Source organism: Harpegnathos saltator, unplaced genomic scaffold (genome assembly GCF_003227715.2).
Source record: "Harpegnathos saltator strain DR-91 unplaced genomic scaffold, Hsal_v8.6 scaffold182, whole genome shotgun sequence".
Classification (NCBI taxonomy): Eukaryota; Metazoa; Arthropoda; class Insecta; order Hymenoptera; family Formicidae; genus Harpegnathos; species Harpegnathos saltator.
The window spans coordinates 1,644,656-1,705,603 of NW_020229964.1; the positions used below are offsets into that span (position 1 = coordinate 1,644,656).

At 44.1% G+C, this 60,948-nt stretch overlaps 2 protein-coding genes across 2 annotated transcripts; one reads left to right on the forward strand and one right to left on the reverse strand.

Moving 5' to 3' along the window:
* The first annotated feature begins 19,289 nt into the window (after window positions 1–19,289).
* Window positions 19,290–23,590, forward strand: LOC105182482 (homeobox protein Nkx-2.5). Its single transcript, XM_011139925.2, has 3 exons — window positions 19,290–20,233; window positions 20,667–20,755; window positions 21,972–23,590. Exons 1-3 carry the CDS (start codon window positions 19,948–19,950, stop codon window positions 22,749–22,751), a joined length of 1,155 nt encoding a protein of 384 aa, XP_011138227.1. The 5' UTR covers window positions 19,290–19,947; the 3' UTR covers window positions 22,752–23,590.
* Window positions 23,591–31,851: 8,261 nt separating this feature from the next.
* LOC105182474 (homeobox protein Nkx-2.5) lies at window positions 31,852–42,142 on the reverse strand. The gene is made up of 3 exons (XM_011139911.2): window positions 40,977–42,142; window positions 34,476–34,692; window positions 31,852–33,136 (listed from the first exon to the last, which is right to left on the reverse strand). The coding sequence occupies exons 1-3, from the start codon at window positions 41,440–41,442 to the stop codon at window positions 32,812–32,814; spliced, it is 1,008 nt and encodes a 335-aa protein (XP_011138213.1). The 5' UTR covers window positions 41,443–42,142; the 3' UTR covers window positions 31,852–32,811.
* Window positions 42,143–60,948: the final 18,806 nt, after the last annotated feature.

Sequence of the window (60,948 nt, forward strand, 5' to 3'; positions counted from 1 at the left end):
TGGTGGTGTAGTCTAGCGAACAAGCAACTTTTTTTTAGTGTGCCCGTGTTATTTATTTTAATTAAAGCGAGACTTACTCGCTTCTGGCGCACGGCCATATACGGAATGTATTCCTGCCATTTCTTGAGGATATGTGGCCAACAATTGTTTGGTGAAGAAAATAAGTAATTGTTTATATTTTGAGCAAGAGCAAAGAGGCTTTTTTTAAAGATTCCTCTAAAGCATGCTACTCTCTTCACAAATAAATGACATAGACAAATTAAATGAGAAAATGCAAAAGCATCACAGAACCCAGTGAGTCACTTACTTTAATTAAAATAAATAATTGTTCATAACTTTGAGAATATTAATTTTTCGATCCATGTTTATTAGGACATTTTTCCTTCATTTTGTGAGTATTAACTGCCCTTAAAGTCTTGAATCCTTTTTCTAAATACCCCGCGGTTATTCACATTTCCGCGATATGCTCCAAAAGATTCGAGTCCACGTATCGAGACTAAACGAGCAGAATTTTGTGGCCACAACTGACTCGGCCTCCTCTGATCTCTCGTGTAATAACGTCGGAAATATAAATCGGGAGGACCCCGCCGACATTTTTCCCGAGCGTGGCTAGCGGTGTCATCGGGCACCGTTAAATCTTTAATGCTCTTGAGAGATCCCGACGTGAATCCTTTCTAAAGGAGTAAACTCTGGCGGAAACATATACCTGAAAGGTGCCATAAACCATCGTAGGACGTCGCGTAACCGCCAAGCGCGCTCCTCGAGAACCTCTCCACGAGTCATACCTGTATCTCTCTCAGCGACATTGATTCCAAACAAAGGGAATTATTTTAACGATGACAAACGAGCCCTCGCCGCTCACTGATCCTTCGGAGGGAGCCTTAGAAAAAGTTTAATTTTCCCGCCACGCCCCCCTAGCGTGTGAGCCAGAAAACACAAATTACTCGGGTCCGGAATAAACGTCATCGCTTCTTCGGCGCTGGAAGATAGGTCGGAGCCAAGTTAAAAAATGATTTTTCCTTCGACGGGTGAACCATTGTGCTCCTTGCCTCTTCCGTCTACCTGTTCGATGAGTACGCACGTACGAGCGCGTCGGCCCGTCGCAAGCGGTCAGCCGGAAAATTTCTCGGCCGACTCCCACGTGGAGAAATGTCGTGGATATGATTTCATTAAGCTCTCGTCTGCACCGCACCCGCACACTGCCGTTTCCCAGGACTGCACCGCTTGGTGCGCCGCTCCGGCCTCGCCGTTTGGCGAGATACAAAGCGAACGGACTCACCTGCGCGTTACATTCATCGACTCCGGCGACCTCTTAATCGACCGTAAAAAAAGCTACTCCAGCCACTCAAAGAGAGCCACTTGAGTGCCACAAAGGCGTTTGTGTACGCGCCATTATGACGTCCATCCCCAATTTTCCTCACCTGAGGTCGCATCTTCAAAAGCGACCTCAGTTCAACAAAAGCCGGCGTGGCACCTGGTCGCTTCGGCTAGAAGTGCCAAAAAATATGACGCGATTCCAGAAACAGTAAACACGCAAGAGAATTTCGAATCCTTGAAATATATGCTACGGGTCAGTAAAAAAGTCACACTCGTGACTCAATATTTTGACATTTTTTATATATTCTTAACTCAGTACTTTCGTACGTCGGGTCAAATTCCAATATTTCTCTAACAAGAATTTTAATCTTTCCCATTACTGTCGGAGAAAAACAACGATGCCCCATGAGAAAGAAATTTGTAAAGCCTCGACAGCAGAGGTGCGCGGTGATAAAGTATGTGATGTTAACAAAGAAACTGTCCCAGCGATAACTTCCTTCGAACTTTCCAGCAAGAAAGGCAGAATAAAGCAACGGGGAAAGAGGGGACGATCGTTGGGCGAAAGAGTCGGATCCAAGTTGCGGAGGAGTAGGTCGTGGTTTCGCATCGCTTTCTCGCGCTAGGCAATCAATAACAGGTCTCTATGACAGGCGACGCACACGGTCGCGCAGGTGTTAGTACCGGTAACAGAGCAGCGCTCGACGAGCCGACAAAGCCGGGCCGGCAATGGGCGAGTTGCATTCGGCATTTGTTTCTGGGGATACTTCGATCGTAATCTCTCTCCGACTTCGGTAGTAGTTATATGCACCGCCTCTGCCGATCTTAAATCCCACGTGTCGTCGTCCCCGTCGGCAATCCCGTGCCCCTCTTGTTCCTTCGGTTCATCCCACTGTTTTCTCAGAAAAAACGCCACTAGAAGTGCATTCCAAAATCAGCTTTAGAAACTATGATTTTAGTTATAAGGTTGGTAGGCCTTAAACCAACTTAGATACATCCCATAATTGATGCTGACTTATGCGACCGACTTTACGATCAGGAGATTTGGTAATCAAGATAATAAATAATAAAAGGTCTATCCACTTTCCTATCTAATATTGCAAAATTAGTAGCTGAAACCAAGTTTGTAAATAGAAATGACACATGGCTGTAAAACGTCCAAGCGTGATCAGCTGATCGATTACGGAACGTATCTCTAAGTTGGGTTATGGTCTACCAATTTTACAACTAAGACTAAAATCACAACCACAGACTTCTATGTTATATACTAGACCGATAACTGTGTGCGTGGTCTCTTTAACACATCCCCTAAAAGTATGTATTAAAATTTCTCGCATGCACAGTGCAAGGTCCCGAAAGGAATCTAACTGCACCATACTGCACTGTACAGGTATTTTTACTCCAAAAAATGTTAATATTTATCCAATATTTAATATTTCCTCTTGCAATGTCACATTCAACGTTCACATAAATATTAAATATTGGATAAATATTAAAATCTTCTGGAATAAAAATGGTGCAGTTGTGTTCCTTTCGGGACCTTGCAATGCGCATATGCGCACGATTCTATGTTTTACACAAGGAACGCTTTTATACATGAAAACCAATGGAAGTTCTCAGTCTTATATACAGAAATCTGTGGTCACAATGCATATTCGACAGGATGGAAATACACAGCTTCGATAGTTATAATTTCCCCCACTTGTACATCCAAGACTTTCGCCTGCGCGACGTCTCTCCCCGATTTCCGCGCGAAAACGCGCGTAACCCGCGGACTCGCGCATTCGGAGAAGAATTAATTAGGCGCGGTGGGACTGAAATCACGGCTTCCGACGGAACGACAACAGCAATGGGACGAGCATCGGGTAATTAGTAGGTACCTAGCGATCAGCATCTGCAGAGTGAACGAGCATTATTACCTTGCTTAACGAGTTGCCGGTCAGCGAGAGTAAGAGGTGCGCCGTAAGTCTCGGCTGCGACGTGCACCCCGAGCGCGCTCTATCTCGGCTCGATCGTGCTGGACAGGTCGCGCAGAAATCCGACGGGCCGCTGGAACGGCCCGGACGAGGACGGTGTCGGCGCAATTTTTCGCTTGGCGGGCGACGAGCAAATTTCAGAATTGATTCGAGTTATCGATGTCGCGCGCGCGCGCGCGCGCGAGCACGCGAGCCGCGCCGCCTTGCGGCGTCCTCTCGCGCCGAGAGGATGCGCGCTGATAATTGACGTGGCGGATCGGTCAGCGGGATCTTGGGCCCCGAGGACTCCTCTCGGCGACTAAATAGCCGTGCGATGTTCGAGCACGGGCCGAAAAGACATTCGTATCAATTATAGGAGGTAAAGTTTCAGTGCCCCGCTAAGGAGTCTACGGTGGAGACAGACCAGCGCCTTTCGAAGGAACTGGCCCGCTATATTTTACCCAGCGGGGGACCATCTCCCTCTCCCTCCCCCCTCCTCCCCCGCCCCGCCCCGTTCTCCAGCCGGCTAAAGAGTATTCTAACCTGCGTCTTGTGTGCCAGACCGTCCTACGTTCCCTTTGTCCTTGTCCATCTTTATCCCCCGTCTCTCACCTTCTCTCTCTCTCTCTCTCTCTCTCTCTCTCTGTCCCGCCGGCACTCTCCTCTCCCTTCGTCTCTCGCGCTCTCTTCCCGCTTCTTCCGTACAAATTAAATTAATTTTCGAGCGGCGGACATTACTCTCTTATGAATTCTGCCGCGGTCCCCCGTGACCCACGGAATGGAGATGTTTCCACGTCTCCCACTACTCGCGCGCGTGGACCTCAGAAGTAAGATTCAGTCTAGGGGTCATTAGTAAAGGGCCATAGTTTCCCCGCCTGCCTTTCTTTCCTCGCCTTTCGTCGCGGCGCTTATCCGTAGATATCGCGTCTTTTATCCGTGACGTTCCTTTATTTTTACGGCGTTCCTTCTCTCCGTCATGCTGATGGCGACTTTTAATTCGCGCTCGCGCGCGGTCCCCGCACTCCGCGGAGATGTCATTTCTCAAAAGAGCGAGAGAGAGAGAGGGAGGATCGCGCTGAAAGGCACTTGGCAAGTTTCGATAAAATGGCCTGGAAAATGAGCATTGCTTGCACGCGTCTTTTGATATTTATCCTCCATTGGGAGGGAATAAGCATATCTCTTCTCATTCTGGAATGTACAACCAAGTTGTCGTTTAAATCTCCTCAACGAGGAGATCCTGATCGAAGACGTTCCGAGGACATCAAATTGTCAAATTCGTGGTCAAATCTATGCGAAAGTTGAAGACTGCAATTGCTCGCACAACAGGAGTCCCCCGATATTACCCTGGGACCTTTGAACCGTCGTCCATTAGCGAGAGGCATCAGCGGCGATTCGAAAATTATTCTCGTACGGAGCGAACAGCACGATAAGGCGGCCGGACGAGCTGCCAGCTTAGGAACGATAAGCAATTTGTAATGTCCGGCCGGAAAAGAAAGAGAGAAAAAGAAGAAAGTACTGCGAGACAAGCGGAATGGAACGATCGGCCGACGGACGGGGCGGGTGGAGGGGGGAGGAAGATCAGGGATGAAGGCGAGGGAAAAAATGAGGCACGGTTAACGGAGCGTCCGCTAACAGATACGGTCTCTTAGGCCGGGTCCGCCCGGCTCGTGATGAAACATAAATGTTATTCCCGCTTGTGTAATTCATGTCTAAGCTACTTAGATAAGGCCGCTATCGCTTACAAGCGAGGCATAAACGCCTCCCCCTCAGCCCCCGCACCTCCCTCTACCGCCTCTCCCACTATCCTTTTCTCGGCCGATATCCGTATTTGCGTAATCGCGCGCGCTCCACGCCTTTCAATCTGCTCTCGAGCTCTGCCTTCCAGCTCCTGCAGCTTCCTCCGCCGTAGGCCACTGAGGTTAGGTCGCTCGCGAGCCGTTACGATCGACCGCGCTGAAAGAGCGAGTCAAATCTTACGCCTCGGCGAGTGTTAATTGTACGTTCTGCCTTCGGGGAATCGAGCCGATAAGTGCAACGCCGCGATTAACGCGCCGCGGACACTGCGCGGCTTTTCCTCCGGCATACAGTGGCCTGTCTGTGTCGCCACATTGCTGTGTGATTGCTAGGCGAGAAACAGGTCGTTGTTACTTAGACGATGCGCAGTGCGAAAAATCGCACTGAGCAATGAGACGGAAAGCCGATCCGAGGTGATGTCTCGCGGTAAAATGCGGTTGCAGATGAAATTAGGTGTTTCGTTGCGAGGCAACCCGTTCACCAACCCTCCAAATCAACACCTAATATTAGGTAACCGAGGAAGTTCGCGCGGTCTTGTATATTATAAATTAAACAAGGGCAGAGGTTTCCGAAAGAAATGTTATAATTGATACAGAAATATCGTCAACCCTCGAAATCAACACCTAATATTAGGTAACCGAGGAAGTTTGTGCGGTCTCGTATATTACAAATTAAACAAGGGCAGAGGTTTCCAAAAGAAACGTTATAATTGGTACAGGAATAAATAATCGATAACTTTTTGTGGTCAATAACGGGTCTTTCTGTACGAGATGCATCTTCATCACCAGGAGAGAATTTTTTAAACTACTTTTGCGCAATCCGTCCTTTCAGCACATCTTCTCCAAGCGCTACTCATCTTACGACATACTTCCGTAGCTTTTGACCCGAGTCTTAATTCGCAAAGCAGACATGCTCGAATTACGCTCGATTCAACAGACATTTTAATAGGGCGAGTAATCGCGAACCAAGAAGCCATGCTACGACAAAATTCCCCAATTGACTGACGCAAATCTGTGCTTCATAATACGCAGGGTTGTGAAGTAACTCGTTACTTGTAACGAAGTTACAGTTACAATTATTTTTTTTTGGTAACTCTAACTTAAACTCTAACTAAAACGGAACTTCGTTCCGTTCTTTCCTATAATCTATAACTGTAACTTAACTTGGTTACATTTCTTTGATAACTAATAACTAATTTAATAGTTACTCTAATAGTTATTTTATATATTTCGAACTTAAGTTTCTAACAGACTAGCACGATAACGCGATGTGTGATGCTTGATATCCAATAAGCATACAATTATTCTGGTTGCATTTGGAAAACGCGCTATTGCGTCATCTATCTTTATCGTTCATTAGATGTAAAACAAGGATAAAATGACGCAAGCGGATAAATAACACTGATAGTCTTCTCTCCGAACACAACTTGTATTTCTTTCAAAAAAGTTGTACTCCTATTAGACAATTCCGTCCCGCATCGCCAGTCCTTATTTATTAACATAAACTGCGTTCAGCGCGAAGTGCGCAGCGTAGTTTCAATTATATAAAAAATTCAAGCAATAGATAAAACATCTCAATCTTCGGAGAAGGATTTTAAAATGTCACGGCCAGCGTATGCAAAAATATTCGAGTTACAGCAAAAACTTGGAAACGAGAATAACTGGACATTTTTCTGCTTAGTCTTAAAGAATAAATATGAATTGCTTATTTAAATTAATGAATCTAATTTTTAAAAATTATATACAATATGAGGAATATAATAATCGACAATCTGCTTTTATATAAAATTGAAGAAATTTACACAATTACGAAATTTAGAATAATAGCATAATTATTGTAAAAAAGTAACTAAAAAGTAACGACTCGTTACTTTCTAAATAACTGTAACTGTAACAAGTTATTTTTGAAAGTTAGTAACTTGTGACTGTAACTAGTTACTTTGTCAGTGAAGAAAATTGTAACTGGATACCTTTACAAAATAACTTTCCCAACCTTGATGATACGCATAAACACGTGCGGTCGGTAAGCCTCAACAAGATTCAACAACTCATCGCGTTGGACTCGAGCAAAAATCGCACGAACTTTTTTTGGTCATTTAATAGTTACTTAATGAGATTATTGTTTCACTTCCTAGATTTTTTTGATCTTTCTTTTACGATGTATGATAACGTGTCGTCAAGGAACGACTCTTAATACAAAATAACAATGTTGACACGCTGCTAGCCTGAACACTTTTGTCGTTTTAGTCTTGAAATTAGAATAATCAAACTCTCTTGGTATAGAAAATACAATTCTTCTCAAGCACCTTAAAGTCTTAATTATAATAATCAGATATTTATTTGTACCAGTGAATTGGGCGGTCTCGATTCGATTTTCAGAAAATTGATTGATTGCTTTTCTTCCAAAAAACGATTCTCTCAAACGTTGGTCCCGGTCGAATTCTTCATTAAACGAAACAACATTGATGCGTAAATATATCAACGGATCGAAACTTGATTCTCTGCTGAAAGAATCCAAAAATCGAATGGAAAAGATCGCCCATCATTAATTCATACACGTGAGTTTATATTTCCCCAGAAATAAATTATTATTTCATTTGTCGGTCAAAAGTTTGCTAATCCTATCGATGCTCATATTGCGAAACAATTAATTATTCATAAAGCTAATTAAGCTGTTTTGAATTGTGAGAGTCAACGGTAAGAGACAGACTCGTTTAATTAAGACGAAGCATGAAATATAAGTTTGATTAATTGACTTGTTTGCTTTTCAATTTATATAAAACAAACATCGACAGGTCTGCTTCGTAAAATTTGTATCTTGTTAAATACTCATTGCAGAAAAAAACTTATATTTAATTATTTGACTCGCGCGCGTGTGTGTGTGTGTGTGTGTGTGTGTGTGTGTGTGTGTGTGTGTGTGTGTGTGTGTGTGTGTGCGTGTACTCTCTTAAAAACAGCCTGGTCTTTAATTTATAGACTAATATTTATGACTGAGTTTTACATTCACTGCCGGTTAACCGTTCAGAGATTGCTGCTTTATACCTCGGCTGTACCGAGCGTGAAGTTTCAGAAAACGCTTATCGAGCACGCGCAAAGTGACCGATCGGGACGACCGCTCGGCTCGAAGGCTTAAACGACGATAGCGCGCTCGAGGCTATATTATTAAAGATGAGCTCGTAACAATATCGAACCGGCAGACAAATTGGACCACCCTGGGCATACCCCCTGGTGCACTCCACGCGCTGTTCGAAAGAAAAAAGAAAAGCCCGCGGATGCTACCAGCTGAGATATCGAGATAATGACGATGCCGAGAGGGGCGCTCGTCTTCCTCGTGAGGAATTCGGCTACAACAAGATACGTTCGATGATCTGTCTTCTCGTCGAGGGCGGGATCTCTTTAAGATATTTCGTCGGTCCCCGTCTCTTAATCAATGTTACGAGAGCCGTATCGCGCGCGAACGACGTGTCGACGTGTGGTCGTGCGATCGAGATACAGTTTTGGTCGGAATTAAATTATTCCGCCGGGTCGGGAACGCCAAATGCATTTGCCAAGGTTCATGAAGGATGCCTTTTTAGAAAGCGGCTCGGTGAAGTAACTTGGCGTATTCAGGTGTAAGCATTGAAATGGTGACTCGAGGATGGATCAAGCGGGAGTTCTGTTTCTTCGATCAATTTGCGCCTGGCGAGTCGCGAGAGCTAGCTCGCAGATAGAGCCATCTCAGAGTGCGGCAATTAATCAACTTTGTATAATTCCCCTCTCTCCTCGCTCCGCTTTTAATGCGGAGACCGGTCGGCCGACATCGCTGGTCAGAAAAGTGCCAGACCGAAGAAATGTGTTACCGGGCGTAGCTAATCTAAAACAACGAGCGCGCGATATGAGCAGAAAATCAGGTCCCCTGTCCTGCAGGGCACGTCCCATAAATAAGGAACTCGGATTTCGAGAAATTCAATAAACGGACATTATCGAAAGGGAGAAACGGCCGACCTATGCTCCAGCTGACAGAAAGCGGCCTCCAGCGGAAAAGTCGATATCTCAATCGTGCGGGCCCGCGCGTTATCGGACGTTAATGAATTTCCAGCGCGGCCGCCTAATATTACGGAATTAGTTCGGAGCTCGTTCCATCCATTCGGCTCCTGACGTAGCAAGAAGAAGTCGGAACCGTATATTTCCGAGGATCATAAATCACGAAAAATAGGCGCAGGGAGGATCGCCCCGGCGAAAGGAAAGGAGAGGAAAAAAAAATCGAACGGCGCGACAGGAAGAGGAAAGGTGGATATCAGATTAAAATTCTCCTCGCCCTTTCTCATACCTCCCTTCTTCCCTCCCCCTCTCCCCCCCGGCGTCCTGCAAGCCGACGGATGAATGTGGCCCTAAAGAATAATTAAAGCCCGAGCTAAGAAATTCGCGGCGCCGAGAGAACTCGCGCCATTACGACGCGCGTGCTAGGAACTCGGCAAGTCTTAATTAAAGTTTATGGCGCGCAATTTGGTTTGTCCTTTGCGTGAACGTTAGGTCGGATCGTATAACCGTACGAGTTCTAATTGCGTCTGCTCCTTCGCGGGATGACGCCGCTCCACTTCGCTCCACTAATTCTGAGTTTCCCGTGGCTTTTATCTCGGCATTTTCAAAGATATATATCGTATATGAAATATAATAAAAAAATTATCCGTTGTCTGCAGAATTAGGATATCTTTTTTTCCTTGAACACATTTGAAGTCAGGAGCAAACGGCTGTTTGCTAAACATCGAGCGAAAATTAATTATTTTTGGGAGACGTAACTTCGAGAGATACAAAAAAAATGTAAAAAATGTAAAAGTGTAAACATCTGCAAGATAATTGTAATATTATAATCAGAAAATTTCGCGATAAAAGAAATATTTGTAGTAACATGTGCCATCTAACCACAAAAGTACACACTAATAAGATCGAATACTAGTTATCATATTCTTTCCTAATTAAACATAATTTATAAACATTCATAAGATGTCTTTAAAATATGTCCAAATTTTATATTTTTCTGAAGAAAAAATATTAAAAATTGTTATATCTTTGACAAATTCTTTAGGTAATACTAAGCGTTGGTAATACAGAAACTGTAATGGACATATCAACTGCTGAGAATTTACTGAACTATGGTATAAAATCCTTTCTACATATTTTACAATTATTAAAATAATGTTTCATGAAAAAGTTCTGAGAAAGAGAGAGAAACGTTAAATCCGTATCTAAAATATTAATCTTTCAAATATATACAAAAAAATCTACTAGTACAACTGTAAGATTTTTTTATCATTTATTATTAAAGATCTTATTTTCAATATTTTACAAAACACCTCTTTACAAAATTCCTCTCCAAAAAATTCTTTCGCTTTTATTTTTAAAATTATTAAAAATTATTAACTGCATTATTGCAATCAATATTTATAGTGTGAGTACTTTACCGACAGAGAGAGCATAAATATGTATCTGCTTTTCGTCGCATTAATTAAATATAACCAAATGTTACAAAATTATTCTACATAAAACAACAATTTATCTTTTACAGTCTTACATATAAGCTTGCGACAGGTAACAACTCATAGATTAATAGACATCTTTCCAAATTGCTTCCATGTAGACTAAACATAAAAAAATAAAAATCTCGTAGTTGTTGATTTTGGGAAGATACACCATTTGAGAAAAATATTACAAAAATGCAACGAAAAAGAAAGCGTTATTTTTAGAAGATTATGTTTGTTGATACGACATCTAAAAGGTAAGAGAAGGATTGGCTTATCCTCAAGTGCCACCATCTTCTCACAGTTTTGGTGTTCTCTTTAGTCACAGGGCGCTTTGAAACGCGATAAAATATTGCCGAATCCCTCATTACACGCTAATATATGAGACCGACGAAACAGCTTGTCAATGGGCAAGCGCAATAAAAGAAAACAATCTCACGCCATATCGTAACCGCAATTCGACCTAAGAGTATACAACATCAAAATCTAAAAATTCGAATCATGTATGATTTAATTTTTACAAAAATGATAGTTGGTAATGACCTAACGCCAATGTTGTAAATATATTTTTATACTAATTTCTGTTATGCAATTTAAACTTTTGCACCGTGATGAGGCCGTAATGAAGCTCGACAGGGGGGATGTTGCAAAAAAACATATTACTATTATTATGTTGCTGCGAGAAATATGTCGCTTCTTGCTAAGGAAGAATCCAGAAGAAGCCAATTGCCCGGTTACCGTGACACTTGACACGGAGCAGAGGAGCAGTGCGTCATAATTCCGACAGGGTGGTTTCGCTGTCAGTATCGGGGCTCTCGGGTAACGGAGTTAAAACGCAAACAAAACAATGCATTTTTCCCGGGCATCAGGGAGAGGCGGAGGGGGGAGGGGATCCTCACGGCCCTTTTCGAGTCCGCGACTTCGACGAGTCGAAACTAACATAATCCAGATGCGCTTCTAGAGGCGCCCGGAACCCTTGACGCCCGCGGCTGGAATTCGAAAAATCGCCCCCTCGAAACTCGAACTCGGCGCACAGCGTAGTCGTCTCCTCCCGTGTCCCGTTGCCGCAGCTTTTACAACTTTCACACAAACGTTACACGATTTTTTTATTTTCCCACAAATCTCGCAAAGACTGTTGCCCAACTCCAAATCGACAACACTTGAGCTTTTAATGATGTTATATATAGCACTATAGTATTATATAGCACAACGATTGAAAGCCGGACTTTTTCCGACTACATTTTATATATAAATTTATATTATTACAAATGTGTTATTTTATGTCACGGATGTTACAAATGTTGCACTGAAGTTCCTCCGATAACTTTAAGCTGTGCTACAAAAAAAATCCTCGGCAAAGCAAAAATCTGCAATTAACAATAATAACTTAAAATAGCAATTTAATAATTTTACAATAGATAATTACAATAGTTGGTTAAAAACAGAGATCGCGAAAGAGAGATCGATTATGTCTTTTTTACTTTCCCACAAATTTAGAAATCAAATTTACTTTCCCACAAAAGTTACCGTTTTGTTCCAAACCGACAATACTTAACTTTCAATGACGTTATATATAGCGCTACAATATTATATAATATTATAACAATTGAGAGCCAGACTTTTTCTCCTGTTACATTTTATATATTAATTTATATTATTATAAATGTATTATAAATTGGGGTCACGGCTGTTACAAACTTGCACTGATATTTTTTCAATAACTTTAAGCTATGGTGTATAAATAATTCTTGATAAAGAGAAAATCTGCAATTTACAATAGTAACTTAAATGATAATTTACAATAATTATTACAGTTGATTAAATAGAAGCTTGTGAAGGTTGCTGTTTTATTTAAAATCGATAACACTTAACCTAATCTAACCTAATCTAGCGGTAGAGATGTGCGAACTATTCGAATTCTAATCGAATCGAATCTAATGTAATTCGATTCGTTTCGATTCGAATCCGAATCCCTATGATTCGAATCCGAATAATACGAATTGGAATCAAATATATTATCGTTTGCGTGCATCAACTACAAACAGGCCTGTATATTTGAACCCTTAATTTGTAATTAACTTAACTTATAATTAATAACTTAATTATAAATTACTTTAAATATTTAAATATATATTTTACTTTAAGATGATATTACAATATCAATATTTCCTTTCATATTAAAATCTTCCATCATTATTTGCATGTTTAATAGTCATGTTAAATTTTTTAATGATTCGATTTGATTTCATTCGATTTGATTCGAATTCGAGTGAAATTTCATAGATTCGATTCGATTCGATATAAAAATTCGCACATCTCTAACTATGTATGTGATAAAGCGGTATGTGATAAAGCATTATAACAACGCAGTAACAAGCGAAAGTACATTTCTACAGTATATTTTATTAATTCATGCCATCATACAATATATAAAATTTATGCTGTCACAATTATTACAAACCGAAATTTCTCTAGTAATTTTAAGCCGCGTTGTAAAAAGACGCCTGAGCGAATCGAAAATCGGTAATTTACAACAATAAATTATAATTACAACTTAACTTAATTACAACAATCGATTAACGGAGTTCATGGAGGAAAAATTGCGACAGGCTGCACAGAGAGAGAGAGAGAGAGAGAGAGAGAGAGAGAGAGAGAGAGAGAAAGAGAGAGAAAGAGAGAGAGAGAGAGAGAGAGAGAGAGAGAGCGTGTCGTAAATAAATCGCAAAGTCGTCTTGTTGACTGACGCGATTCTTATTAATGCGCCATGTTAGTCACGCGTGTAATTATACACACGCACAGGCGAGGCGCGTGCTTGGACACACGCTGGCTTTCGTGCGTGGTAGGCGTCGAAAGATAGCAAAGGCTGTCGGGCGCCTTCTTAACTGTGGGAAAGAAGCGCCGGCGTCTGGAGAGTCCTGTGTCGGGGCGCCGCGCTCACGAATTTTTTAACTAACTTTCGTTCGCTTTTAGAGTACACCGATAGATAACGTTGTTTCTCGGCAAGATGTGCGGCAAGTGTTTGCCGGAATCTCCAGCTCTCGCGGCGCACACACACACATGTACATCTCGTCGTATTCTCTCGTCTTGACACGATAAATAACCGTCAATTACTGCCATTGCTTTGCGTTTCTTGCAGGCTTTACCCCGACGGGAATTATTTTCATCCTTCCGAATGACGATGAGCGCTCGAAGAACTTGTCGCAATTTTCACTCAAGTAATCGATCGGTTTATCCTGATAGAACGATTCGCCAGGATTCAACGGTTCACTCAATAAAAAGTTTGCTTTGTTCTTCAATAAATGTTGTCATTCGCATAATAAAAACAACAATACCGATCATGTTTACGTATTAAATGCTAATGGGCGATTACTTCGTCTCCAACGAGAACGCAATAAAGGCAAATTTAATGAAAAGATTGCAGCAAATTGTTGACCAGTCTGACATAAAAAAACCTTAGAAAGTTGAACGACCTTGATCAGCGCAAAACCCGAATGACAGTTTGCCGCGAGACAAGCATAAGCAGATTCGGGCAAGGAAAGGCTACTCGCGGGTCGATATCGAAATCGATGCGACCTGATCGATCGATCGAATGGTAGCCGAACGACGAGCAAGACACCGCAGAAAATCGATGCACTCGAATTGCGCCGCGCAAGTCGCCAAGTCGAGGTCACGGAAAGAGATCTCCTCCGGCACAATGTGGTGTCCGATTGCAAGGCGGGTCCGTTCGTGTTGACGCATAAAAGGGCCCTTTGTGCAGTCTTCTCGCATCCAAATAACTGCGTGCAGCCTCGGACGCCTTATCCGTGTACAGTTTATAGAAAAATCTCGCACGGTGGCGTGTAGCCCGCCGTACTCGTGGGGGGTCGTGGGGGGCCGCCCATGGCGAACTGTCTGCTCGTTTTCGAAATCTGCTTCTTTTCCTGCCTGCTTCGCGACGACCGGCACGCATCGTCGAACAGTGGATTGCGGTGGGACCTATAATGGGCCGGAAGGAAATCCCGCGAGTGGAAGTAGGAAGCCAATAGGTCTTGGAAACTTTGGTTTTAGTTCCAAGGTTGGTAGACTTTAAACTAACTTGGGTAACTTTGGATACGTGCCATAATTGATCAGCTGATCACGCTTGGACGTTCACGGCCATATACTATTTCTGTTTGCAAACTTGGTTTCAGCTAATAATTTTGTAATGTTAGACGTGTATTTGTAATATTGGATTTGTAATAGAATAATTTTGTAATTTTCGGATATTAGATTTTGTAATATTAGATTTTGTAACACTAGAGAAATCGATAGATTTTTTATTACTTTTATTATCTTGATGATTGACCAGCTGATTAATTACGGAACACGTTTAGTTGGTTTAAAGCCTACTAACCTTATAACTAAAACAAAAATTTCCGAAACTGATTTCGGAACAAGCTTAATATGATTTTCGATTCGTTGCGCGGACAGTTTAACAAAAAATATTTCAGAACTTTAAGAACAATTAATACTCATAAAATGGAGGGAAAAAATCCTAAAATAAATATGGATCGAAAAATTAATATTGTCAGAGTTATGAACATTTATTTTTTTTAATCAAAGTAAGTGACTTGCTCGCTTCTGATGTTTTTGTATTCTTTCATGTAATTTGTCTATTACCGGTGAAAAAAATATCTTTAAAGGAATCTTAAAAGAATCCCTAAAAATATCTCTTCGTTTTTTATTAGAATATAAATAAATATTTATTTTCTTCCCATTTATACACACGCTTCATCAAGCAATTGTTAGTCACATATCCTCGTAAACAATGAATAGTTGTAGAAAGCTATCACAAATTTTTCACAATAAGTAAAATTAACATCATATTATTCTAATCCAGAAATGGCAGAAATGTATTTCATGTATGGCCGTACGCCAGAAGCGAGCAAATCTCATTTCCTTTAATTAAAATAAATAATTGTTCATAACTCTGACAATATTTATTTTTCGACCCATGTTTGTTAAGAATATTTTCCTTCATTTTGCATACTATTTATCCTTGAAGTCTGAAACTCTTTTTTTAAACACCCTATATATAATATTAATATATATAATAAACATAAAAAAATGTTTGATTATTTAAAACAATTTTTCTTTTTATAAAATATAAACGATGAAAATTCTCGTGGAAGTTATGAAAATTCGGTCTGAACGATTAAGATTTCTGGTTGACTCGAATAGAATTCTAGTATTCTCAATCGAAATTTCTGAGTCGTTCATACTTCACCAGAAAATTTGTTCATTCGTTCAAACATTTTTCTTCGTGTGTATACAATATAATGCAATGAATAAAATATCATAAAATTGATGCTATCAGCTGATAATTGATTGACAATTGAACAATATTCTTTTTTCATTCTAACAGGAAATAAGCGTTCGTAGAAATATTCCTCGAGATTTTCGTTGAGGAAGTGTAGCTCTTTCTGCTAGATCGAAACGTCCGCTAAGAGTGATCTACGAAAACTGTCGTGTTACATCGGAACTGCGTTAAAGTGCTCCACGTGCTCGCGAATGTCAACGTGGAGCGTGGTGCATTTGAACTTACAGACTTGCAGAGCCGCAGACAAGGACTTCCCTACGTTTGTGAAGAAGTCAGCTCGACTCTGCGTTTCTACACTCTGGAGCATCGGAAGCGATTTTCGTCGTTTTCTCACGAGTGGTCCAGACAATTGCGTGTATCTGGATGTCTAGACGGTCGGCGGTTTCCTTTCGGACAGAAATCGCGTCGATCTGAGTCTTGGCCGCCGCTCGGAGCGACGATTGCCCCGACGGTGAGAGATCCTCCGAGCGGAATAAACTTTTCTGTCTCTCTCGAATAACCAACATCTCTTTTTTCGCACTTTGCTACTGTATATTTTTATTGTTAAAAAATATATAGTCTTATGCCCGATTACTCGCCAATGCGTTTTCTTAATTTATAAATTTCCATTCGAGGGATTCATAAAAAGCGCTGGCACATCGTGTGAGATACGAGTTAATTACAGAAAGTTTTATATTCATTCTCAATATATTAGGTGCGCAACTAAGTTTCCGGGTTTTTTTGATCAATGAAAAATGGAAAATTTCAAGAGAAATACAAAAAATGGTTTATTCAAAGTATCGTCCCTCGCTAGCTACATATTTTTGCCATCTCTCTGGCAATACATGAATACCGCGACGATAAAACGACGCGTCTTTGGACCGAAACTATTCATCCAACCAATTTTGCACTTCTTCGAAATTCGGAATCGATTCCGATCGAATTTATTCCGTTATTTCCTAGATTTCTATTGTCTTTTCTAGGGGAAACGGAATTATTCCGATCGGAATCAATTCCGACGAGTTCCACAATAGGTACCCAGGTCTGGCGAATACGGCGGGTGCGGTAACAGATCCCATTTCAGCGTTTTGATGGTGTCCTGGACGATGGAAGTGCGATGGCACGGAGCGTTGTCGTGCTGCAATATCACTCGTTCGTGTCTCGTGTCCCATTCTGGCCGTTTTTCGAGCAATTAATGGTTCAAATTGATCAGTTGTTGTCGGCGATGCCCATCGACAGTTTCGCCCGGCTTCTTTTCAGCAGCTCATAGTACACGATTCCTTTCTGCTCCCACCAAACGCAGAGCATTGTCTTCTTTCCGAAGCGATTTGGCCGTGCCGTCAATGTTGATACTTCGCCAGGTGAAAGCCACGATTTTTTGCGTTTGGGATTCTCGAAATATATCCACTTCTCATCGCCAGTAACAATTCGATGCAGGAAACTCTTTCTTTCATGTCGCAAAAGCAAAATTTCGGAAGTGACTCTTCGATTTTCCATCTGTCTCTCAGTCAACTCATGCGGCATCCATTTTCCTTCCTTTTGAATTTTTCCCACGGTATGTAAACGTTTGGAAATACCTTGGCGAGTCATGTTTAATGCCTCCGCAAGTTGATCTTGTGTTTGCGTATCATCTTCATCCAATAACGCTTGCAGATCGGCGTCCTCAATTGTTTTTGGTCTTCCGGAGCGCTCCTTGTCCTCAGTGTCGAAATCGCCACTTCTGAAGCGTTTAAACCAATCTTCACAGGTAGTTTTCGATGGTGCATGTGCGCCGTAGGCGCTCCTCAAGCAAACGACGTGCTTCAGCTGCACTTTTTTTCAAGTTAAAGCAGAAAAGCAAAGCTTCCCGCAAATGCTGTTTATTTGCCACAAAACTCGACATCTTCGTTGTTAGAAAAAATATTTTCGCATTGCGATATGTGTTGGTATTACGACTGGTTATTGTTAACAGATGTCCAAGCTATAAAAAAAAACACAACTTCAGACATGTATGGCGACTACACATGTCGTTAGCGCCATCCATGTGTGAAACTCGGAAACTTAGTTGCGCACCTAGTATATAGTATAATATGCAAAATTAGAAATTGGAGGAGATGTATGTGGTATCACTCTGAGCTCTTCCTCTTCTGTCATTTATATTTTCCATCGCGAGGAAAATTTTTATTTTACTCATCCGTGAAATGTATCGTCGTTGCTTCGATTTCTTCGCAGTTTCACTTCAGCGATGAATTCCGCTGCATTTCGAGATCACATACGGTCGTCGGAATGTGCAAGTGTACAAACTATCACCACTACACGTTGCAGCCAGGAAGAACGACGGTGATTAAGCGTGGGGAGACAACGAGAGGGGGAACATATTGCGCAAATGATCGTTTAATCGTTACTTTTAGAACCCGACTCGCAGCATGTCTGGATTGGTCGGGTTCTTCTCATATAGGCGGGCCTTTCGTATTCTCCTCCGCCTTACGTTACCGGCGGTTATGGCTGTCGCGACGCAAAAACATATTTTGCCGTCTTCCTCATCGTATTCGGCCACTTTCGATACCGATAATTATTATACGCCAAAGTCGTCGCTCGCTGCTTTTTATTTCTGCAATTTCTGTCAGCGTAGAACGTAGGTCGAGAATTTTTCAGCTTGCCATCCGTATGCGATTCGATCGATTGATCTTCATGATCAGCCGCGATTTAGATTGTTTTAGGATCTTTTGTGCAAAATAGTACATAAAATTCCTCCTTGCATCCGACATCTGTACGTGAATATTTAGAAAAATAATTTTAACAAATAGTACTTTCCCGTCTCTTTCCCCCTCCCCCTCTCTCTCTCTCTCTCTCTCTCTCTCTCTCATCCTCCTGTATTTTTTGATAATTGGAGTATATTTCAGAATTTTAATAGTAATTTGTTTGAAAATTGATTACTCGATTTACGACGGTTAGAAAATTTATTATCGTTCTGTTAACATTATTAGCGATAACAATCAATTGTAATTCATAGAAAGTTGACAATAGAATTCGAATTTCTCTGAAACATATCCTCATAGCAATGAAAGATCAAACTATCACACGTAGATTGTTCTGAAACACTCACGTGTAGAAGCAAACGAATGACAATAGAAAACTCGATGTTTGTAATGACTGACGAACTAAAATAAATCGCACAGAAGGCATTTGGCGCATTTCGAGTCAATTGCCTAGAAAAAAATGACGTCTCAAATATGCATCATTTCATATGGCGTTGAGATCATTGCTGATTGATTAGCATGAGTGCCCCCCCTGCCCCCTCCCCGCACTTCTTCCATAAAAATCGCGATGCTCTCGAAATCGGCGTAAAAACATGTGCGCGCGCGTCGGTGGCGGTAAAAATCCTCGGCCGCACACCGACGCACCCTCACGCTCGCAGCGGCGTATCGCCGTGACGTTCCTGTGCGACGGGACCAACACTTGACTCCCTTGCAAGACCAAGTCACATTATACGTCTGCCCTCCGACCCGACCACTCAACCGTGACCATCCCCTGAGACAAGGATCGCCAGTAGCATCGATAAACGACCGTGCGCTGTAATCCCGTTGGCCTTTTTTACAGCTCGCAAGGCTGTTCGCGCACCTATCGTTCAGCTCGTCCCGGTGACGTGTGCCTTTTGTTGTGCGTCGTTAGCGAGTTTCGCCGGTTAACAACGTCGTGAGTGAATTGCCGAGACTTTGTGAATCAAACAGTTGACACGATCACGCGAAACCAGGACTCTTATGGGCTTGGGTCCTCCCAATCCCATTCGCCGAGACGAAGATTATTGCGGACGAGCTCGTGATTTGTTGAACATTTATGGCATCGGTTAAATCTTGGGGATTAACAATCGAGTAGATGATCGAGACCTTGAATCGATCGGATCAGGATCTCCGATGGGACAACGAGTGCCAAGTGGAAGCGAAAGTTGGTCATCAGGTTTTCTTCAAAGTTAAGAAGCCTTTTAAGAAGAAGTGCGGGAGGAAGTGTATCGGTCATCGAGCGTTTATCAAATATTCATCTGGTGGACCTTGAAACGTCACGAGATCGAAGACCGAGAAGAATGCTTTAGAATGCTGTCCTCTTCGATATCGACTCCGTTCAGCGTTCGCGATATCCTCAACGAAGACCAGCAACTCGGCATCATGGATTGCTACCCGCATCACCAGAACCAGGCTCAGCAGCAACACGTGCACCAAGATTATTACCCATACAACGTGGTGCCTGAGAACAACTGGGAGATTGACAAATTTAAGGAGCAATCGATGCCCAGTTACCAGCATTACTCGGATCTCAATCATGTCCATCAGCTGAGTCAAGTGGTACCGCCTTACCAGGAGACTTCCATCACGGAGGACGGTAAGCAGTCAAGTATCTTTTGCTAATTTTATCGAGAATCCGGCCACTCTTGCTTCCCGTCTAATTAGTCGGTAACAATTTCACGAGGCAGAATCGTATCAAGTTGTGCGAGTTGCTTCAACCGAGTCGAATAGAGCAATAATTGTAGCGCGAGAAGTCGCTATCTCTTCACGATTTGTCAAAGTGTTTCTTCCTGATGTTACATAGTGATCATGTAATTTATAAGAAAGACGCTAATCGTCAAAGAGCGAATAAGCTCGACGAGAGAAAATGAATCTCGAGAGGAGCGAAGAAGCAGCACGCACTTTACATCGATCGAACATTGCCGGCAAAATATACCAGCTGTCATTATTGCTTTCCAAATTTTTGTTTTACAATACCGGAATTTACGACCATCGATAGAACGGAGAATTATTCTGACGACTGTTTTTAGGCAACATCGTGACATCTAGCAAGACGGAACTGCGCAAAAGCCAGTCTGGCAAGAGGACAAAACGGAAGCCCAGAGTGTTGTTCTCACAAGTGAGTTTTCACGCAACTATTTGCACCCTGTAGATGATTTTCGGAGTATGTTATTTAAACGCGCACATGCACTGCAAATCCGAATGTGTTATTTCGACGCGCATGAGCGTCGTAACTGGCTGAAGTTTTCTCTACGCGTTTCCATTCGTCTTAAATCGCGTCGATTCGTTTGGACGTCATTTAACGCGTTTGACTCGAGATGACAAAAAACGTGTGAGAAAAGCTTCAGCCAATTTTACACGCTTATAAATAACTTTATAAATATATATGATGATTTAATAACTAACTCAACTTAATATTTAACACGGCGACGTTTCGATTAATTTTGAGGCTTGACGATGAAAGGCATGTTTATTATTTATCATTTGTTATTTATAAATTATTTCAATCAAAATATTTCCCACCCCTTGCTGCAACCTTTTCCCATCTTTTCCACAGTAGAAAAAAGACAGCTTTAAAAGCAATCCGATCATCGTTGACCCTCGAAATTAATCAAAATACTTAATAATATGTCCGGTATCTTTTGGAAATGAGAAATTGTGAAGATTAATCAGATCAAACTGAGAAGAAAAGTCAAATATCATTTTGAAAAAGTTGTTAAGTTAATAATGATTAAAGTCAAATATCATTTTGTAATAGTTATTAATGATTAAAAATGATCATATCTAGAAGCTCTTTTAATTGATAACTTGAAAATTTGTGTAATTTGCAAAATGATAAAAAAGCCTTTTTTGTTCAGAATGACATAATAGACCGTCATATAATTATAGGTTAAGTCATTCTGAATAAAAAAGTCCTTTACCATTTTGCAAATGAGTAAGCAAATTTTCAAAGTATCAATTAAAAAATGTAGTCATTTTCAATCATTAATAACTCAACAACTGTTGCAATTTTTGCAAAATGGCATATGACTTTTTCTTCTCAGTTTGATCTGCTTAATCTTCACAATTTTTCGTGTTCGAAAGGACACCCTGTATATATATTAATAATTTAATAACTGAACCATATAAATAATAACTAAGAAAATAAATAAGCTTCGTGATAATATAACCAGCCGGATTTGCAATGTGATTGTCGCTCGACCAGAGATTTTCGTCAAAACAGTCTTATTTAGATGTTGATCAGAGCACCTGTGAGTATTATTCCCGTCAAAAAATATATCAAGTATTTAAAAAGCTACTTAAGAGGCATTTCAAGCGCCAGAGGTCGTTTCCAGACACAGGTTTACGAGCTGGAGCAGCGCTTCAAGCAGCAGAGATACCTGAGCGCGCCCGAGAGAGAAATGCTGGCTCAGAGTCTGAAGCTGACCAGCACGCAGGTGAAGATCTGGTTCCAGAACCGCCGGTACAAGAACAAGCGCGCCCGGATCGAGGACGCCGAGAAGCTGCAGGCGCAGAGCATGAAGAGCCAGCCCCTGAAGAAGATCTCCGTGCCGATCCTCATCAAGGACGGCAAGCCCAACGTGCAGGAGGCCTACAACGGGCCCTATTGGCCGAACAACATCCGCCCGGACCTGGCCGCTCCGATGCAGACGGACTTCAGGAGCAACGACATCCGCCTGAGTCCCGACTTCAGGTCCAACTCCACGAGCGAGATGCGAATCGACTCGAGCATCAGTCCGGAGTACAAGTCGGAACTGAGCTCGGAAATGGCCGGCAGGTCGAGTCTGAGCGACATGCTGGACAACAGGCAGCACGTCCTGAGCGCCGAGTACAGGAGCAACTTCGCGACGGAAGCCTCACCGAGCGTGCACGACTGCAACCGGCTGATCAAGACCGAGTACAAGGCGTGCGTGAGCGGCAACGAGGCGTTCCCCGAGCTAAAGCAAGTCCCGGCCGACAGCAAGCAGCTCGTCAGCGACAGGCGAATGCCCATGGATGTCTCCAACGGCGATTACAGCTTCTCCGGCTACCTCGGCCCGCCCAATTACCAGATGCAATACGTCAATTACATGGAACAGGTGCCCATGGAGCAGAACCTGCAGCGACTGTGGTAGGCGCGCCTCCACGCGGGGGCTCTCGTCAAGTTTCACCGGCTCGGTCGTGCTCTCATCGGCAAGCACGCGATTTACGATCGATCCTTAAGGTCGCCTCTTGAATTCTTTTGAGCAGCGCTGAACTTTGCACGTCTTCGATAAATATTGACCATTCATTACCGATCAGGTGCGGGAGGTTGATTGAACGGCGACGTTGACGGCAAAGAATGTCGTCTAAGAATGATTTACTTGTACCATTAAGTATTATAAGCGGCCATTTTGCGGCCGATACATGATCAAGATGGGCGATACCCGCTAATCTCATACTTTAAGTTTATTTAAAGAGGTATGCGCATAAATTGCTCGACACACTCAACCACTCGAAACAATGAAGAAAGCAGGGAACTTGATCCAGCGTGTATACTCTGTATGTTCACATAAATTCTTACGACACGTAAACGGTAAACCTTAAACGTTAAGAGAGCTGCTTAGGGCACAAGTTGGCGGTAGATTGGCAGCTGTTTTTTAGTCGGCTAAAATTTTCCCCCCAAAGTCGTAATGCGCCACGTAGAAGAGGGCGGAAGTCGCTTCAAGTGGTCTTTGCGGAAACACCGAGCGTTTTCCGTCTCGTTATGCGTGTCCCGAAAGTTTTTTTTTCCCCCCTCCTCCCCTCCGACTTTCAAGTGCGGACGCTAGTTGTGCAATAAATTAACTCTCGTCGAGACGCTATCGCGCCGAGTGAGCAGCGAAGTTTGCTAGCGCTGGAAGGAATATGTGAATTCGGTTTTCTATTAAACGCAATATCGAGCATAACAAGTGTCCCCTTTGTGTACGCATCTACCTTAAAGCAGTAATCACACTAGCGATCGCCGATTGGATTGCAATTGCGATTGGCGATTGCTTTCCAATCAATCAGGACAAAACAGGCATCGTTTGAGATTGGTGATTGCCGTTTAGACAATGCTCTATTTTAATCGCCAATCGCCAATCGCAGTCGCAATCCAATCGGCAATCGCTAGTGTGATTACGGCTTAAGACCGTTCTGGCTCGCGCTGGACATGAATCTCCGCATGTTACGCGCTTACGCAAAATTCATCCGTGGCTGCGGAATAAATCACGAGAATGACGACCGTTGCTAGTTAATTGAGCGCACATTCCTCCTCCGTCGGAGAACATCCTCGCGCGAGCACGAGCTGCCGATCGATATCGATCGATGCCCATCGGAAGGAAATCGACTTGGCCCGAGCCGGTCGAACACGCCCGTCGGGAGTTTGCGCTTCGATACGGAAATATGGCGAAATGGTGTTTATAAATAGGTGAGTTCTGACAGCTTGAGCGAAGCCATGGGCGCCTTTTAGGTTATCGCGCGAACACGACGGGTCATCTGGCAGTCAAGTGCTGCCCACATAGACGATTTACATCAGTGTAATCGTGTTCATGGTGCTACCGCTGCCATAAAGGGCCATGGGAACAAGCTGATAAAAATGTCACTGTTCATTTTATGTTTTAAGTCTCACGTGGCCGCGCCTTGTCCACATAAAGCTCGCGACATCGACGGGCCTCGAGGTGTAGATCGATTCGCACGATCGAAATCCTGTCATCGCGATCGTGTATCGTTTCTTCGGCAGAAGGATTCCCGTGCTGTTGNGGACCTGTCTTGGAAAAAGCAAGCGAGGAATCGCGGATGAGGACGACACTTTGGGAATACCTGTGGCTGTTGATTTCCGAAAACTTGTCCTAAAGATGCATTGATTTTTGACGAAATATATTCTAGCGTTTGTGAAGTATCCGTTTTAACGCGGCTAACGGTGTACGCTGGATATGGAATAGACCACTAAACCGATTTTATCCGCGACTCTCGTATATCAGACGCGTAGAAATAAGGTTCTATTAATTTTCAAGGACTAGATGGATTAACCCTTTTAACCCGTCGAGCGCGTGTCTCTTGTGTTTTTCACGCTTGAGACGCGCATCTACTCTTGAGAACAAAAAAGGACCACGAATTATCGAAAAAAGGAACAAAAGAAAAAAAGAGAGAGAGAGAGAGAGAGAGAAAGAGAGAGAAGATTCCAGCGAATTTTTAACGCAAAAATAACGCGAGTGAAAGTAGTCGAGTCTCACGTAAAGCTATCACGCAAGCCGAGAATTCGGATTCTATTAATCTTCGGCGACTAAATGGACATCGCAACCCTTTCAACGTCGAGCGCGTATTTCGCGTTTTTCACACTCAAAACGCGCATCGATGCATCACTCCGCGTGCACCGTATATATCTATGTCATCTCCAATCATTATGGGTCCATTACGATATCATGTATTCAGATAATCAATCACGAAACGCTCAACATAGAAACTCGATCCTATTTACTTGTAAAGCAATCCAAGGGGGACCGCGAGGTCCCGAGAGAGAAAGCACGCGACGCTGTGCAAATAGACAAGCATATGCATAAAAGGATCAGTGTCCACAAATCGAGAGACCTTAATTACACGCGAGAGTACGTTTATTTTTTTTTTTATTTCTTTTTCTCTTTTACACGCGAATGATTAATCTCCCTACGGTCAGCGTTTCCGGGCAACACGAACAGGAAGCGACTTGTTGCACCTTATTAACAGAATTCGTCGCTGTGACAAGAAGAAGATCGAGACATTTGAGCGTTCTTCGTTTTGTTTAAAGAACAATTTACGTTAAGATGTGTCGCCATATGTTTGGCGAATTATTAGTCGCGGCAATAATCGGCTAAGAGAATCTGCTCCGGTTGAAATCCGTAAAATCAGGACGCGTCACTTCGCGCTGCTCTATTTTTGTAATTATTGAGATTCTCGAATTCTGCGAGCGCGAAAGTACTCCCATTGAAACCACTCAAAATGGAAACAACTTTCGAAATATATGCTTATCTTATCAATGATTATCATGCATGAGCGAAATATAGATATTTAATTTGACAACTTAGAAAGGAATTTTCTTGGAAATTGCACAATTGTAAGCGACGTCAGTCAGTGAAAATCAAGATAACGCTAATTCGCGTTAATTACAGATGCAGCCTGCTTTATCAACATGTGTCAAACTGTAACCGTTCGTTGCTTGCAGCAATGTGCTGGGGGATCACATGCGGGACGTTGAACCGTTTTCCTCAGCAACGAAACGTTGCCGAATACCTACTTTACCATCTTGCGAAACTGTCACTCGCAGCTGACGTTCCTTTGCCACTGACACGTCCCGCACTCTACACTTGAATACGCAGAGGACATTTAATTTATTGATATCTTAAAAACGCATCGTCCTTTCTATTCTTCTCGAAGAAGACATACGTTCGGTGAATTTCAATCGACATGACGTTAACAGCGGATTATTTTTCACGCGATTGTCTCCATCACTGTTTTCATGTTATTCTATTTCTAATTTAGAAACAGCGTTCAAATTTTACTTGCAACATTTTTTTTGATTATCTTTCCCTCGCCTTTATGCTGCTAAATTATATCTTGAATGAGACGATGAGTCGTTTCACACACAGTGAACTAATATCAATGATATATTTTTGTCCTCAAAGTACAAGGACAATCGAAGCACCATCGCACGTGTGATAGTACTGACGTTTAACTTTGTGGTTCGTAAGTATGAAAAGTCCACGAAATATTCGAAAGGATTTCTTTGAGTCGCGGCGGCCTGCATGAAACAGCGCTGATTGGCCGCTCGTGCGCCAATTTTCCTCGACGGCGCTTCGCCACGAAAAATCGCTAAATTGCTTCTTTGAAATGCCGGAAAAGCGGAGGAAACGGTTCCCTCCGCAGTTCGCCCGACAAGTTCCTCTTGGTAGACTTCAAGCGTCGTTACCCGCTTGATGATCCGCGATGTACTCGGGCTGATTTTCTTCTACCTCCGCAAATCCCAAGTAGAGGACGCGTCAATTTCGAGTTGGAGAGAAATGTTCGCGCGAGCGCATGCAAAAGTGTGTCTGATGTCTGCAGGTCGAAGAAATATGCCGGGAGCAGTCTCGTCTTTCAACTCGGTAAGGAGGCGTTTCGGTTTGGACAATTATCCTTCCTCCTATTTCACTCACAAAATAATGCATGTCCGTACGCTATTTTTTGCGTTTTACGGGACAACTAAAAATTGGCCGAAAATTGAGTTGACGAATGTTTATACAATATATATAATAATAATATAAATAATAATATAAATAATATAATAATATAAATAATAATATAAAAATATAAAATAATATAATAATAATAATAATATAAGAATAATCTTTGATAATAGTGCCACGAAAATTGTTCATTTCATCGCCATCCCGACTTTTGTCCAGCGACTCCGAGTTTCGCGTTTCTCTTGACGAGAAAATGCCCATTACCTGCCCAATCCGAAATACGCCAGGACTCAACAATGTTGAGCCACACACAAACAAATCCCTGTCCCCGGCGTCGCGTTCCGAATGTTTTCGGCGAAACGGAGAGGTGTCCCCTTTAACGTCTTCAATAGTCCATGTGACACTCCAGCTCCTACGTTTCCTTGGCAACCGGCCCAATTGAAACGCGTGTCAGAAGTCGGAAGAATGGTACATAAGAGAGGCAGAGGAGAAAAAGTGACGACAGAGTCGCCGAAAGTAACGACTGAAATCTCAAACTTGGAACCGGCAATTCCGTTTATATTACTCGGAGGGGGTGGCGAGACGAGAAAGAGGCCGGATTCGCATCGCGCGTTTGTTTCGCTCGCGCGAATAAGGAGAGCCCGTTCCGCTCTCTCTCTCTCTCTCTCTCACGATCGTCCCTTTCATTCCCTGTTATCGCACGTGGTTGCATTTTTAATGTCCTCCGACAGTCCGGCTGAGGAAAATTCCCAAGCGAATTTACGGAACGTCGCGAGATAGCTTCTCGCGTGAATCTACGCGGAAAAACGCGTTCGGATTATACTTTTAAATTCGCTCCGTCCATTTCGCAGCCATTGTAAGAGACACCGCGAGTGCCTGAAAAAGCGTCGGGATTTTTTTTCACCCCGCACGCAAATGGCTCGTGCGAAATTGATAATGGCTGTGCTACACGGCCGCGACGGGAGAATCGCTCGTTCTGTGCGATATTCTAAATGAAATTCAACCTGCTCGCCCGCTTCGTCGATCTTTCTGTGGTAAATTCGATTCCCGCTGCACTCGCAGTCATTTTTAATCGCGGGTGATATTTAACCGAACTTATATTTTTTTTTCCTGCGAGAAGCTCGATTTTTATCCTTCGGAGAAGAAGGCATTTGTGAAGGAACTTTTGTTCTTAATTTTATGTTGCTCCGGAATTATTAAATACCGTATTCCTAAAATACACGCGCGTGCACATACATCTTATTATTTGATTACATGTCATCGTGTCGCTTTGTGAATCATTGAAAGTGCTGATGTAAATCATTGAAAGTGGATAAATTTTGCATTAACTTTCCTAGAGTCGTTGCATCATTCATCGAGCGCGCGAGGCTCTCTCCGTAAACGAAAGACGTACGCTTAGTGAACAGCGTAGCGAGGGGTTAAGGCGCAGAAGGGGTGATCGAGGGAGAGGGTGGTCTTGCGCTATTAACAGCTAATGAAAATTAGCTTTCGTCGGTTGATTGAGCGTTAAATCGTTCCTTTCTCGTTTTACGAGACAAGTCCGCCGCGCTGGTGCACTCGAAGCTCGACGTACTCCTGCTTCAAATTACGAGCTCGCTACAGCCACGTCGATGGCGAATTTCTCAGTCAAGGGTTGAAAACGCTCGTCACGCCCATATATTCTCTACTTACGCTCCGATAGCCTTCCCAGGAAAACGTCCACCGACTAGACATAGCCGATCAATTCGTATACCGTAACAATATCTTAATGGGGAATATACAGGATGTCCGAGATCTTTTGGAAATGAAAAATTGTGAAGATTAATCAGATGAAACTGAGAAGAAAAGTCAAGCACCATTTTGCAAAAATCGCAATAGTTATTGAGTTATTAATGATTGAAAATGACCACATCTAGAAGCTCTTTTAATTGATAACTTGGAAATTTGCGTACTTATTTGCAAAATGGTAAAGGACTTTTTTTCCTCAGAATGACCTAATCGACAATTATACGACGGCTTGTGCCTGGCAATAAGTTCAAGATTCAGGATTCAAAGTTCAATATATTCATATCCATCATTAGACATAATAGCTATCATATAATTGTAGATTGGGTCATTTTGGACAAAAAAGTCCTTTACCATTTTGCAAATAAATACGCAAATTTTCAAGTTAAAGAAGCTTCTAGATTCTCTGGTTATTTCCAATTATCAATAACTTGATAAAACTGTTGCGATTTTTGCAATATAGTATTTTTCTTCTCAGTTCGATCTGATTAATCTTCACAATTTTTCATTTCCAAAAAATTCCGGGCACTCTGTATATTAGGTTATACAAAAGTTTTATTCTTTTTCAGCCTTCTAATGTAATTATCTTAAATTGAAATATCTTCCTGCCGTTTTGTGTCTTTGTAAGGTTAGTATTGAACTTTCTAAAACGCCATTCATTATGATTCAACGGCGCACATAACCTAACACAAAAGAATCCTTTTGCTGTAAATATTTGGTTTCGTCACTGTGATGTAGAGGGCTGTTTGGGATCCACCCACGAATGTCTGCGTTTAAGCGTATTATACCTAATTCACTTTTCATTGCCAGTAACAATTGTCGACAAAAAATCTTTCTTGCGCTGTCGGGAAAGCAATGAAACGCATGTACTCAACCGGCGGATAATGCTGTTTTGCGGCAATTCATGCGGCACTCATTTCCCGAGTTTCTAAATTTTTCCCATTTCGTGCAGTTGCCTTGAAGCTATTGCTTGGTTAACTCCGAGCTGTTCTCCAAGTTTCACTTACGTTTGGGACGGGTTTTCATACAACATCGCCTCCAAATTGGCCTCGAGTTTTCGTGGCGTTTCAAAGCACGAACGATCACTCACGTCAAAATTACCGTCTTTAACGCCCTTTAACGACCGACTTTTTTATAAGTGTAAAAATTTGAGTTTTTATTTGTTTATTGGTAAATATGACTTGGATCCTAAAAGCATATACGAAATGAGCCTACAGAGAAAATACCTATACAGAGAAAAATGAAGGGTAATCTATACGACATAACTCTGATAGTCAGCTTGACATTTTTGAGCTGAAACTTTACTATAATATTTATGAGTGAAGTTTATCATTCAGAGTGTCAAGTTTACTATTTCAGAAGAATAGATCACCATTTAGATAGTCAATCGTCCCTTCATTTTTCGCCGCATAAAAAACTGTAAGTCACCAGGTTTCACGAAAATAGGTTGATTTCTTGATTTTCATGTCCACCATATTGGATTCGCTATTTTGAATTGCTGTATTCTTTTAATTTCACATTTTACATCTGAGAAAGCTTCCAAATGTATAAAATTATAACCAATGCCAATCTATTCAGTTATAGTGCACTTCTAGATGTCAGTAATAATGCTAACTATGCCTACTTGGAGTTTGACAAAACATGTTATCATTAAAACTGAGCTGAAAACATACCAAACCGAATCTACATGCAATCTATATATCACATTTTAGAAGAAGAATACACCTTTACAGTGGTGCAAAGGAAACGAAAATATCTCCTTTTTTGACTAAGTTATGGATTTTTAAATGTTTAAATGTTTCTGGTAACTATAGTTACTAGTAGGCGTTAAAAGGTTAAAGCGATGAAAGCAATATTCGCACGCATTGTGGAACACGATATTTTCCAAAAAGCAAAGCAAATGGATGCACATGCTCCAGTAACATTTTTTCCTCGCTAGAATTCATATTTAATGCAGTGTCGAATATAAAATTTTTCGTTGCTCATTCAAATGTTATTTTTAAGGTTACGCGCACCAATAATCATCATAATGAATGGCATTTTGCAAAGTTCGATATCAACTTTGCGAAAACACAAAATGGTGGGAAAATATTTCAATTTAAAATAATTATATTAGAAAGCTGAAAAAAGACTAAAACTTTTGTATACACCTAATAATTTCGTGCAATGTCCATTTGAAAGAAACGAAAGAATGAAAATACTTGGGGAGACAATTTTTTTTTTATTTTCGTCACGCGGAGCCCATTTGACGAGGATGACTTGAAATAACTCGCTTAATCTTGATAATTTGAAATTATATCGCGTGATATAGCACTCTACTCGAGCCGACATTTATTTATCGGAAAGTCGACGCGGTATTTCGATCGTGGCAATTAACGCGTCCTCTGTCTGCAACGCGTTCGTAGTCCGAATGTGCGCGCTGGAAAATCGACGGGGCGCAGGCTTTACAGTCGCTTCTGCAGTCCATTATTGCTCCGTTTAGAACGGTTCTAAACATTCTAAAGCCATAATGCTCTTGCTCTAAACGAGGCCGTTGTGTCGATGTGCAGTCGCTATTAACGTCGGAACTCGTCGTAATAATTTGCGGCTTGCGTCACGAAAATTGCACCGACCACTACAGTTTGTTGATACTCCAAAGCGCCAAAAATACAATTTTATGAAGCGAACGCGAATAGACGATCTCACGTTCGGCGGCTGCGTGTATCGTTTGTGCGAAGCGAACGCCGGCCGCCGGAATTAAAACGTCGAATCGCGTCCGCGCGGAGAATTCGTTCAATCTGATCCGTCCTCATTTGCTCACCAACGTCGGAACGCGCGCGTCGTGTATGTAAATAATTTGCAGAGAGGAATAATGCGCGCATCAGCGCTCACGATAACAAATCAATCGAGCACTGCTAACTGCTCGACGCTGAAAAAGCGGCCCACGAGGATAGGATGCGAAAGGTTTCGCCGAGGGCGATGTAACGCTTTTGTTTACAACAGATGAGTGTCAGATCTAGGTTTTTTCTCGTCTGTCGGTTAAGCCTGCTCGTCTCTCTCTCTCTCTCTCTCTCTCCGCGTCTGAATAAACATATCTGATGTCTGCCGGGCCCACCCAGACGCTGCCATTAAAACCCTTATGAGAAAGTCGGTTGCAACGTCGCGCGGAGAAGCTCATTTTCCACCTGCAACATGGCGACGCGCTTCCTTCCCGAAAGTTCTCGCAGGATCTCGGGAAGTGGGCAGGCGGGAGGGAGGAGGTGTTGAGAAAAGAAAGTCCTTCGTAGCACAGACGATACACGTATATTTCAAGACACCTGCGCGACCACATCTCGGTGTGCAGCAGGAACAATAGCTTGAGTTCGAGCAGGATACACCCCGGTGGCACGTCGGAAAACAAATTCGTCGTTAGCGTGAAGTATTTAATCTACGTCTTTGGCATCGCACCCGCGTGGCCTCGCTGGATCGGTAACTCAAGGAAGTTTCCCACTTGTCACTTGACGATCATACGCAACGTCCTTCGGACGACGTCCTCGTGTTTAGCGTACGAAGCGTATCGCTGAAATCTCGGAGAGTCGCAGACTGTCGAGAGAAGAAACGTGAAGAAAACGCGCCTACTTCCGAGCCTCGCACCTCCTTTCGACGAAAGAGCTCGCGGGGAAGGCTCGACATCTTCGCGATTCTGCGTAACGGAATCCTGCCGCGAGGCGTGAATGTTGAGTAAATTTTGGCAGCTGCCCCTCCCTCTCGTCTCGCATTTTATACACTTATTTACAGGCTAATTTACACGATCGTTCCTGTGTTTCCGTCGTTGAATTGCACAACAAACACGAAGGAGTGAAGGTGATCGGCGATTTTTCTCGGTCAGCTCTACGAAGTAACTGGTAGATTAATGTTACTAGCGTGTCACACCACGACGCTAGGAAGCTCGGCAGGTGTTCTCGCGTGTGGAGACCGGTGTCTAAAAAGTAAATACAAGCTGAGCTTACATGTTACGTGACTTTCTCGCCCGATGGAGCTTGGCGCGCGCTGTTCCGTCGAGTATCTCGGCTCGTTCCTCCTTTCGGGGTTTCTTCTTTCGGGAAAGAAGTCATAAATTCTCTCCACGAGCAGCTCTCTCGCACAACAGGTCTATCTAAGATATCGTCCCGAAAACGACGGGGTTTTTGACGTCACCAGATGCCGGCCCGACGTCATTTTTATTTCGATGAGCCGGAGGACGCTCGATGCTCGCGAGAGCGCGACCGGCCGTTTACTTCTCGTCCTTGATTTTGGAGATTTGGCCCGGCCCAAAGTCGGGCGTGATCGCGCTTTGTACCTGAACGTGGGTGGCATGCAGGGGCGGACAGAGCAGCGGGTGATACGGCAGATAACAATACGGGAAACTCCCGAGCGCTTTGTTCGCCGGGTGAATCTGCGGGCTCGACATTTGTCCGGGAAGTTGGCCGGAACCACGAAGAGGCAATCCCCTCAAATGCTCCTCCGGATGTACCAGGACGCGCACTGCCACGCGCCTGGCGCTTCCGGAATTCACGAGGGCGCCTAGTTCCTGCTGTTGGCGCCGCTTGGTTTTATACCTGAAATCAGAGAGGAATTTAGCGTGAAATCGCGACTGGACGACGACAAATGAGAGAGCCGGATGATGAGATTGTCAAGCTTGCACGGGGCAAAAGATTGGTCAAGGTGAAGCGACAATGAACGAATCCAACGCGTTTTGTTCAGGGAACAAAACGGAATTTTTGTTTTTTATGAACCAAATTTGCCAAAATTGCCGATGTGTTTTCTGAGAAGACTCTCATATTCAAGTATTTATCTAACGAGAAAAAGATTGGTCGAGATGACGCGACCATGAACGAGCCAAGCACGTTTTCGTCTACAAAATAGAATTTCCGATTCTTATAAACTAAATTTGCAAGAATTTTATAGCTTTCTTAATAATTTTATAGCAATTATAGTGTTTTCTAGGAAAATTCTCATATTTAAATTTCCCGACAAGATTCTCTATTTCGATAATTCGATAATTATAATTTCGATAAGTTCGATAATTATACACAGAGAAAAAAGATCGTCGTGATACCGCGATAATGAACGAACCGAACGCATTTTGTCGAAGAAAACGGAATTTTTGCTTTTTATGAACCAAATTTGCCAAAATTGTCAATGTGTTTGCCAAAAAGACTCTCATATTCAAGTTCATTAATTATCTACCGAGAAAAAAGATTGATCGAGGTGACGCAACAATGAACGAGCCGAGCGCGTTTTCGTCTGAGAAAATTTCTGGCTCTCATGAACCAAATTTACAAGAAATTTATAATATTTTCTGAGAAAATTCTGATATTTAAGTTTTCCGACAAGATTCTCATATTTAAATTCGATAATTACACACAGACAAAAAAGATCGTCGTGATACCGCGATAATAAACGAACCGAACGCATTTTGTCGAAAGAAACGGAACTTTTGCTTTTTGTGAACCAAATTTGCCAAAATTGCCAATGAATTTGCCGAAAAGACTCTCATATTCAAATCCGATAATTATCTAGAGAAAGAAAATTGGTTGAGGTGACGCGACAATGAACGAACTGAGAGCGTTTTTGTCAAAGAAAATAACATTTCTGGTTCTTATAAGTAAAAATTGCAAGAAATTTATAGTGTTTTTCGAGAAAATTCTCATATTCAAGTTCGATAATTGTCTACTAGGGAAAGGACCAGTCGAGAGATGATGCGTCGAGAGATGATGAACGAACGCGTTTCTCGCTAGAAGGAGACAGAACATCCGCTTCTCAGAACCAATTTCCTCGAAGAACCAGGAATTCCATTTCCCTCGAGCGAAACGCCGATTTTGTTCACCGACGTGAGCGTTAATTCTCCCAATCTTTGCTCCCCGTGTGCGAGAACGCATAGACGAAAGATCGCACCGTCGATTCTGAAACCAGATCTTCACTTGCGTCTCCGTCAGCTTCAAGCCGCGTGCCAGATCCGCTCTCTCGGGACCTGACAGGTACTTCTGAGCGGCGAATCTTCTTTCGAGCTCGTAGACCTGCGCGTGCGAGAACGCCGCTCTGCTGCGCTTCTTCCTGCTCTGCAAACTCTGGCCCGGATTCTGCGACTCGTACGCGTCGTCCTCGGTCTCGTCTGGAAAACATTCAAGGAGGATTTCGCAAAACTCAACGCGGGTGTGGTCCCGCATGGACGCACTCGAGCGTAATTACGAGCGATTATCGACGAATCGAGAGCGCAGGGCGACGAAGACGAGCGCGTCTCAACGAGCTTTCCGTGAGAATTCTAAGGTAATTCTCATATTCAAGTTTCCCGACAAGATTCTCACATTTAAGCTCGATAATTGCACACGCGGAAGAAAAAAAGTCGATCAAAGTACCGCGACAACGAACGAACCAAGCGCGTTTTCTCGAAGGAAACAGAATTTTGCATTCTACGAAGCAAATTTGCCGAAATTGCCGACGTGTTTTCCCGACTAACGCGAGCTCGCCGTGCGGATTCGTTTGCGGATAAATATTTAGATTCGCGCGAGAATCTGCAACTATCGTACACCGTAGAGCAATCGTTTAACCCTTCCCCCCCCACCCATCCCACCCCCCGCCCAGAAAGGCTCGGAGTAACCATCAGCGAGCGAGCGCACGGACGAACGGCGAGCGATCGGAGGGGGAAAGAGAAAGGGAAGCCTCGTCGCTTTTGATGTCTCGCACAAACATTAACACATGTACTCGCTACTCCGACATGTTTACGCTCGTGTTCCGCGGTAATTCTCCTCTAAGTTTAACCAGTGGCACTAGAGTACAATCATACTGCAGAGATCAGACTGGCTTCTTCTACTTGGCAACGCGCTCGCTCCGCTACTTTGCGAGTCGCCGTTCCGCCGTTGCACACACGGCAGCCAATCTCCGCAATTTCTCCGGCATTATTAGCCCGATTAATTAGCGGCCGATCGCGCAACGTAAAGCTCGCTCGCGCGCCTCTCAAGCTGACATGGCTGATTCCTCGAAACGGGTCCGCGGACTCGTCGTATCGTTTCAATTTTTTCGTCCCGAGTGGTACACATAGGTACCATAGGTAAATATTTTCAATCTATATATGTACCAACCGGATTTTCTACCGGTACACACGTGTCTACCAACAGTTCTGATGGACATATTTTTATTTCAGTGTGAAGATGAAGAGGAGAATTTTGAGCCAGAGAGAGCTGGAGAGTATCGGAGTTGCTAAACATAATATGTTCGATTTTTCTTCTGGATCTTCTGACGATTGTTATTATTATTTCTTTTTTATTTTTATCCTATCTCATCATCTCTGCAGCAACGTTAATGATGAGACAAAACATGAAAATGAGTGTATGAAGTTAGCTGATGAGAGATCTTGGGCAAGTCTCAACATCTAAAAAAGATCAACAAGAGACGGAGAATCCAGAAGCTTTCATTTCTTACCGGTTGGTACACATATATGCCGTCTTCCCCCCCTCCCCAACAAATAATTTCACTTTCACAAAAAATCTTTAATCCGACCTCGAAACAGTCTCGAAACGACTTTTGTCTTATCTTCGATTTGAGAAAAGGAATTTGTATTCAAGGACAAAAGGGATAATATACGAAGGAGACTGTCTTCTCTGAATCGGTGATACGAGATTGCAAGCCTCGTTTTTTTACCACCCCCTCTCCGCTCACCCCTAATAAATAATTTCACTTTCACAAAAAATCTTCAATTCCACCTCGAAACAGCCGATCTTTCCCTTATCTTCAATTTAGGGAAAGGAATTTATATTCAAGGACAAAAGGAATAACATACGAAAGAGACACCCTTCCCTGATTCGGTCATGCGAGATTGCGAGCCTCGTTTTTTACTACTCAATCCTAACAAATAATTTCACTTTCACAAAAAATCTTCAATTTGATCTCAAAACAGCCGACCTTAGTCTTATCTTCCATATGAGGAAAGGAATTTATATTCAAGGACAAAAGGGGTAACGTACGAAGGAGACTCCCCTCCCTGAATCGGTGATGCGAGATTGCAAGCCTCACTTTTTAACCACCCCTTCCTCGCTCACCCTTAATAGATAATATTTCATTTCTTTCACAAAAAGTCTTCAGTTCGACCTCGAAATAGCCGACCTGCGTCTTATCTTTCATATGAGGAAAGAAATTTATATTCAAGGACAAAAGGGGTAACATACGAAGCAGACTCCCCTTCCGAATGAATCGGTCATGCGAGATTGCGAGCCTCGCCTTTCCTCAAAGCGTTTCTCAACCGATACGTGTCTCTGAGCCATCGCTGGGGTCCCCGACACGATACCGTAATGATTTCGCGCTCAAAACGCTCATCCTACGTCAATGTTTATCGGCGGCGGTCGGCAGGGGACGTGGAGCATTTAGAGAGATCTATATTTGATCACTTTCGACGTCAACTAGATGCCATCTCGTCCGGCTAATGCGTCCATCCTTCGGCGCTCGTCAAACATCCTACAGCGCGGCTATATCGAGGAAGCGAGAGAGAGAGAGAGAGAGAGAGAGAGAGAGAGAGGGGGGGGGGAGTGAGAGAGAGACAGCGAGTTCGCTTCCAGACGAGCAAGTGGCGTCGACTGACTCTGATTACACCGATGATCCTTCGAGACCACTAAAACAGCTTTTCGGCCGCCCCCGCCGCCGAAGCGGCAGCGGAAGCGCAGGAAAGAATTTCCGCGGCGGCCGCGCAAGCCAGAAGCGTTAATAAAAGGTTACGCGCGGCAAATTCGCCGTGACAACGCGGATCCTTCGCGCGTTGCCGCGTCCATTAGCATATTAAATGACTGGAGAGATTTCCCCTCGGCGGAGGACTCGCAATTTTCTGAGTGCACACCTTGAACCGGTGCCAACTCGTGCCTGCCTCCTCGGCCCCGCGAGCAGCCACTGCAAACAATACGCTATCGCGGCTCGTGCGGTTTCGGGTGACGATCCTTCACTCGAGAGGAAGCGCTGCTCTCGCGTAAAGTCGATTACTCGAGCTTGCCATGTTATCTCAATGAGACGTGAAAGGTCGCGTATCGCGATAGACTACGAGACGAGAACCTCCGTCGCTGCGTGTTACTCGCTCCGAGAGAGTTTTGGTCCTCTTTGTCCATCGAACGTTCGTCTTTGACAAGCAGCAGGCCGGATTCATATCTTGGCAGAAAAGCAGGAAGTAAAAAGGCAGAAGTCGCGCTGATAGTCGCGCTCTCTCTCTCTTGAGTAGATAGATTTCTGATTGGATACTGCCTTTCTGCTTTCTGTTTTTTCTGCCAAGGTGTGATGCGCCCTTAGGGAGAAAAGCAGAAAAGCAGCAGCCAATCAGAAATGGCGCTGATAGTCTGTCTCTGTCTTTCAAGAGAAAGACAGATTATCAGTGCGACTTCTGATTAGCTGCTGCCTTCCTGTTTTCTGCTTTTCTGCCCAGGTGTAAATGCGCCCTTAGGGAGGATTCACACCTGTGCAGAAAAACAGAAAGCGAAAAGGCAACAGCCAATCAGAACTCGCGCTGGTAATCTGTCCTTCTCTTGAGAAAGAGACAGAAGAAAAGGACCGACTACTAGCGCGACTTCTGATTAGTTGCTGTCTTTCTACTTTCTGCTCTTCTGCCAAGATGTAAATCCTCCCTTAGGGCGCATTCACACCTGGGCAGAAAAGCAGAAAGCAGGACAGCAAAAGCCAATCAAAACTCGCGCTGATAATTTGTCTTTCTCTCGAAAGACAGAGACAGACGCCATTTCTGACTGGCTGCTTTTCTGCTTTTCTCCCTAAGGGCGCATTCACACCTGGGCAGAAAGGCAGCAGCCAATTGCAAGTGGCGCTGATAGTCTGTCCTTCTCTTCTGTCTCTCTTTCAAGAGAGAGATACATTACCAGCGCGACTTCTGATTGGCTGCTGCCTTTTTGCTATCTGCTTTTTTGCCGAGGTGTGAATCCTCCCTTAGAATCGGAGCCGTGCGCGAGCGTGCTTTGTGAAGGCTGTTGATCATCGTATGATTTCATGAAGCGCCCCACAGAGAGGGGAGAGTATCTGTTTGCTCTCGCACTGAGATAACACTACTGGACGATGTAATTCTATATCCGCCCTTCGCGTCGCGGCAACGAGAGTGAATACAACGGGTGGTGGAGAGAAAAATGATAAGGGAGGGTCTCGCACGCGCGAGAGATGACCGGCGGAGTCTCCCGGCGCGAAAAGCGACCGGTTTACACGCCACGCGGTGTAAGCGGATGCAAACGATTAAGCAAGAATTATTGCGATCCGCGTGGCGTGTAGCGCGCAAACTAACGCCACATCTGTCACGAGATAAATCAATCGCGGGCGTTTACTCGGCAACAGTTAGCGATCGTAACCTTGATCTAAAACGGTTTTTGAGGTAATCCATGAGCTCTCGATGGATGAATGGATGATGGATGGATGGATGGATGGATGGATGGATGGCTGGCTGGATGGATGGATGGATGGATGGATGGCTGGCTGGATGGATGGATGGCTGGCTGGATGGATGGATGGTACGATGGATGGCTGGCTGGCTGGCTGGCTGACTGGCTGGCTGGCTAGCTGGCTGGCTGGCTGGCTGGCTGGCTGGCTGGCTGGCTGGCTGGCTGGCTGGCTGGTTGGTTGGACGGGTGGATGGATGGATGGCTCGAGACAGCGGCAGAGTGTGGCCAGAGATCGAACAAGTGCAAGAAGTAGAGTAGCCGGTACTCGTGACGTCTGCCGCCTCGAGTGCCACTTATGCTACTAAAATTACATTCAATTACGTTATCTGCGCGCTCGGGTTAACTTTAAAAACCCTTGAAAGGAGCTCGCCTGTTACGCGGATATCTGCTCGAGAATGACCTCTCAAGCCCACATCCTCATGCCCGCGACGTAAGATCCTCCGACGGCGGCCCGACGCTTTTTTTCGGGACACCGTGGATACCGTTTCCGCTCGGCGGGTTTGGCCTATCGAGCCCATCGCGCTCCGTTCTCAGGAAGCTTAATTGTTTCTCTCTTTTTTCCCGAACACTTCCAGTGCGCGTGTCTAATAACGACCCTGGCCCCGTAAAAGCTCATTGTAGATTTACATTGACGAGGTTTTCGAGCGATGTCTCGCAGAGGAGTGCTTTGGATTTTGTTATTCTCTGCTTCCGCTAAACTCTCCGATATATAGCAATTGTGCATTTTTGAAAATCCAAACGCGGTCATCATCAGTTGAGAGGGAAATATTTCAATGTAATCGGAAATATACGCTGCCGGCCGAAAGTTTCGAATCACAAAACCCCTACTGGACTTCCGCAAAGGCGAATCTTTTCATATGTTTCGTTGCGATTCCGTGTTGTTGCTTAAACTATGAATCGTAATTGATTTTGTTTTATTTCACGTGTCGTTGGGTAAAAAATTTTCCTGCACAGGTCACGTCTTGAATTCAAAGATTCGTTCTAATAAGAAAAATCGATGGGTGGTAAATATATAGAAAAGGTGACGAAGAGACCTACCGATCTGGTTGAAATTGATACACATTGTATGAATGATAGTTGAAAGCGATTCGCAAAAAGAACCAGGTGGGAGACGACACTGATTGCTCAGATATAATTATGGATTGGAATTTAACGTTTTCATACTTTTGCAATTGACGTTGCATTCAGTACAAAGTTTGTATGCACCGCATTGATCTCTTCCTCGTCCCGTAAAAACAAAAGAAATATTTGTTTATATTATTTTAGAGAATAATGATTATATTTTCGACGATCGTGTCTACTTGTCACCGACAATATTTAAGTAGCTTTCAACATGTGACCACACAAATTATTTCGTGCAGTCGCATAACGAAATACAGTCAGAACCGTAACGTTGACTCGACGTTGATTTGACGTTGAAATGGTGTATGAAACAATGAATCAACGTTAATTCAACCTTTATCGACGTCGAATCAATTTTGAGTCAACGTTGTGGTTCTGACTGGAAAGCTGCTCGCAAACTACTTGAGATACACGACGATTGTCAACAACCGTCTTACAAGTAACGTAAACATATACATTTTTCGCTAAGTGATTGATACGGCTTATATAAACTGTGTACTGTGAGTAAGATCAACTTTAGACATCTAGAATTAAATACGAAAATTTTAAACTTCATTCAATTTAAACGTTCATTTATATTATATCTCGGCAAATAACATCGTCCCCCACTTGGTTCCCTTTGCGAGTCACTTCCAACAATCATCACCGCAAGATACATCAATTTCAACGAAACCAGTCACCTTATGCACACGTCTACCTTCAATTGTACTCATGTGGTCATCGTGTTCCCAATCACTTATGGGCTGATATCCGATACTGACGGTATCGCCGATTCTTCGGATAAGTATCGTTAGGACCGGTCTGCCATGCGGAAAGTCTCACGACAAGCAAGCGAAAGTTGCCTCACGCGAACAGTAACACCCACCTAAGTACTTGTTCTTGCTCATGTCCAACGCTTCGTCCTGCTGCCTGTGAGAGGCCTCCATCGGTTCCTTGACGGGCTGATAGGCCGTCAGATTTCCCAGAGCCTCAAGGTGGTGTTTGAAAGTCCCCTGGGTCAAGTGCGCGCTGCCAAAGTTCGATAGGTTCACTTGCGCCAGGTTCCTCCTCAAGATGTCCAGCTCATGCACCGTGCCCAATTCCGGGGTGGGCAGCCTCGGGTAGTGGATCACCTGGTCGTGCTCGTAGCTGCCGTCCGGGTGCTCGTGCTCCGCACGCTCATATTCTCGACTGTGCCTCTTGGTCGGCGCGAAAACAGCGGCCTGGATCTTCTCCAGGTCGCATCTCCTCGGCTCCACGCAGGAGGTCTCACGGCTGAGAATGTCGGCGATGCTGAAGGGGGTCGGCTGGAAGGGCTTCGGCGAGGTCTCGCTGCGCTTCTCGTCTTCCATCACTTCTCTACGCTCCGTCTCCTTTCCCCGCGGGTCTCACAACGACGACGATTCTCTCCGCAGCGTCACTCCCTCAAAGCCGCTCGCTCGCCCTTCTCATAACTGATGACAAGCACAGTCGAGTGTCCACGCACACGCGAACTCGTCGCGTCACATGTCATTACGACGAGTCTGCAGACTCGCTCGCCACCGCCATCGTCTGCCAGCCTTGCGACCTTGTCCCTCCCTCACGCACCCTTCGGCTGCTCGCTTTGGCGATCCGGACCTTCCGCACTCACGAAGTCTCGCCGTGAACGAGGCCGCAGCGACTTTACGTGGGACCTCGTCAGTAAGTCATGCTTTCACTTCCGCGTCCAGCCAGCATCTGCCGTCGGGACGAAGGATTGACGGACGAGTACTAGACGCCCTCGCAGAGACGCGTTCACATAATCCCCGGAAGGCCCTCTCCAGCAGCGTCTGCCCGCGGAGGACCGCTGGCTGAGGTCGGCTGGCGTTATTAATTGTTATTCGCGAGTGCTCGACCCTTCCGATTCGAGTGTGCTTCGGTCAAGTGTGCTTGTCGCCCGTGGAGACTTATTTTTCGAATTACCCGCACTCCAGCAGCCGCGGCTCCCCTCCGGAGGCGAGCCTCCCTCTTTTGGCCGAGCGACTCCCACCTAAGAGGCGCACGCTCCTCTTTGCCCTTCTCTTCTTCGACCTCTTTCACCACTCTCTCTCTCTCTCTCTCTCTCTCTCTCTCTCTCTCTCTCTCTCTCTCTCTCTCTCTCTCTCTCTCCCTCTCTGTCAACTTTATGAGAGTCTCTCTCTGTCCGCGAGCTCCTCGCTCGAAGGGACGTTGTCTCTGTCCATCAACGGCCGAGGCTTATCCGATCCCGACGACGCTCTTGTCGACCACCGATCGATCTTACTACGTATCATGGAAACGATCTTCCTCTCCTCTGCTTAACGAGCCCGACGACGAGCTCTCTCGACGGCGCTCTTCGTCGCGAGTACACGCGCGCCCACCCTCTCGAGGCCGGCTCTCGGTTCTCGAGTTTGCACTCGCGGCTTCCGCAGTTCACGTTCAGAAGGTAGGTGGAGCTTTAGGTGTCCTACGTGCGTCCGCGGACACGACGCTTCTCTCATGACGCAAGCCTCGCCCCGCAGCCAATCCGTGGCTTTTCCCGCGATGCCGCTTTTCCACGAGGTCCAATCCAGATAGACGGCGAGGAAGCCGCCGAAGCTTTCGCGACGGAGTGGGACCGCGTGGGGGGATTTTCAGACAGCTCGTAGAGTCGTCGTCGCACGACAAACCCCGCCGGAAACGCACCGGCACTTTGGACTTTTTCTCCCTTTGTCGTCCGTGTCGGGGGGAGCGGAGGCAGCTAAGGCTACTTGAATTCTCACAATCGTCGCGCATCACGATGGTATCGATGTGCCTTCGGCGACTGGTTGGGTTCGCCAGTATGACTATCTCATCAGGGCTCGGTAGACCAGATTTCCGCAGTTTTTGTACGCTAGCAAAAGCATCTCGTCGAATCTGATGGGTGAATCTAGGTAAAGAAGCCGAAGACAGATATTTCCCGACAGAGCGGGACGATGAGATCGTTGGGTTTGCTCTCTCCCCGATCGATATCGTCGTATTTCCACCCCCACTCTTCTCTTTCGTCTCACTTTTACATCTAACCTAACCTGACCGAATCTAACTTAACTTAACCTAACCTAACCCTCATCCTAATCACTCATACACTGAGAAAAAATATCTGGCATTTGTGGCCGTAACCGCATAATGAACGAATTATAATTGGGGTATACATTTTTATGGTTAAATGTTGCTTTGGTGCTGATAACCTAACATTACATTACATCGCTACTTTTTTATTAGGAAACCGTAATTTTTACCTAGACGAGTCGTTTTGTTTCTCAGCGTACTTATCGCTCCAATCGTGCCACTTCAAAGTCGTGCTCTTCTATTGACCCAGCCTTTGCGCGCACGCTTGACCTCGTTGCTGTCGCGTGTGTCACGCGTCAACTTGAATAAGCCGACTCGGCCGGAAAGATTGACGCAGGAACCGCACTTCGGTGCAGAACGTCCGAGAGTACGACCCGCGCGGCGGAGCCACGTCGTTTTATCTGACGAAAAACGAAGCCGCCTGAATCGCGGCTGATGCCTCCAAAAAGTTACGTTGCTCTCGTAGTACATAGGTAAAACGGGCCGGCGCGAGTACCTACGTACTTCTCGTCTCGATACGATACACGGGAGAAACCGCGCGATGCATATATAGGGTGTGCTTTACATAACAATCGTCGCTAAAGACTCGCGGCATTGTCCGCCACGTGCTGGCGCCCGAGTTCCTATGGCGGTTTAATTAAGTGTGAACCGCAGGAACGTGGACTACGCCTGACTTGATCCGATGATGACCTCGCGCGCTCGAGAGATATCGATGAGAAAACCGACCACCGAACTCTCCTCGTCCGGCGAGCTGCGTCGTTCTTGCCGAATTATCGGCAATTAAACGCATTAATCGCGCGAGTCTACAAGAAAAATCATTATGAGGATAAAGAATGTGGTTAGGTTAGGTTTCGTCTGATTTTTAGATCCCCGATTTCTTTCTCGTACGATGCAAGCTCACATCGAACCGATTCCAAATATGTCGCTCTCTAATCTGAGCCTCTTACCGTTCTCGAGAAAAATTGCCTGAGAGAGTTCCAGAGGGCGCTACAAAAGATCGGCTTAAACTCTGCAAGACTTCGTCTGTGTTATGTGCTGTTTAGCTTATCGCCAATCATTGATAAGTTTTAAGTTAAAATTACGTTGATAAATTTTATATTGGTGTTGGATGGCGGCAACGTTAAACAGGCGATGCATGTTATGTACAGTTGAATCATTTGCCAACTGATACTTGCCTTTGTTTACATGGCACCATCTGTTAAAATTGGGACTCTTTCGGTCCATTTTTCTCGAGAATTATAAGAAGCTCAAATAAGAGACTCACATATTTAGAATCAGCTCGACGGGAACTTTAATAGGACGCAAAAAAAGATTATCATTATTGCAGTGAAACGTCTACACACTTTTTAGATAAAAAAGAAAAAAGCTCTAGATAGAGGAGAAAAAAGATATCTTTGTGGAAGTCGAATATTTTTCTATCGCTCTGGCTACACAACGACCGGAAAAACGCCGGCCGTTCGGAAATTTACGCGCGCATTCTAATAAAAGATTAAAGCTGGATTGTTTCACCTTTCGATAAATCTCAGCTTAGTTGACAGATTACTATCTATAAGTAAATCTTGCCGAGCAATTTACCAGCTACCTATACATAAAGGTAGTTTTACGGCTATTTATCCTGCGGATAGTCACCTGCGGTTTAAGAGAGACATATCGCGATAATTACTTCCGGAAACGTTTGTCAGCAACTTCAAGTGGCTGTATGTACGTAGTAATATAACCTCTCACTGGATGCAATGTCAACAATCTTAATCTTCATTTTCTGGCAAGCTATTATTACTAATTAATACTTATACACAATATTTTTATAATAAAATACACAAGTAAAATATAACAATTATTCGTAGATATGATAAATAAATATATTATAGATAATAATGTAAGAAATAAGCTCGACACGTTCCAAATGCGTGCTCTTGTATTTGTTTGTTATGTCAACGGATTTATAATTTATTGTGTTTAGGAGACTCTGAATCTATTTCATATTGTTATTTTGTGCTAACACGTATACACGCAAAATTACACAAAACAATATTATCTGAAGCGATTGACCTACAAGGAGAAAAATCAATATAAACTAATGCGCATAAAAGGAAGTGGCTTTTGTGTTTCGAAGGGCCTTCTAAGTCCAGCGAGTTTGCGGGTCATCACATATGATGTAATATAGTGTATCGAAGCGTTAAATAAATAAATATATTGTTAAAATTAAAAACAAGCAAAAGACGTTCTCTTACAATAATATTTTACATATTTTAATAATATTATATTAAATAGATGACTGAACAAAAAAAGAAAGAAAGAGCTTCCAATTTTTCTAATAAAGAAATCGAGATATTGATCTCGATATTACAAAAATTTAAAAAGTCCATTTTCGTACAATCCCGGTTCCATTTTCGATACTGTAATATTCAAATTCTTTATCGCGAAAGATTGAGTGCGTTCACGACACTCAACAGTCGCGCAACTGTTGAGCAATTCGTCAACGTTATTGGTCTGAATGTAAGGATCTAACAGTAAGAACCAATAGTCACTAATCGCTCACTGAGCGGTTTTCTCCGCTGAAATGCACCCATTAATATATCTAACCTATAAACCGAACAAATGCATCTCCCACTGTGTGTGGTTTCTAACCTAACCTAGATAAATCTTACCGAAAAGTGGAACACAACGCTAGGTCAGATATTTACACTCATTAGATAAATTACCATGTGATTTACCTGAAGGTGGAACAACCGGCCCTGACTGTAATTAACAATTCCTCGCTCAAGCAGACGACGGATCGTGTGTCAAAGGCGCTCTCATTGCGCCTCGAACGCATCCGGGCCGGAAATTGACGCGAAACGACGTCCGCCATTGACTCGTTATACATAGAGAGTCGATCCCGGAGCGATCTTAAGTCTACGTACCAAGACCTCTTTTTCTCGATTCGATCTAATCAATAATAAATTATAGAGGGATGGTGGTACATCTCTCCCCTAAAGCTAAGGCTCTGACCCTCCCGCTCAATTGGTCGCAATTCTTAAAGACCTTAATTGGCGCGGAAAATTATACCTTATTCCAGTTACCCCTGAACAAGACCGGCGTCCGCCCTGCGCGCCGTCCTTCACTCAGCCTCGCTATACTTTGTTGCCTTTCCTCCTGCTCGCTCCCCCTTCCCCTCCTCCTTCCTTCCTCCTCCACCGTCACTACCATCAGCGACCCCACCTCCTCCTTCGCTCGATCTCTGCCACTCGGATATTTCTTTTTCCGCCGTGAGCAATCGCTCGAAATATCGACATCGCGCGTCGGCGATGACGATGACGACGACGACAACGTGCGTTCAGAGCGAATGAGACTTTCATCGGGACGATATCGGTGCACGTCGAGCGATTAAGCAGCAAAGTGCCGGTCGCGTTTATGAGATGAAATCTCTGGCAGCAGGCAATCTCGACAACGTGCATCCGACGACTCCGACGACAGTCGTCATCCTCGCGCGACAAGTCGACGCAAAAAGCCGCCGGCTTCGAGCCGAATGGAGCTTCGCGGTTACCCTTTTAACAAGCTCGTCGCCTGTCGCGCGAAGGAAAAGAGAGAAAGACTGAAGATGTCCCATAAAATCGAATAGTGCCGTAGGAGGCTCCTTCTCCGAGCCCGATTTAACCGGCAGTCAATAAAGGCTAGCTGGCGGAGGCCTCGTTCAACGACCGTATCGGAACGAAAGCGAAACGTTAACGTAAACTGAAAAACAATCGTCGGCCACGGCGCGGCGGCTGTCACTCCAACGAGGAGTTGGCATCCGCGTGGCGAGTCATCTGTTTCCTACGCGGCCGCGTCGTTTATTTTTCCAGAATGGCCGCTAAAACACCGTGTCGTGCCGCTCGGTCCTCCGAGTAATTTTGACTATTTATAGCGGTCTACCTAGGCGAGAGAGTCGAGCCACCTCGGGGTGCTTTTGTACCAAGGGGGTGCTCACAATTTCCCGGATTCCAATTCTGCCCTGCAATCCCGTCCAACTCGAAGGATCCACCCCCGCAGGGCCGAAAAATGTCGCATCACATAGATCAGGGATTCGAGAATCGCGATAATTATTTCAGACAGGAACAGAGCAGCAAACGCCGCCGTGGACGCGATTAGAATGAAAAATTGCTTGAATCGCGCCGATTGTATATCGGTAATGGGGTCGTAAACTATCAAGTCCAATTAGCAGGCGAACTCGTTTAATCGCGAGCCGCTGATGGGTTCGAGCGAAAGGCTGAAGATGCTGGGAAGGAACGTAGAAAGGAGAATCGACGGGCAAGAGGGAATCGTGTGCAAGATGCGCACGATGGAGTGGCAGAAGATGAGAAAGTAGGAGGAAAGGAGAGGAAAAGTGAATGAGCGGGAGTGGCGGCGACGGCGGCGGCGACGGCGGAGGCGGCGGTGGAGGCGGCGGCAGCGTACACTAAGCACTAATATTACGTCTCTGGACTGACAGACGCGCGGACTTTAAAACCCAAGACTAACAAACAGTTAGCAGTCATCCGGTCTTCTTGTTTTTATATTCTTACGCGCGCGCACGCGGCCGCCCATATCGCGCGCGCGAGCGCGAGCGCGAGTGAAGTCCTTTCTCTCTCTCTCTCTCTCTCTCTCTCTCTCTCTCTCTCTCTCTCTCTCTCTCTCTCTTTCTCTCTGTCTCTGTCCCCCTCGGCCTCGCGCGTTGGTTACTTTCGCGTCGTCAAACAGCGATCGAAATTTCCTGCTCGTCTTCGCCGAAAGCACTGGACGAGATTTCCTGTCGGGGCGCCAATCACGAGTCGCAGCCCTCGCAGGCGAAGTGAGAGAGCAATTTTTGCCGACTGAACGCGAAAATGGCCATTCTTAGGTGTCGTTCGAGGAAGGATCGGCGCCGGTGTCGTTGTACATTTCAAGACAGCGCGCAGAAATTGACAGTTGACTCTTTGTAGAGGCTACTTTGACGTCGCGTTCCGTTCGTCGCCAAGCAACTGCATTTCCGTAGGCCGGTTGGGAAATAATTCGAAAATAACTCGCGACTCGAAGAGTTGTGAACATTTGTTATGCCGATACCTGATCATCTAACTCGAGCATTCAGATAATCTCGAATAATTTGATAAACGACGAGTAATTTAGTTTCTTCCTTCAGATGCAATCCTGAGCTTTCAGGAAGATCAAAGAAAATGTAATGATATAATAGCGCATGTACTTGACACATTAATATGTAATGTATTAATATAGTAATATCAACGAGATTGTATCTGTTTTTCCTTCGACAAATTTTGCAACGCATCTGGCATCTAGCGGGAAAATTAATTTTCTGAGAGTTACCGAATAATACATTTTTTTATTGGAGATATGAGTACGCATGTTAGAAAATTTATCAGCCAAAATATTGCAACTTTTCTGCTATTTGTTGAACACGTTTTAATGTACGTATGAATGCACGTATATATTAATATAATAATATATGCAAAATAATTGTCTGTGACAAAATTCTCTGAATTATTCCTCCCACAAACAACGATTAAACAATTGAATCTGCATTCATAAAGAGTTATTTCCTCACGTCTCGTAAGCAAATTTCTTTAAATAATTTATCGTTTATTGATTAACTCAAGCGATTCTTACTTTGAATGTTCGGAGCTCTCGCCTTATCAATCTAGAGAGATGACCTTTAACATCAGAGGATATTAAATGAATGCACATGTATCTTGCAATTGATTTCCTGCATTTATTTACATCGAATACAACGAGCAGTTGCTTTACCGACCAAAAAGTACTGTAGATATCTGCTTTACCAACGACTGATAACAATAAAAAATGGAATAGAAAATTTTCGTATATTGATACACGTCTCACAGAGACTTTTCGTTTTACCAGCTCATGTTAAAGCGCGCATTCCGTGAAACTGATTTTCGAAAATCAACGTGAGCATCTCGTGATAACTCACTCGAGATCACACTACAGAGAGCGCAACATGTCCGCCGACTTCCTTTCCGCGAGCCTTCCTGCTTCAGCTCTGCCAGTAGAACGAATCGTAATAGCCCATAAATCCCCGTTTTTTCCTCAGACACCAGCTGTTTTTTTCTTGTTTTCGACCAAGCGAGTGTGAATAATCGAATAATTATCTTTCGGTGCCGTAATTAGGCCACCACGGAAGACACTTTTTTCCAAAGCCATCGTCGCAGAATCAAAAACTTGGGACGGAACGATGTTTCGCATAATAACACGTATGTTTTACCTTACTAATTGTCTTGCACCTTCGAGGTGAATCGTCGTGTAAAATGCGCACGCTATCTCGACTCGCGCAGACGCCAACGACGCATCCTGTAGTCGTAGCTGAGAAAGGGAGCGCTCGGTTTAATCATTAAACCCCTCAGCTATGAAAGAACTCAATTGAGTACAACATTATCCGAGCATAAAAGGCACAAGAGTCAATAATATTTCACGCCACAAAGTACCCGACGTGTACGAAGTAAAACTCAACATTTAATCATTCTCCTCTTCTCTTTCTTTCCTTTTGAGAAATGTATCCCGTTCGACGAATCGAGAGACACGCGAATCATTAACGAAAGAAAACGCCCGCCATTTAAACCATCTCGCGAAAGATGACGAAGACGCGACGCGGTTAACGAGCCCGGCGAGATCCACTGAAACGTCGTCATCGTCAACATCGTATCTTTTCGCGGATAGTCCTTTCACCAGATCTCAAGGACTACGGACGAGAAAAAGAGGAGATTGGTCGACTGGCCGGCCGGAATGAGCGATCCGCGAAAGCGAAGAGGGCGAGGAGGAAGAAATAAAGAGTATGGCGGTCGTGGAGCGTGGCCGGGACGCTGGTAACTCCCGGGGGTCATGATTAATCAATTAGCGATCTCGGGATCCCCTTTAAAAATCGACGCCGACCTGGGGCAAAAGGAGGCAGAAAAAGGACGGCTGACCAAAGGAGCCGCCGCGCCGATGACGCGGCTGAATCCGCTGCACGACCGCACTGTCAACCGATTTTCGAAAAAATTCGATCACGTCGATTGTTTGCCCTAGCGATCGTACCGCGGCCGCTTCCCCATTTCGCCTGTTCTACCTAACAAAGTTCTTCATTGACCGACAAATTCTATTATGTCGGCTGAAAGAGAGGGTTCTCGCCTCGTGTCTCTTAGCGGCCGAGTGGCCGCCTCGAGCACGTCTTATTGAATTGTGCGATTAGATTGTAATTGGATTCATTTAACGAAGAACGCGAGAGACTTGAGGGAGAACTTGAGGAAGAACGAGCCCGGGGGAAATGTGCAAACAATCCTGCCCCAAGTATCCTAAAAGCGGAATTAATTTCCAGAAACTATTACATGCGATCTCTCTAAACGCGTAATTGTGATCATCAATTCTTAATTTCCGACGTTAATAGCGACGTTCTCAATAACGTGTTTTTCCCTTCATTTATTACCGTCGACGTTTATAAACCGTCATTTAGCTTCCACAGATCGGAAAACTCGTTGTAACGGCGCAGTTGTGTAAAAAATGATTAACGTTGTAATGTATTTAATTAAATTAAATACATATTTAATTAAATTTATTTAATTAAAAAATTAATATTTAATGAAATTAAAGTATGTGGACATTTTCCGCGCATTCCTATCTATAACTAATTTCATCTTTTTCATATCTGTATCTAAGATTCCACTTTAGATAAAAATTTGTGTAACCGCATAAAACTGTCTTTCTTAAGTATTATAAATTTCATCGTATCTTAAAATTTCAGAAATTGCACGAACGGCAACAGAAATGCAGAAAGTACATAAAATCACGCGTTTGCTTGCTGAATCAGACTTTTGCGACAATCGATGCGAATAAAGCTTACAGAATTGTATAACTCTTTACACTGTTCTCGAAAGCTTTGCCAAGATGTGCGGTGTGAAACGTGCGGCCAAACAATAACGTTTAACATTTTACTGTTTCTATGCAATTTAAACTTTGAGATAGCTATTAAATGTACAATCCATTTGTCAGGTGCTGGCAAAGGTTCATTGGATTTTTTAATATATTTATTTAATTAACACTAAAAGAACCAGATACATATCCATTTTAATCAAAATATCTGCCGCCACTGCCACCTCTCAAATAATTGTCTAATCCCATTTCTAAAAAACGACACATCCTTTGGAGCGATGAAATTATCGATACATTTCCTCGGCGATGTTTGACGAGTGAGCGTTTTGTTTCTGCAATAATTTTTTTTTAATTAAAATAAAAAGGCATACAGTGACGTAGATGCACTTTATCGGGTTTCATTGTTACCTATAAAAAGTGAGGTTAAGTTGTTGCTTAAGATGCCGATAGATAAATTTTAAGGTCGTGAGTAAGCACCTTCTTAAACTTACAAAGCTCCGTAAAAAGAAACAAAACTGTCAACTCGCAGTAAATTTCCACTTATTTGCAACGAACTTTTGCAAGCACCCAATATTTACAATACCTGTACGCCTATAATTATTTATTCTTCTCCACATTTACAAAAAGATGCAGTGAAATATACAACAAAATTTCAAAATATTTGTGACCTTCATTCGACGCATACTTGAAAAGTTAATATCCGCATCCACAAACCTGACATTTTCATCTGCGTCTTGCATCTAGCTACATTTCTCTTTCAATGTCCGCAACAACGTATCCAAATTGGAACGCACGTCCGTTACGACACTGCAAATAACGCGCATCGGCGCTCGGCGGTTACAAAAGAAATTGCGCGTGCGCATGAGATCCACGCAATTCTCTCGGCTGAATCCCCGAATCCCCGAAGAAGCCGGATAGTATATAGGAAGCCCGAATTTTACTGGAGGGCCCGTAGGGGCGACCGCACGGAGCCTGCAGGTCACTCAGGACGGTTATCTCCTCTTCCTGAAAGCTTTTTATTTTATTGCTGCATCCTCTCCTATAATGCATACCTCGGGACGTGTTCTTACTTTTATTACGAGTCCGCGCGTCGGCAGTCTTTGATTTAATTAACTCTTAAAGTTCTGTTACCTCGTCCGCGTTACCGACACGTTTCGGTGAGACGGGGGAGGGGAGACAGATAGAAATATCAAGAGGAAACCGACCACGACGCCGACGTGAGAAGCCGACGCCACGACATTGGGATCTTTTTACGGCTGGTAACAATGTAAACAATTGCAACGGGAAACCCCGCGCGTCTATGCGCAAAGTGTCGGAGGCGGAAGGGAGGGGGGGCGCGGCTTTCGGCTACACGGTCGCCACTCCTCCGGGTTTCTCTTCTATTTCGTATTCGCGCGTTCATGCGCGATCAGTGCGCTTATGACTGTTCATTTTGGAGGCGATCGACGACGATTCACGCGGACAGGCCACGTGCGCTTGCGCGCGCGCGCACGCGGGCGCGGGATTTATGAGCTCTATAATTTGATTCAATACTCGACGCGCGCTTTGTCGCGTCTCGCGACCGCCAGAGGTAAATACGAACGTCTCTCCGCGTCGAAGGTACCTTCCCCGCTCTCGTCCGGGCGGCGCGTTCGCACGAGGCCACGCTGTCGTGAGTTATTGGTCGGACGTAGCCGACTTTAGTTATTACTTAGGTGCGCTTGTACTCGTAATGAAAAAGAATCTGTCGGACAAGTTAATGGAGATGCGCAATTAATTAATAAATGATTATTAATTGCAAGAGAGAAAGAGAGAGAGCCGGCGATGGAAACCTTCGAACAGACCATTCTTTGGGGCGATTGCACTTTCTGCAGTCGTGATATCGCGTTAGCGGATTTCATTGTGGGATAAACGTTTAGGTTTAGGTTCTAATTGGTCAAAATCCGATCCGTCGGTCGTGATATCTGTGCGAGAAATAGTTTACTCAGCGATTCGGGCGGCTGAAAGTCACGTGGTCTTCGAAACAGCAACACATTCATGTAGGCGTACGACTCGATCGGAATCGTAACAATTGTTGACGCGAAGACGAACACATCGCGCGTTATTTTCAATTTTTCCGTTTTCGCCAGAGCGGTTATTTTGCGGTATTTTGCGCTAAAAATTGCAGTGTTGAGATCGCTGCAATGAGTAGCGGAAACATCCTGAGGCTTCAGAGGTAACTCTTGTTTTATTCTTGACACATTTAAGTATATTTCAAGTATATTTCACTCCTTACATTAAAAATGTTTTGGTAATATCTGATCCGGTGTTTTTTTTTAAATAGCTGAATTCAAATCTAGGGACAAAATGTTTTAATTTTGAAGATTCAAGATTCAATACTACGACTAAGAATATAAAAACATGGAATTTGTTTGAGATTTGTTTAAAAAAGATCCCATCTTTTGTATGTTTTTATGTAAAAATGTCAATAACGAAGAAAAACATGGTTAAGAATCCTGCTAAAGTACTGCTAAAGTGCTACACGATGTACCGAGTATGAAGAAAAAACTTGCATAATAATTCTTACGACAAGTTCGTGGAAATTACATTTCAAAACTGCCAATTTTGACTATTTGCTTATTTATGATATTTTTGCAATTAACTCTCATTGATTGTATACACTTTTGTTACACTTGCTAATGTCCGGATACCCTATAGAACAAAGAAGCTCACATTCTTTGTTAAAAAGTCTTTGAAAAATTTCGAAAACTAGAAGGAAGGAAACGGGATGCTCTTAGTGTTTTACCGTACTAACCAGCCGGGGAAATCCATTTTTGTTTCAGATTTGACAGAGCTTATAGCAGCCACGCGAAGGGTGACTGACGAATTCTAATGGTTGCGCCGCAAGAAAACAGTTGACCAGCGCAGAATCCCCGAATAACGAACGATCTGGACTCGATTTTCAAGAAATCGACCTTTTCCCTCCAAAAGTCAATTTTCACATAAATTCTTACCTGTTCGATTTTTGTACAAATTAAGTGTTTCTTCGAACGTTGTCGACTCGAATTAAATTTTCAGAAAAGAAATTTTAATGAATAAGTATGTTGACGGATCGAAAATCGATTTTCTGCTAAGAGATTTGTACATGAAAGTCAAACAGGGAAAAGCTAAAACTAAGTTTGTAAACATAAATAGTAAATGGCCGTGAGTGTTCAAGCGTGATCAGCTGATCAATTATGGAATGTATCCAAATTAGTTTAAGACTTACCAACCTTATAACTAAAACCAAAGACTCCGAAACAGATTTCGGGACAGACTTGAGATCTCCTCGAACTCAGCCCGAACTGCAGGATGGCGTCTGAAACACGCTACGGCGGTTTTCCCACGCTGTCTGTGTCTCCGGCGGTGAGTCGAAATCGCACACTCAGGTGTTGTAAATCTGCGAAGGTATCCGGAATACCGAGGGAGCGCGCAGAGGTGGGAAAGAAACGCGCTTCCCAATGGATTTAGCGAGATACGATCGCGCGAAGATCGTTGATGCGGATAATGACGAGGATTTCCCGCCGCTGCGAGACGATCGATCCTGTCATCGAGGCGGGAAAATTGCCGGTGGCCCCTCCGCGCGGCTAATTGTTTAATTAGGGTCTCCACGTGTATCTGCGTGGATCTAGGCCGTGGGCATGGAGAGGGGAGCGGGGAGGGGCGGAGAGAAGAAAGGGAGCCGGGTTGTCGATCCTCCAGGATCGCGCTCGGTCTTCTCTCGCGCCTTCGTCGGCCGGGCACTCGCGTGACCCGCTAATTTCCCTAATAGATTAAGTATCGGAAGAGGTTGTCATTTGGCTGGCACGCTAAGTGAGGCGAGCACCGAGCACCATTGTTTCACAAACAAAAGCCGGCCGCTTTGCGAGTCATGGCGGCGCTCTTTGAACGCCCCTTGGCCAATCAGCGGGCGCCTTTAGAGCGCCAAGTACAAAAGAAACCGGCCGGAGATGATTGAGATTTTCTGTGTGTACTGCCGCTGCCTTATACATCTCGCGGAGATGAGAGAGAGTGTGCGAGGGAGCGCATGTGTTTGTGCGTGCGCGTGAGAGTGAAAGAGAGAAGTACGGATAGAGGAGCGCAAAGGAGAAGGGAAGAGAGAAAGCGACATTGGGACGTGTTGAAAAGAGCGGGAAAAGATACTCGAGTTTATTCGAAATGGACGATAGACGTGCCACATTGTGAGTGTGACGATCGATAAGAGAGAGGCGACGAGATTAAAAAGCGCTCGATAGTCTCGTGTGAGCCGCAGTTAATCGCAATTTTACCGCAAATGATCGTGGAGTGTATCGCAACAGATACGCTTTCCATTATTTTCTCTTCTGCTTCTTCAAGCGATTTTTCTTTTATCAGTGCTTGGCTAACAGATCGAGATCTAAAGCACATAAGAAACAATGGGGAATAAATTGACAAGTATTAGGATGGATAAAAAATTTGAGGCGATACATTAGAGAAGAAAAATGCTTGGTTAGACGAGCCAATTTTCTGGTAAGATATGAGCGATCTAAGAATTCCGATTGAAAATACCAGGATTTTATTTAGCTGACTAGAAAGTTGGGTTACTTAGAATAAATTCTGATAATTCCAACACAAATTTCTGTGTAGTTTGTGTTTCAACAGAAAACTCATTCGTTCAACCAAACATATATTTGTGCACACGAAAGAGCATCAGATGTTTCAAGCTTCCCGAAGAAGTGAACTGGAATGTTCACGAAACGTCGAAGGCGAACGAGATACCAACCCGGGAACGAAACCCGGAGGCGATGAAAACAGTTGAAAAGAAGATTCTCGATGAGCGTTCACCAGCCCGGTAGATTGCATGGAAAAATATCGCGAGCCCAACATGAGCTGTCACGAATCTTCGCGAAGCAACGCCCAGCGAAGCTCTTTGCAAGCTCTTCGATCGGTAAAAGCGTCGGATGGTTATAAAACTGGCAAAGCGGCCAGCGGAAAGCACTCGAGGTGTCTCTCGCGAAGACAAACCGGAGCGAACGGGAATTTGGCGACAGACGAGTGATGAGGGAGCGACAGTAAAAAACACTTTCAGTCGCTTCCTTTCCGACTGGGATCGCCGACGAGCGACGAACTGCTTGATATAATGATACAGCAGAAAGCCATGATGCGGCGCGTAGTAGCGAAAAGGTTAATTAGCGGTGGGTTAAATATGTGCAATGATTGCGCAGTCGGCGGCGAAAAGAAGAAAAATAAGCAGCCGCGCTTCTGAGACCGAGACGAGTCCCAGGCTAAGTGAAAATCGCGCGGTCTGTCTGATTCCGACTTGCCGAAACGCAACCGCAGGGAAACGACTTTTCGCCGCTGACTACGTCCCGGCTGAAAATGATCGACACGAGTCTCGCAAATGGGCCACCTCTCGTGAGTGATCGCCAGATTTTGCAAAGGAGAAAGCGTACGGTTGCCATATTTGTCAATTAGTGAGGAAGGATGACCGAATATTTTGATGAGCAGAACAGAAGAAAAAGTCGTCGGGTGGAGTGCGTCTGTCATATGTTATGCGTTTCATGTATATATTTTACATGTACGCCCACGGTAATCGATTCTGTCCCTTGGAAATTTTCACAAACTGAGAAGTGACTACGTTTCTACACTACTCACAGTCCATGCACGATTAATAAAATAACTAAAACTTACGCTCGCTTATGAAGGATTGAGGCCTGGTCTATAATAGATGTTGTAAGCTGTAAGCCGTAAGAACTGGCTAATTATAGCCGATTATTTTTATAATAATTGACTGTGATTCGCCAATTCTTTTACCGTGGGTGTACATATTATTGAAAAAACCAGCGCCAAGCATGCAATAGGAGAGCATCGAGAATGTTACTAGATAGTGACTATGATAAGTCACTATGGCGATACCTCTGACAAGCGAAAAAGAAATTTCTTCGATGCGATAAGGAAGGACAAATAGCGTCCTCGGTAGGACATGAAAATTTTGACTAAAGGAAGGACAATCCTTTCCGAAGAATGACATTTAGAAACCCTAAGAAGGCGCGATACGCCGCTCGCTGGATGCGAATTATCGCTCTTCTACGCTTTCGTACCTTGCGTACCACGTCTACCGTGCCTAAATGCGGCGTTTCACGGAAACGTACTCGCATTCTCAAGCACACGCGTCCGGTGCTTTCGTCTGCGAGCGTTTCCGCGGAACGAAAGAGCGACGAAAGGTCGCTAAGCGCGAATAATTCCGTGTCGAGACGAAATAACGAAGCTCTCGAAATATACTAAAGAGCCCCTCGTTGCCATGTACGACTCGAAATAATGGGACATTTGTACGATTCTTGTTAGGTTAGGTTAGGTTTTCCGAATCGTCCGAAGGAAAGTACTTTCACGAAAGACTCCAACGACGTCGAGTTTATCTCGACAACTTGACTGAAGGAAATGTCGAGACAAGGAAGAAGACGTCTCGCGTCCCGACGTCGTCCTTTCTCACAGCCTTTCGATCTCGACGAACTTTTGCCTCATTTCTATTCGCGTTCGCTTTCTCCTCCTTCGATTCTTCAGCGATTTCGTAAATGTAGTTCAATTCGCAGCGGCGCTCGTTATTCTCGGTATCCGTCGGCTAAATATGTGGATGAACCATAAGCTCGTTCTTTTACGAAGCACAAAAACAGCGCTAGTACTGAACTGAATTGAACTGAACTGAACTAGAACAAATGAGTACAGCGTGATTCACATCAGTGCGGAAGTGCGAGGATAAGAAACGTAACTCGATGTAATACGCAACCTGACGTACAATCCACTATGTAGAATTGTATGTTGTATGTTTGTGATTAGGTTAAGTTTCGGTGCAAAACTGCACTAAATTGGTTGCTATAGCTCAAGATTGACGACAACCAATACAGTGAACTGAACTGTAACACCGACTATTGTTGCACTTCGAAAACGAAGAGCGATGTCGATGTCATTTCAAACGAAAGGTCTGTTCTTTATAGCTGCCGAACTAGTGCAATAAGTTAGAATGAGAAAAAATATAGTTGTCCCATTTTAACTTATTGCACTATTAGGTGTGTGAATTAATTCGGTCCGTTTTTTCTTCCAAAAAAATATTTTAGTATGAAAAACATAAAAAAGTACACTAATCAAAGTATTTGCAATCGCTTGCTATTATTTTTTCCCATCTGTCTGACAGTTGTTGCATTCCGTGACGGAAAAATAACTCGTCCTTCGAAGCGATCCATTCATTGAGCCATTTCTCCATTTCTTCATAATTGTTGAATCTTTTCAACATGTGGCCGAATGTTATCGTGCTGGAAGATCATTTTGTCGTGTCTCTTTGCATATTCCGGCCGCTTATTCTTCAATGCGTTGTTTAAGCGGATCAATTGTTGTTGGTAAAGTTCGACAGTGATGGTTTGGCTCTGTTTTAATAGTTCATGATACACTACACCCTTCTGGTCCCACCATATAAATGGCATTACTGTCTCGCCGTGAATATTCCGCTTTGGTATCGATGTGGATGGTTTTCCTAATGGTCGCTAATGGATTTCCTTCGTTTGGGATTATCGAAATATATCCACTTTTCGTCTCCAGTCACAATACGATGCATAAAACCTTTTCTTTTTTGCCTGGCAAGCAAGACTTCATACATGGCTTTTCGCCTCTCGATGTCTCTTTCTTTCAGTTCTTTCGTATGGCACCCATCTTCCTTCTTTGTAAATCTTTCCCATGACTGCCAAACGCACAGAAATTGTTGATCGATCAACATTCAACAATTGCGCGAGCTCATGTTGCGATTGACACGGATCTTCATCGATTAGCGCCTGCAATTCCTCGTCCTCGAACTTCTTCGGCTGACCTGGACGAGGTTAGTCATCGACACTGAAATCATCACTTTTGAAACATCGAAACTATTCTCTGCATGTTTTTGTGCGGTGGAAGCACTTTCATAAGCTTCTAGGAGCATTCGATGAGCTTCAACGGCTGTTTTCTTCAAAAGAAAACAGAAAATGAGAACTTCCCGGAAATGATGCTTTTTTGGTTCGAATTTCGACATTTTCGAATCAGATAAACACGATGTTATTGTTACAAACTCAAACGTTTGTCAACTGAATATTATTGCCAGATATCAAAACCAAAAAATAAAGCCTTTTGCAGACATTAGAAGTTAGAAAATTACATACAGCAGTAGTACAACAATTGACCGCCAGATGGACCGAATTAATTCACACACCTAATAGTTCAGCAATGCAACTATAAAGAACAGACTCAAAAAGAATGCTTTAGTGTAAACTCGTTGCACTAGTGCAGAAAGTTCGACGAGAAAGAACAAACCTAAAGTTGCTAGAGGCAAGGCACGATTATTTAATTAGAAGTCTCCAAGGCGCGTGTCGCGAGAGAACAAACAGATCAAGCGCGTAGTGGCGTTGGTTAAATCTGACTTAGGAATTCGCGTTGCGAATTCAAGTTACGGCGCGCTGCGCGTACCGTCCGTGAACGTCTCTTAGAAATCGGGCAGGGGCAGATTTGGGTCGGAAACGACGCGATTCCAGGAACCGAATGTCCACGTATATATTTAGGATTATTGATGGCGACAATGCGAGCGCAACAAACCGCAGCTCCCTCGTCGATTCTCTTTCCGTGGAAAGACGTGGTCGCGCCACGAAGCACCAGACACGCTCCTGTCAAAATACGTGTATCGAGTTGCTCGTGAAGCGGTCGCGCTGGGAGAAGCGAGAAACGAGACCGGAATATGAGATAGACGCGAAAAGAGGAAGGGGACAAAAAACGGGAGAGGGGACGCGCGCGCGCGCACGGGGGGACGAGCGGGGTTAATGCGGAGGAGAAGAAGAGGAGGCCCCTCGCGGACTTACGACCCACGGTCGACTGCGGGCCGGACTAATGATCGAAGAAAGAAGCCGCCTAAACGACCCGTGTCCTCGGGTGTTAGGCTCTCCTCGGATCGGGTCCCGATTCGCCGTAGAATCTAAGAGAGACCCCTCGTTACCGACTGCCAGAGATCGCCGGCCGTGGGAGTCGCAGGCACGCCGATTTTTGCACTCGCCAAGACGGAAGTGCGCGCGACGTACGGCGAATCCCCCGGAAAAGTGCCGACCGCTCTGAAAAAATCGGCGACGCGACCATCCGATCGACATGTGACGGAGAATCGCGATGCATCGATGAGTATGCTTATTTTTTATTAATTCGTTTCAGCGGAAAGTTGCTCGCGGAAAAACGTCGGAAATGTCAAGACTGTGAAAATCTGTAGGAAAACCGTGACGAATTGTTTCCGAGAAATCGGAAGCGCGATAATCCAATCGGAATGCGAGTTGCATTGCTCATAAGGACATCGACGAAAGTTTCTATTTTTTATTCATTCGTCTCTATGAAGGTCTGAAGAGACTCTAAAAACAAAGATTGGAGGCAAATATTAAAATTATGAAAAATTTATAGAGAATCGTGAAAAATAGCCCTTGAAAAAGTCGGGAACGCGATAATCCGGTCGGAATGCAAGTCGGCCCATAATAAGGGTTCCGTGAAGGTCATCGGAGAGAAATTTTTCTTTGCTTCTTCATTCTTTCATTTCCACGGAAAGTCGAGGAGAGACGCTTCAAACGCATCGGAAACACCAAACCGTCACTCGAATACATCCGTTGTCTAAGTTGTATTGGCTTATCGGAAATGTTTCGTTCAACTCGGCCTTCCTATGCTCGTTTCGCGCCTAACACGTCTCTGCATATCTAACGACTCCAATAAGCACAGTTCAATAATTCTTCACCTCGCATATTTTTCGTTGGACGATAAATCACCGGCTACACTCCCTCCCTCTTTCTCTCTCTCTTTCTGTCCCTGTCTCCGCCTCCCCTGTTGCTTGGCGAGGAGGTATTATAAACATTCAAAGCATCCGAGAGACTTAAGACGTCGGCCCGGAAGAGTCGTTAGTCCGCCGCGCCATCGCTGGCTGTCCGCGGCATTCCGCTGATTTTCCCGCG

Excerpts from the sequence above, each read along its gene's own strand:
- LOC105182482 (XM_011139925.2), top strand. The coding sequence starts at position 19,948 with ATGCTGTCCTCTTCGATATCGACTCCGTTCAGCGTTCGCGATATCCTC. Across the intron at positions 20,234-20,666 it reads GACTTCCATCACGGAGGACG|GCAACATCGTGACATCTAGC; the intron begins GTAAGCAGTCAA and ends GACTGTTTTTAG. Across the intron at positions 20,756-21,971 it reads CCAGAGTGTTGTTCTCACAA|ACACAGGTTTACGAGCTGGA; the intron begins GTGAGTTTTCAC and ends GGTCGTTTCCAG.
- LOC105182474 (XM_011139911.2), bottom strand. The coding sequence starts at position 41,442 with ATGGAAGACGAGAAGCGCAGCGAGACCTCGCCGAAGCCCTTCCAGCCG. Across the intron at positions 34,693-40,976 it reads GAGCAAGAACAAGTACTTAG|ACGAGACCGAGGACGACGCG; the intron begins GTGGGTGTTACT and ends AATGTTTTCCAG. Across the intron at positions 33,137-34,475 it reads ATCTGGTTTCAGAATCGACG|GTATAAAACCAAGCGGCGCC; the intron begins GTGCGATCTTTC and ends CTCTGATTTCAG.